At 43.1% G+C, this 60948-nt stretch overlaps 1 protein-coding gene across 1 annotated transcript; it reads right to left on the reverse strand.

Annotated features, from left to right (window-relative positions):
- Window positions 1-20825: 20825 nt before the first annotated feature.
- LOC129153261 (zinc finger protein 121) lies at window positions 20826-60700 on the reverse strand. Its single transcript, XM_054732595.2, has 2 exons — window positions 56969-60700; window positions 20826-24541 (listed from the first exon to the last, which is right to left on the reverse strand). Exons 1-2 carry the CDS (start codon window positions 57135-57137, stop codon window positions 23379-23381), a joined length of 1332 nt encoding a protein of 443 aa, XP_054588570.2. The 5' UTR covers window positions 57138-60700; the 3' UTR covers window positions 20826-23378.
- Window positions 60701-60948: the final 248 nt, after the last annotated feature.

Consider the following 60948-nt stretch of genomic DNA (forward strand, 5'->3'; position numbering starts at 1 on the left):
TCTCCTCCAGACCAGCGCCTCTCCTGCACTTCTCTCTACTCCTCAGCTCTGCTTCCTGCACCCTGGTGGTCAACATCCTGAGTCTCTCTGGGGACAACCGTAGACGCGGTGGGGTGTTTGTCCGGGCCAGCCTCCCTCCTCTTTACCCCACCCCGCAGCAGATCCCCCCACGGCGGCGCAGCCTGGGCCCAGATCTCCACAGCCAGAACTTGGTGCTGCAGGTGGGTTCTGTGGAGGAGCTGCAGACCTGCACGCTGAGACTGGCTGTCTACAGCAGAGACTTCTCTGGACTAAGAGAGGCTGCTCTGGGTGTGATGGAGCTGGCCTGTGAGCAGGTGGACTGGCAGCCTGACACCACCACTACCTACAGCAGGCAACTCAGCATGAGTAAAGCCAAGCTAAAGAAGGTACAGATCTGACCTAACTTTTATTTGTTTGGTGCACAAAATGTAGCCAGTTTAGAAAGAATAAACCTGACTACAAAGAAAAAAAGGCTCTGGTCTTCTAAATCTGAGACAACATGTCAATGTGGGGAATAGGTACGCACCAGATCAGAGGACCAAGCTGAACAGAAATGTTAAAGCTACTAAAAGTGGCTCATTAGGGTCACTGTGGACATCACCAGTGGCTTGTTGTCACCATGGCACCCATCAGGGAATAATAAACGAATGATACAATGTCCCCCACTTTTTCCAAAGTTAAGTTTTGACTCTTGGCACTTTTTACCATCCAAAAACAATAGTATGCTGTATTAAAGGGGCATTATGGAAGTTTGACAGCCAAAACATGTATAGAAATAATAAATGTCTTCTTCATACATTCTCCTGCAATGCCCTGGTCCTGTAGAATGAGCCCTGGCATTTTTACTGTGATTGCCGGTTTTTCTGTAAAATCACAGAAAAAGAGAGATGCTCGGGTCGAGCAGGCTGCTTCATGCGCGTTCACGCTCAGGCATCGCCCGTAGCATTTGCTATCCGTAGCTTTAGCAGCAGAGAGAGAGGTAGAGTCAACTCAGCGACTTTGTCGCTGTTCCTAACGCCTGGTGACAAACCTAGCTACATTTCTGAGGACCCTTATATGTGGCCCTGAAGTGCAAACCACAAAAACAAATCACTTAACGCACAACAAGTCTTCTTCAGCCAACACGTCGGACATGTTCAGAAGAATAGAACCGGAGATAAAACAAGTTCTGGTTCGGAGCAAGAGTTTATAAAGAAGTTAGCGAGATCCAGCTTTTATTTTGGTAACCAACTTCCGCTTATTGGCAAGCAAATTTGCATATTAGCTAAATGTTTAAGTACCAGCTAAATATTTATTTTCCACGATGTTATTTAGCTCCACACTATATTTTATATTTTTGGGTCAGACTTAAATATTTATTTCCCAAATACTGATTTTGCAAACTAAATGTTTAACTCCAAAATAAATATTTAGCTGGGATCTAAATATTTATTTCAGAAAATAAATATTTAATTCACAAATTAAATATTTAGTTCCAAAATAAATATTTAGTTAGTAAATTCAATATTTAGTTAGTGAATTAAATATTTATTTTACAAACTAAATATTTAGATCAGACCTAAATATTTAGTTTGCAAAATAAATATTTAACTGCAAATTAAATATTTAGCTTGCTAACTAAATATTTATTTGGAAACTTTAACATTTATAAATGTATGAATAACATGATGAAAATATGACTTCGAAAAAGTGAACTCCCAATTTTTTCTCTTATGATAGGCAAAATAACCAAAAATATTGCTGTTAGATTATGACTGTTTGACTTTACAAATGGCACCCCATACCCCCTCCCCCGCGCTGGCTGTTGCTGCCACTGTAAGACACGGGGAAACCCTGGATGTTAAAAAAATGTACACAACAGATCCTGGATCGGTCAAAATTGCAAAAACCGCAGCTTTGACGGTCACGTGATCGTTCTGTTTGAAATCACAATTTCGGTCCAAACACGGTAGATCGTTCAGCCCTGGGCAAGCTCCTCCTCCACCATCTTGAGCGGTTATGCTTGATTCCCTGTTTGAATGTTCGTTCAGTTCGTGTGTAGTTTATTTTTCTGTATGGTCGTATTCTAGGACCACAACTGTTATATCTGTCTTTTATTGCCACATATGTGTGTGTGACTAGTCAGTGACTTGATGCAATTTGCTGGGTTCCTTATACAGGAAACATTATTTCTGATTGGCTTAATGAACTGACCTGAATTGGAATGTTTGCTATGTGAAGTGCCTTGAGATGACTCTTGTCGTGATTTGGCGCTATATAAATAAACTTGAATTGAATTGAAGTTTTAAAATCCTGACATGTGAGCCAGACTTGCAGTTTTCAAAAGTTTTCTCTTGGAGGGAATCAGGGCTCTAATCAGCTTGGACACTTTCCCAGAGCGGTTAGTCACGCTGACTTTGTTGTTTGTGACTGCAGAGGAAACAACTGATTGGCTGAACGCCCACACCGTGCCCTCTGTGATGCTGCTGCCACGCTGCCAGGAAGCATCAAAATAGCCTTTTTGGGGGGTTTGGGTTCAGAAGACTTTATTCAGACACATCTACTGATAACAGACTTCTGCAGCTTCTGAAAATACAAATGAATTTGTTTAGTCCTGGAGTGAATTGTTTTTTTTATTCAGGTATTCTGAACTGGTTTATGTTACACCATGAAATCAACCGTTTGATGTTTACACTAAGAAAAAAGCAATGTTCATTTAGTCATTTCTTGTAATTTTTCTTAGATATTAGGAGGTGTGAGTGAAAATAATAGCCCTTAGACACAAGTATCAGCTCCCTTCCGCCTGGACTGGGTTGGGAGTTTTCTCATCAACCATATCATATCACATTCATTTGTATAGCACATGTGAAAAATGGCATGAGAGCCGACCAAAGTGCTGCACAAAACAACAATCATAAACTAACGTCCCAATACAGATGTACACAACACATTTAGGTAGCGTTACTTTTTCTCGAACACAACCAGACATCTTTTCAGCCCTCTTCTCGAGGAGGTCTGCCTGGAGCTGAACAGGGCCGACACGCCCACCGCTGACTGACTGGCTGGCTCAAAAGCACGTCTACCATTAGGTGAAGCCTCCGACTGGCAGATAGAAACAGCCTGTGGGGGCTTCCCACATGCGTAATTCATTGGATGCTGTGGAGTTAACAAGCCTCTGACTAAGGCCTAGTCCACACGTAGCTGGGTTTTTAAAAAAACGAATATCCGCCCCTCCAAAAACTTGCATCCACACCACCTCGTTTAAAAAAACAAACTCTGTCCACACGTACCTGGATAAATACGTTGTTAAGGACATGCCAGACCTGTAGGCGGCAGTACTTCCCCCGTTCTTAACCTCGTCCTTCGTCTGTGGTCTTCCGCAAGGAGCAGTAATTCCGCTTGCAAAAACAAACAAGCAAAAAGCGCTTGGACAATTGATAAAGCGAGCGCAGCTCTGAGGGCATCCATGCTGTTGGCTAGTGTAAACACAGGTCGCACACGTGGTGTCAGCATTTTTTTGTCGCGGAAAGTGACGTTGCAGACCTTAAAACTCCGGTTTTGTCTGTCCACACGCAGACACCCAAAACGGAGAAAACGCAGATCTTCACTTTGGCCGGAGTTTTTAAAAAGATCCGTTTTCGTGTAGAAAAATATCTACGTTTTGGCAGATCCCCGGCTACGTGTGGACAGGGCCTAAAGCCGTATTTCGATGCCCCTCACTGCTGTGAGGAGGTGCGTGCGCACACACACACGCACTGCCAGAGTCAGAGTCTCCAAAAGCAAGACTGCTCATGCTGCTTTTAAGGGCAACGGCGGCACAGGATTTCAGTGCTTGCCCTGTAATCGGAAGGTTGCAGGTTCGAGCCCCGCTCACTCTGTCGCCGCCATTGTGTCCTTGGGCAAAACACTTAATCCCCCTTGCCTACAGGAGTTCAGAGGGACCAGTGGCGACAGTGCTAGGCAGACTCGCCTCTGACAGTGCGACCCAGGCCAGCTGTGGTTACATTGTAGCTCATCCTCACCAACGTGTAAATGGGCGAATGACTGATTGTGTTGTAAAGTGCCTTGGGGGGGTTCCAGGACTCTAGAAGGTGCTATAACAAATATAGGCCATTTAACACACCATGGTCTTCTCAGCGCTCTTTGCCCCGTCCTTGTGCGCGGAAATGTGCTCATGAGATCACAGACCGCCCATGTGCTCAATCATGTCCGCATTCCTAAGGAAGTGTGGAACGAACACGGCCGGGCTGGAGCGGAGCCATGCTAGTGTGTAAGTGGCATAACTCAGGCCAGATGTGGTTTGATGTGAGTTTTTAAATCTATTCATGCTTTAATCCTTCATGAACATATGGACCGCTTCAAACATCAGAACTTCCGGGTCATTTTGCTCAACCTTCGTGGCATGTGCGTGTTTCTGTTTCACTGGGACACTTTCCGGGCCATTTCAGGGGCCAGTCGAGTACCTGAACTAGAGTATGTATTCACAAATGGTCCAGTAGAGTCGCCAAGGGGTAACTGCGATTACCGTAAATCCTCTAATACAGGCCCGGGCCTGTATTTGACTCAAGCTCATCAAGCTCCAGGCCTTTATTGGAAGGAGGGCCAGAATTAGAGGCAGGCCTCTATTTCTATTTGAGCAAAATGAACTAATGGTTTGCTGGAATTTTTGACAATTAAAATTGCACCCACATTTTCAAAGTTAAACACATCTCTTTTAACAACGGTAGTTTCTGCTTCAGCCCTCTCCCCCCTCCCCCTGCGCAGCGGCCGCAAACTCACTGATGCGTCTGCAGCCTCTCGGAGTTCCTGCTGCTCTAAACATTAAAATAATTATTTCATTTTCTGTTCCTCACTAATGATTACCTTCAATGGTGTCTGTTTGTTGCAACCACCAGGTACAAAAACTAACTTGTTTTTATTTGACTATTTTTCTGTCCTGCCTGTTTATTATCTTCCTGCATCTCCTCTCAGTCCTAAAGAGAAACTGCTACCTGGGTTCATATATATTCACCTTATGAGTTATCTTTGAACTGCAGTTCTAAAAGATCTACCGACCGCAAAAACAGCGGAGTGCTCGCTGCTTGCCGGCCGCATCAGTGATCTGTGCGTCACCAGATGACAAGGTGATGCTCCCCGCTCCACAGCGAAACGCATCAGGCGCAAATAAAAGACAGAAAACATTAAAGGAAATGAACCGACATGAACGATTGCGTGTTAAATTAGTTTTTGAGGTGGCGACACCTGATTTGATAATGTTACTGTGGCCATGCTCAGGACGCAGATCTACCGACCGCAAAAACAGCGGAGTGCTCCCTGCTTGGCGGCCGCATCAGTGATCGGTGCGTCACAACCGACATGAACGATCGCGTGTCAGTACCGACGCTCTGGCACAGCGCGTTCTCCCCCCGAGCGCAGGAGCTTGTCACCTGCTGATAGCAGGCTGCTGTCTTTTCCGAGGGCTGCATCTTGCCGGTCATTATCACGTGACAGCGACTAGTCGATGACTATTGCTCCCCAGTGTTCTACAGTGCACGTTCTCTTTGAACTTGATATCAAATTTTCGCCTCCTCTTCGTCTCCGCACGGTTAAAGTTACCCTTGCGGTCTATCACTGGCAAATCAAAAGTGAGACGATGACACAACCGCCCCCCGTACTTGCTTGTTACCACATTCCACCCGGCCACAATAAGAGACCGGCCATTATTCACCTCCGCCAACTCCGACACCGGCCAAAATACGAGACCCGGCCGTTAATTGAATACAGGCCTGTATTAGAGGATTTACGGTAACTTATGCTGATTGGACATAGCTCTGTAGAAAATGACATCAGCAGATGTCGCCAAACTACTGGCTTTCGCATAGTTGGAAGGGTTGCTCGTGAATCAGAATGGTAGAAAAAGGAAAGAACGTAGTGTTGATGTTGCTTTAAATACACCATTACTACACTTCCAACACAAAAAAAAAAAAAATAATACAACAGAAATTCTCCACAGTGCCGCTATTTTGTCCACTTTGAGGCTTCCTACAGAGCACCGTAAGAAACGGCACTTCCTCTGGTCAATGAATGCCTCCTTTAACTCATTCACTGTCATTGACGACTAAAGTCATCATTTTAAATCCAACCGTTCACTGCCAATGACCTGTTTTTATTGTGTGGGCATCGGAACGAGCCCCCGCACCGTGAGAACAAACATCTCAGCTCTGAAGCCGATGTTCACCCGCATTCATCACACATCATGTGATCAGGAAGCAGAACATCCATGTGTTAGGAGATCGTTTTGGGCCGCTGCTGTAAAAAAAGTGAGGCGCGAACCGGAAAAGCTTCTGCTGATCACAATTCAACAACGGATTATGAAAGAATGGATAAAGTTCGAAACGCGCGGATTCTTCCTGATGTAAGAGGTGATTTTCCGCTTTGTTTTGGAGTCGACATCATCCTAGCGTGCAACGTTCTGTGAGAAACGCTGGCAGCGAATGAGTTACTGTCATAGCTGCTCTCCACGTCCCCCAAAAAGATTAAATTGCAGCGTACTTTGAGAGAATAAAACTTTTCATTTGATTTGCCAGTGATAGACCGCAGTGAGTGATCTGTGACATCAATCACTGTCAAAGCAGTCGCAATATGCTGCCATCTCAGCAAAGTCCTGAAAGGGACGATTTTGTATGAAGACATAATGGCTGAGAGGACAAAGCTCTGTCACCCTGTCACCTTCCTTTCTCCCAGAAGTTTCCTGGAGCTCCTGTAGTCAACTACAAAGTTGAAAAAGTATGGAAAAAAGGTTTATTTTTTATATCTCCAGTGATCCAAAAGGATTCAAATGAAGGCAACTGGACATCTTTGGTTTTTGAAGATGTTTCGCTTCTCATCCACCACATGTGTGGAAGCCCTTTTGGATTACCATGGCCTGGAAGACTGAGAACCTTCACCAGAACATCTCCAGTGATATTCAAAGCTTGAAACCAGTGATATTTAAAGGGTTAAAGTTGTTAGAGCGAATCTACGGAACAAGCTAGGTTTTGAGCATCATCCGACTCTGCAGGAATCGGAGATCTGTGATGCCAGAGGACACAAGATAGTCCTAAACAGCAGTCGCCGTTTTTCTAGGTCCAAATACCTTTTGTTGTTTGTGACTTCAAATGGTGTTTTTCATTTTGGGACTGTGGTAGTTTGTCCTAAAGTTGAAGTGGAAGCAGCCGGTTGTTTTGTCTTTCTCTGATATTAGTGAGCAGAGAACCTCTTGCACCAGTGGGTTTGTATTGCTAATTACGCAAATGCGTAATGAATGGAGGACCCAGGGAAGTTAGGCTTAGGCGAGACCGACATCCAGATGGTCCAATAGTTGCTTTCCATCAGAGTATTGGCGGAGGCTTTTACTCAAATATGAAAGAACAACCTCATTTTTTAAATCTCCACAATATATTCATAGCTATATTACGTAGGTTAGAACGTCGTTAAAAGGCAAGAAAAAAGTTTGAAGCTAATTTGTTTTCCAAAGTTACCATTGTAGCTTTAAGTCCTGCTTTTGCCTCTTTATTATAAAACTCCTAGTTTTTTAACTATCCTTCACAGGACACATCCAGATGAAATGAGCGTCTTCTAGTTGAGACACCGCCGTCCTTTAACACAATATCACTCAAAGGAGTGACGTCCTCCAAGATGAAGCGTTAGTGACAGAGGCAGTGAACTGAAACTTGATACTGTCTGGTTTTAGCAAGCTGGCCGCCTGCCGCTGATCATTGAGCCGACAGCAGAAAGTGACTCACTAGGTCGCTCACAGCTTTGGTTAATGAAGGTTGACACAAACTCAGATGGAAATAACCACCTGATCCACACATCAGCAGATGCTGATATCTAAAGTGACTCGAGACAAGAGTGTTTACGATCTTTAGATACATTCAAAAGTTCCATGTAAAGATAATCAATTAATCTAATTAATTAATAAACCTGATTTGATCACATTAATGTTCATTTTTTTTACATTAATATTACCTTCCGTAATATTCCAAGTTATAGTCTTTAGGGATGCACCGATTAGGTTTTTTGCTGCCGATCACCGATACCGATATCAAAGAATGCTGATCACCGATACCGATCACTGATACCGATCACGTGGATTGGCCAGAAATTTTGTACAACATTATAATGAGTGCTACAAACTACATAATCTGGGAATAAAGGAAATGTAACCTAATCTAAAATGGTCTGGGTTGTCACGGTGTGAAAATTTAACCTCACGGTTATTGTGACCAAAATTACCACGGTTTTTGGTATTATCGCGGTATTTTTTTTAAAGGTGCTACATTTTCACACAATTAAATAAACCCTGTATGTCAGGAAATATTGTCCTCAGTTTGTGTCTAAATTTTGCCTAAAATGTGTTATTTTGTCATTATGTTGTTTATTTGTTTACATTTTTCCCTTTAGTCTTTAAAATACCAATATTTGCCCATAACTTCTTATTTTATGTCTGTTTGATGTCATCATTTTAAAAATATTAGATCAGATGATACTCAGTACTCAAGTAGCCTTCTAATCAGATACTTTTTTTTACCCTTACTTGAGTAATAATCCCTATTTCAGGAAAATATTGTCCTCGGTTTGTGTCCTTCCAGTGAGCTTTGCAGATGTGGGAAAATGTCATCAGGCAGTAATCATTGTTAAATTCATAATTATTCTCGGAGAGAGACCAACTCTTATCTGCCCCAGGGAGCCCCGTAATGCATAGCGTCATTTCAACATGGGGGCGTCCGCGACACGGTTTATATGCAGGTAGCGGCGCTGCGGCTGCTTTATATAGCGACTCGTTGCGTTCTCCCTCAACCCAAATCCTCGGATCACGCATTTTAGCTAAAACGCTAACGTTAGCTTGCCTTGCGTTGACTGTAGAGTTGTGGGTGACGGTCACGCAGATGTGTCATGAGATTTGAAGCGTTGCTGCCTTTCACAGACACTTTTTCTGCACGTGCTGCAAACAGGATAGCCTTCTTCTATCAACTGTCCCTCGGCATTCTTCAAATATCCAAAAGATGCCCGTACTTCCCACTTTGTCTTCTTTGAGGGATAAAAAAATGTCCTGAGCCCTGCCGTCTCCTCCTTTGGCCATTATTTCAGCTTTAGCTTCAAGAAAGTTTTGGTTGTAAACAACAAAGCGCGCATGTGCCGCCGGCAACTTCAGCAGATGGTACGGTGGCTGGTAAGGGTCAGCGCACCTACACCGCAGCCACGGTAACCCACTGAGATAATATAGTTTTTTTAAAACAAGACGGTTATTATTATTGTTAACTTTTTTTTACCGGGGTTTACCACTACATTGGTTACCGTGACAACCCTACCTGATCGGTCTGCTTTGATCAATTTTGAAAACTCCGATCAGAACCGATAAGGGCGCTATCGGCCGATTGGGATCGAATGCCAATCCATCGGTGCATCCCTAATAGTCTTACAAATATCTGGTCTTTCCTCTCCTCTTTACCCTCAGAGTGTGAGTTCTTTGGAGTCACAGAGTCGCAGGAAGAGCTCCGTTTGGGTGCCTCAGACTTTGGGGCAGCTCCTGGTCCTATTGCAGTACCAGGCGCAGGCCCGGCGACTCAAAGTTATGGTCCGAAAGGCTGAGAATCTGGTCAAAGTCACACAAATTCCTGGAACTGCGGGTGAGTCTCACACTTTTTGTATTTTTATGACTGAGAAGGAAGGTTTCAGGCTGAGGTTATTTGGTTTTAGTGACAAAAATACATAATTTCTGACCCACACACACCATAAACCTGCCTCTTTTAGAACAATGAGAGTTTAATAAATATGAGGATCTGCACATTCCTCCAACAGATCATTATATCGTCATCAACTTGTGTCAGGATGGTAAGATAGTTGATTCAAAAGAGACAAAAGGGGTCGGTGGTCCCAACCCAGTCTGGAACGCTCCGTTCCTGTTCGACCTGCCTCCTGGTGACATCACACAGCTGTCACTGACTCTGGAGTTCCTCGTCATGCAGGTTTGAAGCTTTAAGGTGTCACCACTGTACAGTTTTAAGACAGGGATCGCTCACTTCTGTCTATGTTACAGGGTCGCCTCTACACCAAGAGCAGCATTCTGGGTCGCGTCCTGATCGGTACCGATGCCTCAGAGGCAGGACGGGAACACTGGAGGGACACATGCTGTCCGGGTCAAACAGAAACCACTCGCTGGCACATCGTCCAGCCAGATACACGGTAGAACCAATCCAGACCATTATGGTGTCACGACACCGGACTGTAGAGGGCGCTAACAACAAAACGCTGCTAGCATGCTAACGTTAAACACTCACCAACAGCGTGAGGCAAAAACGGGGATTCCCAACGTCCCATCTGCTCACAACCACGGGTGTCTAAAGTCAAATAATAGTTAAATTACTATTTAGAACAATAATTTACACAACAGCTGTGGGGTTGTTTGTATTCTTACCGACTTCTAAGTTTCAAAAGCTAATTTTCATGGGCAGTTGGCCACTAACGAACACGAACAGGTGTTCTGACTATCCGTGCTCCTTGTCGAAATGTGCTACTTTGGGGAAATGCGCATGCGCAGGCTGATTATTGCATCACAGGCTGTTTACAAGTCGAGACGCGCTACTGTGGAAGTTTACGTTTAATCTCGTCACTTATCTAGTTACTTTCAACTCGTCGAAGATCACAGTAAATATTTCTTTAAGTTGTTTTATTAAATTACTGCTTGCTGTATGTTTACCTGACAGTTAGCTTGTAAATGGCTTCTAAAATATCGTTATACTGTAAACAAGAAATTTCTCCCATTGTTTACAGTCATTCTGAAAGAGTCCCAAATTAATATTCAAAGATACTTTATTAATCCCAGAGGGAAATTAGAGTAGTATCCAAAAGTTTTATATTATACATATAATACATTTATCATAGTTGTATAATCTCCCAAATTATACATTCAAACAAATAACTATAAGTATTGGGGGACGCTTATTTGTTCTATGTGGATTAATTTGTCTAATAAAGGATTAGGTAGAGAAATTGGATGGTAAGAGCTAAAGTCTTACAAATCTCCACTTTAATGAATCACTTTCTCGACATGGGTGAAAGTAGTTGGTAAATCGTCATTGTTCTGAGAATATATATATAGGAAGCACGGATAGTCAGAACACCGGTAATACAGATCTCTCTCTCTCTCTCTCTCATGCATAATGCATTTACAAGTTTCTCTTTGAACCCTAAGAAATCGTTTATATAGTCAGAAATTAAATAGACTAAACATCTCCGACCCTTACCATGCCCCTGGGATACTTTTTAAAAACGCCAGAAGCTGTCGGAGCGGACCTGGCCAGGGAACGCCTTGGGATTTCCCCGGAGGAGCTGGCCCAAGTGGTTGGGGAGAGGGAAGTCTGGGCCTCTTGACTTAGGCTACTGCCCCCGCAACCCGACTCCAGATAAGCGGATGAAAATAGATGGATGGATGGATGGATGGATGGATGGATGGACACAAGGCCAGATTATAATATGGGCAAACTGGGCACAGGCCCAGGGGCCCACAGCCCCTCTCCCCCCTCCCCCTGCGTAGCGGCCGCAAACTCACTGATGCGCCTGCAGCCTCTCAGAGTTCCTGCTGCTCTAAACATTGAAAGAATCATTTAATTTTCTGTTCCTCACTTCTGATTACCTTCAATGGTGTCTGTTTGTTGCAACCACCAGGTACAAAAACTAACTTGTTTTTATTTGACTATTTTTCTGTCCTGTCTGTTTATTATCTTCCTGCATCTCCTCTCAGTCCTAAAGAAAAACTGCTACCTGGGTTCATATATATATTCACCTCATGAGTTACCTTTGAACTGCAGTTCTAAAAGATCTACCGACCGCAAAAATAGCAGAGTGCGCACCGGTGAGGTGAAATCACCAGAGGACGAAACAGGTAATGTGCCGCTCCGCAGCAGTAAAACGCATCAGGCACAAATAAAAGACAGAAAACATAAAAGGATGTGAGCCGACATAAACGATCGCGTGTTAAATTTGTTTTTGAGGTGGCGACACTTTGAGAATGTTATTGTGGCCGTGCTCAGGACGCGCGTCAACGATCAGAGCTCTGCGCCTCTCAGCTATAAATAATCCCAGCAGAGTCCACATGAATAATGTAACATAAATAGAACCATGATCCTTTACGGTCTAAAAAATAGTCTACAGTTCATCTTCCCTAATGTGTTTGTGGCCCTGCGGATTTTTCTAACTCTAACTGCACTTCTTATATGTACCTCTCACTGTTCATAAGGGTACCGCACCATCAGCTATGTCAGCCCAGACCAGAGCAGAGAAAATAGAGACAGAATAGAGGATAATTCTGTCTGGATGTGGATGGAGATTACATTTTAAAACAGCCTGATCATCATTTAAATACATAAACCATCACCTGTCTTCTAGTCCACGCTATCAGCATTAATTTAATTGGTGTGTTTGTGTGTGTGTCTGTTTTCCACTTCAAACACTGGTCCAACCAACCAGACCAGCGTGCCCAGTAACATATTCATTTTACAATTAAACAATTTCACTTCATGTAGGCTAGGAACATTTCACCTGCCATGGCCTGACTGCTTCTGCTCCACATAAACTTTGTGCGTGATCAAATGTCTCTACAGGTGCTTTTCTGAGCTGAAGAGGCTATTCTGCCTCAGACTGGATGCGTCATGCGTCTCCATATTGGAGACGGGAACAAGCGCTATTCAGCCAAAGTTTCATAATCAGAGTTTTCCAAGTGACACATCCCTCAGAGAGACCGGGTTTCCAGACGGTTTCAATGGGAGGAAATCTTATCGCATGCGTCGTGGTTCTGCACTGCGCTGCAAACCCCTCTACAGATCTACAGCTCACTGTCCACCATGTGCGCTGCGAGCTGCGCTGAGCACAGTGTCCAGTATAAAGCTCTGGTGTTCTGATGGGAATCTTTTCTTGATTGATTTAGTTACCTCCGCGATGTGCGTAACGATTAAAATGTCAGCTCATCTGTGTGCGCATCAGTGTGCGTCAGGGTAATTCTTTCAAAACAACCAACATCCTTGAGTTTATCCGTCAACATAAACAGTCAAATGGAAATATCTGTAACCCTGCCATTTAACTGTTTTGTCTTCTTGTGAAGATTGTTGCAAAGAGAAACAATAAAACTTGATTAACCCCAGAGCCATGCACACTGCACTGTACTCTGTGACTGTAAATGAGGGGAAAAACAATTTAATCAGATCCTTTTCTTACCTTTTCAACATGGTTTAGAAGAAGAAGAAGAAAATATCATTTCTATAGCACCTCTCAAGATAAAATCATGAGGCGCTTCACAAAAACAAAAATGTAAAAATATAAAAAAGCATTTAGAAAATGTTTAAAAATATATTTAAAATGAGCAAAAATAGACAATTGTGATTAAAAAAATGTTAAGAAAGAGAGAGAGAATAGGAAAGAGGGAAATCAGTGGATCCTGAGGAAGGTGGAATATGTGGGGTCATACAAAAGCCAGCTTGAACAATTTAATGTAAAAATTTCATTGAGTACAAACTTTAGTCGCACCAATCTAACGAGACAGAGCCTGGGTTTGTATTCTGAACCGTTTAAACATGTTTAAAACGGAGACATGCGTGATGCGTCTAAAGTTCGCACCTGCTAAACTATTATGGAATTTAAACTGACAAGATTAATAACATAAAATTATTCTAGGCAAGACAACATCCCCCACACTTTTGAAAAGCTTGCAACGTGCCTGCTACCAGTTACAAATTGTGAAGGGGAACGATTTTCACAAATGGCAAGAATGAAAAATGAACTGCGAACAACACAAACTCAACAGCACCTCAGTGCACTCTCACTGATGGCAATTGAATCTCAGCTTGTCATGAATCCGGACTTTGATGACATTGTAAATGAATTTACTAATAGAAAGCCCAGAAAGCAGTTTTTCTGAAGGCAAGAGAGGAGACCAATAAGAGGAAACAAAAAGAGGAGGAAGGAGCCAGGAGTCAAGAGGAAGAAGGAGACAGGAGTCAAGAGGAGGAAGGAGACAGGAGACAAGACGAGGAAGGAAAAAGGAGAAAAGAGGAGGAAGGAAACAGGAGACTAGAAGAGGAAGGAGACAGGAGACAAGAGGAGGAATGAAACAGGAGACAAGAGGAGGAAGGAAACAGAAGACAAGAGGAGGAAGGAGACAATATGAGGTAGGAGACAGGAGACATGAGGAGGAAGGAGACAGAAGACAAGAAGAGGAAGGAAACAGGAGACAAGAGGAGGAAGGAGACAGAAGACATGAGGAGGAAGGAGACAGAAGACAAGAGGAGGAAGGAAACAGGAGATAAGAGGAGGAAGGAGACAGGAGGCAAGATGAGAAAGGAAACAGGAGACAAGAGGAGGAAGGAGACAGGAGACAAACAAAAACATGCAGATGTTTAACACTTGTGTCAACATAAGTAAGCGAGTTTTAATATTGACAATGTTATGAAATGTCTAAAAAGTGCTTCTGGGTGGCAGTAATGTTGGGGGAGGCCGGGTGGGGTGGGGTGGGTGCCCAGGGGCCCCTGCAATGATAATCCAGCCCTGGATGGACAAATAACATAGATTTACATGTAAGAAGTTTAAATAGAGTGCTGTGCTGTTTGAATGTATAAACTGAACACCAAGAGAAATCACTAGTCAGATTTTTTTTTCCGTGAATAAAATAAATATGTCAGGCAGGAGCGTCTCAGGATCTGTCTGAGATCTATCTCGGTGAGACAGATAATAGCAATCCAAAGTGCTTTTTATGTGTGATCTGACAATTGATCAACCATTGCTGGAAAATGAAATATAGCTTACCCGGGTAATTGCTGTGATCATAAAACACGTAAACGACATCACGCAGAAATCACGAGGCAACGTTTTACGTGATACGTGATGTATACTTGTTGCTATGAGTAATAAGACAGAAAAAGCCACGCCAAAATAAGTTTAGGAAGCCCACTAAGAATCGTAATAAAAGCATTTAAAATAAATACCATATACAGGAAACGTTGGTTTAAGTACCTGATATGAAGTGGTTGCTGCATAAGCGAAAACCTTTACTCTCAGGATCCCACAGCTTCATTTTAGCCTGGAGGCTAGCGCGTTTCATTGCGATGATCCAACGTTTGCGGCGTTCCGGATCTTGAGGAATCCTGTAGAAGGCTCTTCCCTTATCTCATCGACGTCTGTTCTGGCATCCTGGGGCACAACAGGAATCTACCATATTTCCCGTTTGATTGAGTTTTCTGACAACAACAAATAGCCTAGCTGCGGGCTACTGCCTGCCAAGATGGCGCAGATTCGATTTGAACTGTTGCATGCCGGGAGAAATGACGTCAACTCCCGGAGTATTTCAGAAACATCAAGTAAAAAAAACAGTAGCATGTTGTCAGGGGTAGTGTCGTGAACCAGGCCACCGGGCTAACTCTAGGTGATAAATCTCAAAGCACTTATTCACGGTACTAGATGGTGGGCGTGACCTCTGCCTCCTCCTGCAGGCACCCTTACTTTGTAGAGAAAACTGTTACTTATATGCAATCTAGGCCTTTAATTCTGGTAAAATCACCTTTATTTAGCTGTAGGAAGACTCTGCTGATAAGAACATACAGACACTGCAAGAGCTTATGACACTCATCAAAGACCCCCATCAGCTTCCCCTCTGATCAGGCCACAGCTGATCTAAACAACCTGGGATGGAAAGAAGCAACCAGCAAACTCACCTTGCCGAGCCAGAGAAATAAAGGAGGCCCCCACGAATTGCCTTTTAATTTCCTCCCGAAGGAAGAAATAGTTTATTCCACACACAAAATTGAAAAAAGGTACTCCAAACAGGGAACAATAGCGTAGGCGAAATAGGAAAAGCTCGTATCAAAAACCCGAGTCTAGCAGATCCGCGGGAAAACAAGCTCTGTGTAACACACACTTCAGCTGTCAATCACCAACTCTCTCCCTGACCAGAACCCTAGACACTTTTATTTCCCACCTCCCACATTATGCATTACAATATTTTTTCATTCTTCCTGATCTTTGTTTTACTGTATCGTCAACTTTTTTAACACCTGTTGAGGAAAATTCACATCTTTATTTTTGCTGCACAAAAACTGTCTCTCGCCTCTCTTGCAGGCCCATTCTTCTGAAGTGTGACTTTCTGTGGTTTCCTGTCCCCATCTTCTTTTCCTGGTCTTCTTTACACATGCAGTCCTTTTTAGACGTCACGCTCTGACTTTCCAAGAAGTCAGCGTTCACACCTCTGGCCTCTTGGTTCTGTTGGACCCAGTCAGCTTGTTCCACAGAACTGAGTGCAGAGCAGGGGGGCCAGCGGGGGCAGGGCAGAGGCCCACGCACACACTTCAGTCAGGAGCGGAAGTGCAGAGTTCACACACACATTTCAGGAGCTGGGGCCTGTGTGCAGGAGTGGAATGGCAGGAGGTCAGAGGTTTTCACAGAGATGAGCTTGGCCCAGACTCGAAAATGTGAACACCGAGTCTGCCCCAAGTCTCCTCTCAATAGGTAGCAAGAGCCTGTGGAGGAGCGAGACGTGAGCGTTCCCTCATTTGGCTCGCGGTTTGGGCGGCCAAGGTTTTAAGTTCCCTTTTTGTTTGGATCAGTTTAAGTCAACTAGAACTTATTCCTGCACGTGTGGGCGAAACAACCTATTGATCCTTAATTAGGCCTCCAGTTACCTTAAAGACAGGAGCTTGGAGTCCATACTCAAACACAGCAGAGCTGTCATACCTGTAAGGAGGTGGCAGGGAATACAGTGGAGCAGAAGGAATTGAGGGGCCCCCTGTGTGTGTGTCTAGCGGCTTCACAGGAACTTCTGCTTAGCTCTCAGCTTTGTGTGTAACGTCAACAGAAGCTGACTGCTGTTGATGTTTTTCCACCGCTAACACCTTCAGAGACAAGTTTTGTGACTGTTGTGATTAAGTGGGTTCGTGATCTTTCATCATCTAACTCCTGAGGCCTTTTCTTACCCTTTCTCCTTGCCACAAAACTCAGCTTGTCCCCTGCATCCACTCCAACCTGGTTGTGTCTGTCCCTCAGAGCCATTTCAACCTCAACCATAACCCGGCATATCCAGCAGCCAGCTGGATATGAAATATGTTTCAGTACAACCTTCCTTCCAAAATGACTGAACATTACAATCATTGGGGATTTTCTCACTGTAAAATTTTCACTATATTAAAGTCCCATTAGTTGTCACACACACAGGTGTGTGTGCGAAATTTATTCTCCGCATTTGACCCATCCCCTGGGGGAGCGGTGAGCTGCACACAGCCGCGCTCGGGAACTATTTCGTGGTTTAACCCCCCAATCCAACCCCTTAATGCTGAGTGTCAAGCAGGGAGGCATTGGGTCCCATTTTTTCAAAGTCTTTGGTATGACCCGACCAGGAATCGAACCCCTGATCTCCCAGTCTCAGGGCGGACACTCTACTAGAGCCCTGCACGGGCCTAAAATCTGAGCCCGTGTCCGGCCCGGCCCGAGGGGGTGGAGCCCCAGCCCGACCCGGCCCGAAAAGGTTTTCAGGACTCTCTGGCCCAGCCCGACGTTTTTTTTTAACCAACTAAATGAAAACAAAGTGCGTCAATCCTGACCAATGTGTTAAAAGACGTGCAGGATCCGAGCGTCGCAGAAGCGCATGCGGGAAGCTTCCTCCCACTGAAGCGAGTGTTTTCCAAACCCTGTCGCTCAGAGAGACTTGTCACTTATAAAATGTTCCCTGATTATGAAACTTTGGCTGAATAGTGCTTGTTCCTGTCTCCAATGTGCGACACATCCAGGAGCCTGTCTGAGGAGAAGCCCAGAATCTCACATCCTCTTCAGCTCATAAGCGCCTATATGATTATGCACAAGCGTGACCCAACACGGTCTCACAGTAAGACTGGGTTGGACCAGTTCAGGTTTACGCAGACAATCTTCACATAGAATTGACATACAGATATAAAATTAATTCAGTAAAATATAAAGCATTTTATTTAAATATCCATTCATTATTTTTACAAGCACAGAGAGCCGCATCAGATGGATGGAAGAGCCGCGGGTTGCCGATCCCTGCTCTAGTTCAAGATATCATTAAAATTCCAAAAGTGCTGAAAAGATTAAAAATGGGGCTTTCCGTGCATATACAATACATTACGGTAGCCACCGGGATTCCCTGTCTTGAGCGCAACGAATCACAATACAGATTCAGAGACGTGCCGAGTTTGTCATCCAAAATACTCCGTTTTATAACTTTTGAATGGCTGATCAGATTCAAATAATTCCAACGGTTCCTAAAAGTACATAAAAGCAGCTTTCCAACGATATATAGCATGAAGCAATCAGAGTTAGAGAAAATATCGCTACGAGGGGAAATCCTGCTGTACAGCCTGATTGAAACGGAGTGCAGCGCCGCGGTGAAAGCGGATACCTATAAAATGACATGTTGAGGACGCAAACTCAATACATCTCTTTTATTGTGAGGTAATAATTTCTCCAAGTTTTGCGGTTGCGGGCGGGAGTAGACATGTACGCTGCAGGTGCGGGCGGGAGTGTAACACACACGTTGCGGTTGCAGGCGGTAATGGTCAGAAATTCAGCAGGAGCGGGATGAAGAAAACAGTCCCGCGCAGGGCTCTACTGCTGCGTTTAAGTGTTTCAAATTTTTAAATGATTTTGATTAGAAATAAAGGAGCCCGGCCCGTGTCCGAGGTAATTGCACAGTCGTTGGCCCGAAGCCCCAGGCCCTCGGGCCGGGCCGACCCGAGGGCCTGGGGCTTCAGTGCAGGGCTCTACACTCTACCACTAGCCCACTGAGAAAGGTGCATATTCTTACATATTGCACCTTTAAACATATATTGTTCGGCTTCACTGACCATCCATCTGAGGAAAAACAGCATTTTTGTGTATTTAATGTTATTTTACATAACAATTGGCATATTCATAAAGATCAAAATACTAATAAAAAACCATTTTTCTCTTTATTTGAAAATGAGATCAAACTATATATGATCACTCCACTAATGTTAACGCTGTTGTTTACACACAATTCTTTTTACGTCTGGCACAGTGACTACCAACATGTAGCTGATGTGCCAACTCCCCTAACCAGTTCTCCTGAACTACCAGCACAATCTCTGCTTCAAACTTAAGATTACAGTTTAAAAACACACGTTTATCAAGGAAATCATGAAGGAAATCTCTTTTCACAACAAACACACTGTCATTAAAAACTGTAAAGTCAGCTGCCCTACTTTTCATACCAACTTGTTGAATTGGAAAACACTTTTCACACATTATTACAAATACAGTTCTTCACAGTTGTTTATTCACGTTTTTTTAAAGCATGCAACATATTTTTAGAACTCTACACGCGAATCCAAAAACACGCACATTCTTCTCAAAATGGTCTTTGGTTTCCAAATGACACGCAAACCATCACATGAGTAAACACTTATAAGAACCAGATTAACTCTGATGTGTAAAACATTATGACCACTTCTCCAGTCATCATAACAACTTATTGTGTTCAGTGTTACACTTACTGTACTACGACAGTGCATTAAATATTTCAGAATGTTTGTGTACAAAACTCACAAACACGTTACAAAATATACCTTAAGTGTGTTTTAACACAAAACAGAGTTCATCCAAACCAACACAGAGTTGCCTATGCAGTGGTCTACATATACAAACAGAAGACTATAATTAATAGTTAAGCTAAAACAAATAAAGAAAAAAATGAATTAATAAACGACTGTGCTGCATCTGCTCGTTTTTATCTGGCCACAGCGCCTCATCCACATCACAAGCAATGTGCTCCCTGACCAAGCAGAGTAGAATTGAAAACTTGGGAGGTTGTCAGGTCAGGTCCAGACCGCCTATTGAGGGACACTGGTATACAGGTGCTGGCCAGTAAATTAGAATATCATCAAAAGGTTGAAAATATTTCAGTAATTCCATTCAAAACGTGAAACTTGTACATTATATTCATGCAATGCACACAGACCAATGTATTTCCGATGTTTATTACGTTTAATTTTGATATTTATAGGTGACAACCAATGAAAACATCAAATCTGGTATCTCAGAAAATTAGAATATTCTAAAGGCCAATGAAAAAATGTTTGTTTCTCTAATGTTGGCCAACTGAAAAGAATGAACATGAAAAGAATGTGCATGTATAGCACTCAATACTTAGTCGGGGCTCCTTTTGCCTCAATAACTGCAGTAATGCGGCGTGGCATGGACTCGATCAGTCTGTGGCACTGCTCAGGTGTTATGAGAGCCCAGGTTGCTCTGATAGTCGTCTTCAGCTCCTCTGCATTGTTGGGTCTAGCGTATTGCATCCTCCGCTTCACAATACCCCATAGATTTTCTATGGGGTTAAGGTCAGGCGAGTTTGCTGGCCAATCAAGGACAGGGATACCATGGTCCTTGAACCAGGTGCTGGTGGTTTTGGCACTGTGTGCAGGTGCCAAGTCCTGTTGAAAGGTGAAGTCTGCATCCCCATAAAGTTGGTCAGCAGCAGGAAGCATGAAGTGCTCTAAAACTTCCTGGTAGACGGCTGCATTGACCCTGGACCTCAGGAAACAGAGTGGGCCAACACCGGCAGATGACATGGCACCCCACACCATCACTGACGGTGGAAACTTTACACTGGACCTCATGCAACGTGGATTCTGTTGTAACGGAATCAAAGTGATGTAACTAACCAAAGTTGTATTTTAATACAGTGTTAGTAGTGCACTTTGATTAAACAGAAGAATAGGCTGTTTTTATCATCAGGGAGTTTAATTAAACACTCTGTATTGACTTTGAGACAATAAAAGAGAGAGAGATGGGATCGTTTGAGAATCTTTAATTTCTGAATTATAAATTCTAAACAATCTACCAGGACTACTCTGTGATGGATGAGAATGGATTCGGATGTTGTGTTGGTGCGTGTGTGTGAGTGCGTGTGTCTGGTTCAGATTCTCTAGGATGACGTAATCGAATCTGGTCGTCTTTGTTATGACTAGGTATCACGAGGCTTATAAAGTGATGACATGAGCCGCTATTTTGCCGTGTACGTACCCAGTGGGGTCTCCCAAGTAGATCAGGAATTGCCAGGTCTGGAAACCTCGGATGTACGGTGGAGCTGTCGGTGCAGCGATCACAACGTTTCAAAGCCCGTCTGGAGGGTTGACCCCGGTACCGTTCAGCGGCGTCAGCAGGTGCTCTTATTTTGAAAGGACGTCGTCTGGTTGTTAAACGACGAAAATCTCCCGTTTCACAGTTCTTAGTTTAAAGAAAACGCATCCGGCCAGGCTGCGCTTGTCTTTAGGATGATGGTGAACAGAACTGAAGTCAAGATGGAACTGACTTAAAATGGCGTTGCCTTGTTTTATATCTCTGGATTGTTGATAAGTTTCAGTAAAGTAGATTGGACACTTGAAGTCAACACCAGATTCTCCTGCGGCAGCCGAAAGCTCTGATTGGTTGGAACAATGTGTCATGCGTTTCTATGGAGATGAGGATCAGTATGTCTGCACCGTAGTCCTGGTTTCATTAAACATAATTCATGACATATTTATTTCACAGATCATTCACTTGATTATTGTTGATCAACATCTGTTTTGCTTAATAATTTTAATCACAAATAAAGTACTTTGATTAAGTAAAGCTTCTTCTTCTCCTTCGGACTCTTCTCCTGGAATGTAAACAGTCTGAGGACAACCCGACCTTGGTTTTTCTACACGGTGTTATTGTGCCCAGGGGCCAGCTGTATGGAGTTGAAAACCATGAACTTCATAACCTTACACTGTGCTTCTCCGCTCTTCCTCCAGACTCTGGGTCCTTGATTTCCAAAGGAAATGCAGAACTTGCTTTCATCAGAAAACATAACTTTGGACCACTCAGCATCAGTCCAGTCCTTTTTGTCCTTGGCCCAGGCGAGACGCTTCTTGCGCTGTTTCTTGTTCAAGAGTGGCTTGACACACGGAATGCGACACCTGAATCCCATGTCTTTCATGAGTCTCCTCGTGGTGGTTCTTGAAGCGCTGACTCCAGCTGCAGTCCACTCTTTGTGGATCTCCCCCACATTTTTGAATGGGTTTGTCGTCACAATTCTCTGCAGGGTGCAGTTATCCCTAGAGCTTGTACACTTTTTTCTACCACATTTTTTCCGTCCCTTCGCCTGTCTGTTAATGTGCTTGGACACAGAGCTCTGCGAACAGCCAGCTTCTTTAGCAATCACCTTTTGTGTCTTGCCCTCCTTGTGCAAGGTGTCAATGATTGTCTTTTGGACAGCTGTTAAGTCAGAAGTCTTCCCCATGATTGTGGTGCCTTCAAAACAAGACTGAGGGACCTTTTAAAGGCCTTTGCAGGTGTTTTGAGTAAATCAGCTGATTAGAGTGGCAGCAGGTGTCTTCTATATTCAGCCTTTTCAGAATATTCTAATTTTTTGAGATACCAAATTTGGAGTTTTCATTAGTTGTCACTTATGAATATCAAATTTAAATGTAATGAACATTGGAAATACATTGGTCTGTGTGCATTGCATGAATATAATGTACAAGTTTCACGTTTTGAATGGAATTACTGAAATATTTTCAACCTTTTGATGATATTTTAATTTACTGGCCAGCACCTGTAAAGCAAGAAAACATTTTTAAGGCAGATGTGACCACAAGTTAAAGATCTGAGTAAAATAATGGCATGGGTTAGGAGTTTTCTCTCTCCAGATGTCTTTCCAGCCCTCTTCCCAAGTAGGTCCATCTGGAGCTGAACAGGGCCGACATGCCCACTGCTGACTGACTGGCTAACTCAAAAGCATGCCTACCATTACCAACTCCGATTGGCGGTGGGAATCAGCCTGCTGGAGGCTTCCCGCATGCGTGATTCATTATCGTTGATGCTGTGGAGTTAAGAAGCCTCTCACAAAAGCTGTTTTTTTTCTGTCCCTCACTGCTGTGAGGCGTATGCACGCGCACACACACACACATTTCTGCCAGACCCAGCAAAGCAGGATGCAATATGAAAGTCAGAAAGTGTCCAAAAGCAAGACTACTTAGGCTGCTTTTGTTTAATAATGGACACTGAGGACTTCTCTGCGCTTTTGACCCGCCCACATGTACTTGTGACATCACAGACCACCCGTGTCTTAAATCACGTGCGCATGTGCTCAATCACATCTACATTCCTAAGGCAAGCAACAAAATGTGATGTTGTCAGCTAATTACTTTTCAAAAGCGTTTTTCTAACAGGAAGTGTGGCTAAAATAAGTTTCCACCCATGCCTTGAGCACTTTAAGGCATCTATGATATGTTGCCAAACATATTTTAATGAATACAATCTCAAGTGTGAATTTTCAAATCAGAAGGTAAAGAAAATGAATCTCATAGAAGATGAAATCAATTCTCACCTGTGTGAGTTCTTATGTGTTTAGTCAAGCAAGCACTGTAAGTAAAACATTTACCACAAGTTTTACATGGATATGGCTTCTCACCTGTGTGAGTTCTCATGTGTGCAGTCAAGCTACCACGCTGTCTAAAACATTTACCACAAGTTTTACATGGATATGGCTTCTCACCTGTGTGAGTTCTCATGTGTGCAGTCAAGCTACCACTGTCTCTAAAACATTTACCACAAGTTTCACATGGATATGGCTTCTCACCTGTGTGAGTTCTCATGTGTGCAGTCAAGTTACCACTTTTAGTAAAACATTTACCACAAGTTTCACATGGATATGGCTTGTCACCTGTGTGAGTTCTCATGTGTTTAGTCAAGACACTACTGTCTCTAAAACATTTACCACAAGTTTCACATGGATATGGCTTCTCACCTGTGTGAGTTCTCATGTGTTTAGTCAAGCTACTACTGATAGTAAAACATTTACCACAAGTTTTACATGGATATGGCTTCTCACCTGTGTGAATTCTCATGTGTTTAGTCAAGTTACCACTGATAGTAAAACATTTACCACAAGTTTTACATGGAAATGGCTTCTCACCTGTGTGAGTTCTCATGTGTTCAGTCAAGCTACCACTGTCTCTAAAACATTTACCACAAGTTTCACATGGATATGGCTTCTCACCTGTGTGAGCTCTCATGTGAATATTTAAATGAGATTTTTGACTGAAAGATTTTCCACAGAGCTTACAATAAAATGGTCTCCCACCTCTGTGAGCCCTCTTGTTTTTTTTTAGTATCTCACCACCTACACTTTCTCTGTGTTCTTTGCTTCGCTGACGTCTTTTATTCAGTTTCAGTTCTTCACCACCGTTTGATTCTGAGTTTTCTTTTCTGCATCCACCCCGATCTTGGTTCTCAGATTCTGTAGAACTCTGACACAATGGCTGGTTCCTGTTTGGTTCTGGTTCATGACAGTCTGTTTCTTCAGACAGAGGAGTATCTGTGAAGGTAAGATTTTTCTGGTTCAGGAGCTGCCCTTCATGTTGGAAAAGTTTTAGCTGTTCTGGTTCTTCCTGGTCTGAACAGGAGATCAACTCCTGGTTAAAGAGCTGCTGGACAGTCAAATCCTTCTCCTTTTCACAGACATGATGCTGTGGAAGATCTAGACAGGATAAGAGAAAAAAGAAAATGTTGATTAATTTGACAATTAAAAACACTTTTTTTAATCATCTAATGCAGCAGTTCCCAAACTTATTAACCCCGGGTTTCCACAGGAGCCGTCAGCAGCACGTTACTGCAGCAGCACGTCTTGCTCGCGTAAGCTGCTGCTTGGCCCTTCCCACGAGACGCGAAGCAGCAGGGGAGCAGCTGTCACCGACCGAGCACGAAGTCACACGAGTGACTTCGTCAGTAAACACAACAACAAGCAGGAGAAAACTACAACGTGGTTTGTGTTTTATGTTCTGTCCGTTTTATAATTGCCAATACGGACCTGAAAAACAAAGGAGACCGCTAGCTATGCGAATGCGATAACTTCTCACGGGGCCGCAGTTAGAAACCTTTTTTAAAGTAAAGAACCGGAAGGCAGTACGTTCTTTATTCTGAAAATCTCGGGAGCTTCTCTCCATTTCCGCGTCTGATTTCCTGTCTTTCCTTCCCCAAAAATGTCGAACTTGACTCGTTTCAGAGGCGTCGCGCGTAGAAAATAGAACCGGCGCGTAAAGGCCGCGACATGCTGCTCCTGAGACGCGGCCGACTCGCGCTGCTGACGGCTCCAGTGGAAAAGGTTCTGTTGACCACAGTGGTTCCTATCAGCAGCTATGACATGCTGCTGCAGTAACGTGCTGCTGACGGCTCCTGTGGAAAGCCGGGGTTAGCTGCGCACCCCCTTCTATGTCCCGACCATTTCGACGCACCCCCAGCCCTACATCAGGGAATATATATATATATATATATATATACATATATACATATATATATATACATATATATATATATATATATATATATATATACATATATATACATATATATATATATGTTTATGTTTATTTATTTAGCAGACGCTTTTATCCAAAGCGACTTACAATTTATAACCTATAGGGCATGTTGCAATCTGTGGGGGAAACCGGAGTACCCGGAGGAAACCCACGCATGCATGGGGAGAACACGCAACTCCACGCAGAGAGGCCGCAGCCGAGTATTTGAACCTGCAACCTTCGTGCTGCGAGGCAACAGTGCTAACAACTGCGCCACCATACATATATATACATATATATATGTATACATACATACATACATATATATACATATATATATGTATACATACATACATACATACATATACATATATATATGTATACATACATACATACATACATACATACATATATATATATATATATATATATATATATATATATATATATATATATGTGTAGCCCCCTGGGTTACACAGTTTACTTAAAACCCTTCAATGTAGTAAACCAGGTTTGACATTACTTTGTATCCACATGAACAGTGAGGTGCATGTATAATGTTAACTGTAACGTTGCCACTTAAGTTATGCAGTTTACATTGAGTATTTTTCAGTTGAGAACAGGCCTCAGATGAGAAATGTTTGTTTCCATTTATGTGTGTATTATTGTTTTGTTGATTGTTTAGTCTAAGGATGTTGGACTGAATTTTAAACAAATGAAAGCTGTGTAGGAGCAATAGCAAGTTATGAACACTAGGGGGAGCTTTGGGGAAAGTTCGAGAAGAGGGAGACAGCGGGAAGGAGAGAGAGGGAGGTGAGAAAAAAAAAGGTTCGGGAGAGACAGAGAGAGAGAGAGAGAGAGACGGCTGGGTGTTGAGACGTTGGGACGGAGAAGCGGGTGAGAGGAGAGCGGAAGACAGCAGTGGAAGAAGCCCGGAGAGACCACCGAAACTTCAGAGCCGTAGCCGTGAACTACTTTTGAGTTCAGTAACAGAAACTACATCGGACCTAAAGACTGAAGAACGGTTAAAAACCTGGCCGGCTTGGAGGCAGGGGCGGATTTAGGACTGAAGAAGATCCGGGGCTTAACGCACGCGCGCACGCACGCGCACACACGCGCGCACGCGCACACACGCATGCGCGCACACACGTGACACGCACTAGTCAACATCATATATATATATATCTTGTACCACATAATGTTTAATCTGAAGCTACATATTCAGCATATTCAGGGCAGAGTATTGTTCCTGTTAGTGTTTAGTGTGAGATGATAGTAAATATTCCCTTCTTTCTCCAACAACTTTACCTGATAGTAAGCTAACTTTAGGCAAACCAGCAGCACAACAAATATTTTCAAATAAGACTCACAAACCTGAGTCAACACCAGTATCATCAGAGCTGGGGTTCTGTCGTTGTAAAAAAACGTCCTTATGTCCATCTTCACTCATGCGTTTCAGACAGAGACTGTAGAAGAAGCCAGCTGCTGAAGGGCTTTTCTTCAGTGGTGGAGGCTCAGGCAGGCTGTATACCGACTGAGTGGCCTAGTGGTAGAGTGTCCGCCCTGAGATCGGGAGATCAGGGGTTTGACTCCTGGTCGGGTCATACCAAAGATTTTGAGAAAAATGGGACCCAGCATTAAGGGGTTGGATTGGGGGGTTAAACCACCAAATAGTTCCCGAGCGCGGCGTGTCTGCAACTCACCGCTCCCCCAGGGGATGGGTCAAATGCGGAGACTAAATGGGACTTTACAAACTACTGCCAGCTGCGCTCTCTCTGTTGGACTTTGGTACTGCATGTTACTTCCGCGATTTAGATCCGGGGCTTATCATGAAAGATCCGGGGCTTCAGCCCAAGTAGCCGGGCCTAACGAAGCCCCTGCTTGGAGGAGTGGGGACGTTGCAGTTGAGGAGCCGTTAAATGATTTCAACGGTGCTGGCGGCTTTAACGAGCCATAAAGCTTCTACCTGGGATAATAAGGGACAGAGACGGGACTGATCGGGAGCTGGTTGGAGCAGGAGACGCAAGGAGAGTCGGAGGAGTGGTGTGGGGAAGTTCGCTGAGGACGTCTGGATTCAGGTTTTCGGACGGAGGATACAGACACCCGTCGGATCGCTGAGGACATCGGGTTTCGTGTCTGTGTTGAGGATGCCTGCTCTGCGAATCTGTCAGGGCATCTGAAGGAAAGGTTTCGCATGACACAAAATCACCGCACAGGCCTGCAACGAAACAAAAAAGCTACGGTACCGAACTTGGTGTGTGTGTGTGTGTGGGTGTGAGTGAGTGTGGGCCCACGGGTGGATTTAGATTGAACTTGGTATTGTTTTTTATTTATATTTTTTTGAGAAATGTATGGAGGTCGGTTAATGACCCATATTAGATATGTTCACTGAAAAAACAAACTGAATTGGTTATTTGATTCAAAGACATTTACAATTTTGGTAATTTGATTGCTTTCAGGTTAACTGAACAGTTCCTTCATTCTAAGTGAGTTCTTTATTAAAGATTTTTTTTTTTCATTTAGAAAGTTGTCTGGGCTTATTCTGGGTTAAGTGATAATGCTAATGTAATGGTTTGAGAGCAAAAGGAAAAGATTACTTTACCTTAGGTGAACGGCTAGGTTTCTACCAGAAATCAACGAACCCAAGAAGACACCCCACCTGTTTTAGATTGTAGTGCAGTTACTAGACTGGGTAAGGGGGTGCTACATAAAAAAATGGAGGCACTGCTCGGATAAAATTATTATTATATTTTTTTTGCATAAAAGAGCCTTATGCCCAGACGATCAGTACCTAGTGCCACTTTGGGTGACTGTTACAGAAGTTACTGAAGTTTAATTAGTTTTGTTCCTGAACATTACAGAAGACACTTTTGTGGTTTATTGTTTGTTATTCTTGTGAAATGACAATATGAGTCAGTTACTTAACTGGTGTAAAGGAGAGGGTATTAACCCCTCACATGCTGTTTTGCTTAAGGGTGTCCCTGAAGACACAGAAGTTAGTGTAATAGAGGGCACCGTGCAGACCATTAAAGCTCTTGGACGTGTTAGAGTCAGAGGAAGAACATATGATCCTATGTCTCAAAGTTTAACAGTTCTTTGTGAGTGCAGGGAAGCTGCAAAGACTGAAGCCATTCCTGCTGATGTTATGCCTGAAGGCAGTGATTACCCTTGGCGAATCATTAGTCCAGTTGAAGTTGAAAAAGAGAGCCTTCAGCACGGAGAAGCTCCTTCACAAACACCAGAGCCAGACACGAGCCAAAATTCGTTTTTCCAATCATCCAGTCCAGAGGCCATAATTAGAGCAGTAGGTGACATCTTACAGCTCACCTCTAAACCAACTAGTGACAGTAGCAGTTACAGACGACTCCGAACATTTTCGGGGGTGCTTCCCACACCGCTGGGAGAGGAACCTTTGGATAACTGGCTAGAGCAAGCGAGACTAATGATTGAAGAGTCAGACAAACCCGACAAAGAAAAGAAAATGAGAATAATGGAGAGTGTAAAAGGTCCTGCCATGGAGATTCTTCAGGCGGTGAGATTTAATAATCCAGACACAACTCCCACAGAATACCTAGATGTTATTGAAAACACGTTTGGCACAACAGAGATGGGAGAAGAGCTATACTTCGCTTTCAGAATGATGTGCCAGCATCCAACTTAGAAGCTATCAGAGTTTCTGAGAAGAATGGAAAGAATATTAAATAAAGTAGTTCAAAAAGGGGGTTTACCACTTGCCTCCAAAGACAAGGCACGCATTGACCAACTCATTAAAGGTGCCATCAGATCTGACATGATGATTTTAAGCTTGAGACTAAGAGAGAGAAAAATTGCCCCGCCAACATTCCTGCAGCTCTTGAATGAGATACGAGTGGAGGAGGAGCATGAGGCCTCCAGACGTAGGCTGAATCCCCCTAAATCTGTGCACGTCAAACGTACCGCTGCAGCTACAGAGATTGAGGCAACAGATCTTGGGGTGGAGGTTGAACGGCTGAGATCACAAGTGATTGAGCTCCAAGCTTTAGCCTAGTCCCAGCATGCTTCTCCTTCTGCACCTCCACCTGCAATTCAAGCAGAGACAGTTAACTCTGAAGAGGACGGGAGCCTACAAGCTTTTAAAAGTGAGGTTGTAAAACTTAGAAAACAAGTCTCAGCAATGTCAGTCAAGTCTACTGCAGCACCCCAAGAGCTTTTACCTCTCAAAGATACCTCTCCAACTCCTGGGGCGCCAAGGGCATCCATGCCCCGAGACCCCAAAGACATTTTTTGCTACCGTTGTGGGGAGGTTGGGCACATTTCCACTAAATGTACCTCACCCGAAAATTATCCGAAAGTTATTTAGAAGTTGATTCCGGCCCAGAGGAGGGGTAGAGCAGGCCCAGGATGCACAGATGGAAAAAATGTTAACGCCAATGTGAAAAGGAGTGCTGTGAAGCTACATGCCGATAATCTGCCTAAAGGTTTGGTAGGACCGCCCTCGACTGCTCATGTCAAAGTAGAGGGAAAAGCCTGCACGGCTCTTCTAGACAGTGGCTCTCAGGTGACGATTGTTTTTGACAGCTGGTACACAGAACATTTATCACATGTTCCTTTAAATCCAGTGTCAGGATTAGCTATCTGGGGTCTAAGTGAGTCTGAAAGCAGTTACCCATATTAAGGTTATATTGAAGTAGACTTAGAGTTCTCAGAGGAGACACAAAATAAGGTGAAATCTGTTCCGGTTCTTGCCTTAGTATGCCCTGATCCTCATTGCTCAGACACAATGCCAATCCTCATTGGTACTAATGTTAACAAAGTCTGGTCCCTCCCTTTGAACCGAAAGGCAGCCACCTCCGACAAGGTCTATGCTGCACGAGTGGGTGTGACAGATCAGGAACTTAATGTAGATCCCAAGCCTAAAAACTCAGTTCACAGCAGCAGTGCAGTGGCTGATGTTAAATGGACAGGGCCTGGGCCCCTGATTATTCCTGCTGGCGGTGAGCATATAGCGGTTTGCAAAGTCTTAGAACAAAAGAGACTAGGAGACAGCATTGTCATCTCCGAGCGTGCGGCCTCATATTCTCTTCCACCAAGTTTGTTTGTGCAGCCAACAGTGTTATTCTCCAATATGTTGGACAGAGAGAGATTTCTGGTTTTATTGCGAAATGAGTCACTAAAAGACACTGCCATTCCCATCGGCACAGTAGTAGCACATCTTCATGTAGCTGACACAGTGACTGAGATCCCAAATATAAAGACACACAGTCACAAAAAACTTGATCCATCCCTATTTGATTTTGGAGACTCTCCAATCCCTTTTGAGTGGAAGCAGAGACAGAAAGAAAAACTGTTGGAGCGATCCCATGTGTTTTCAACAGTGGAGTGGGACGTGGGGTTAGCCTATGGAGTGGAACACCACATTCGACTCACCAACGACACCCCGTTCAGAGAGCGGTCAAGGCGCATAGCACCAGCAGATGTTGAGGACCTTCATCGTCATCTTCAGGGACTCCTTGCTGCAGGGATAATCAAAGAATCCAGAAGTCCTTATGCGTCACCCATTGTCTTGGCACGAAAGAAAAGTGGACAGCTACGAATGTGCATTGACTACCGGACACTCAACCGCAGAACTATTCCAGATCAGTATACAGTTCCCCGCATTGATGATGCTCTGGACTGTTTGTCTGGAAGCAAGTGGTTCTCGGTTTTAGATTTAAGAAGTGGATATTACCAGATGCCAATGGCAGAGGAGGATAAAGAGAAAACCGCATTCATATGTCCATTGGGGTTTTTTCAGTTTGAGAGGATGCCTCAGGGGATCACTGGTGCTCCTTCAACATTCCAACGCCTCATGGAAAGGGCAGTTGGGGATATGAATATGCTAGAAGTGATTGTATATTTGGATGACCTGATTGTTTTTGGGAGCACCTTAGAGGAGCATGAAAAGCGACTTCTCAAAGTCATTGACCGATTAGGAGAAACAGGACTAAAACTGTCACTTGATAAATGCCAGTTTTGCAGACCCCAGGTGAAATATGTTGGACATGTGATTTCTGAACAAGGCATTGCTACCGATCCAAGCAAAGTGAAGGCAGTCGCTAACTGGAAACAACCCACTGATCTCCGATCACTGCAGTCCTTTTTAGGATTTTGTGGGTATTATCGACGCTTCATAAAAAACTATTCAATCATTGTTAGACCACTTACAGAGCTGTGTAAAGGATATCCGCCAACCCAAAAGAAATGTAAGGCAGGAAAGACTTCATCAAAACCCTACTACAAAGTAACTGAAACGTTTGGAGATAGGTGGGACCAGAGTTGCACTGAGGCTTTCCGTCAGATCCTTAAATGCCTCACCGATGCCCCTGTTTTGGCTTTTGCCGACCCTTCAAAACCCTACGTGTTACATGTTGATGCAAGTTTGCATGGCTTGGGGGCGGTGCTCAACCAGGAGCATCCTGAGGGATTGAGACCAGTCGCTTTTGGCAGTAGAAAGCTCAGTGCGTCTGAGAAGAACTATCCAGCACACCAGTTAGAGTTCCTGGCACTCAAGTGGGCCGTCGTGGATAAATTCCACGACTATCTTTATGGAGCCGAATTTGTTGTGAGAACAGACAACAACCCTTTAACATACATCCTTACTACCGCTAAACTGAATGCCACAGGTCACCGCTGGCTGGCAGCCCTTTCCACTTATAACTTTACCTTGCAGTATCGACCAGGCTCTAGCAACATTGATGCTGATGCATTGTCACGCCACCCTATTTCTGATGATGAAACTGAGTTTAGGAGTCTTCCCCCTGACAGTGTTAAGGCCCTCTGTAAGCAAGTAGCCAGAGATGAGTCTACTGAGTCCCTTAGCTATGCAGAAGCTCTGGGGGTTTCCCCCACTGGCATACCAGAATGCTATGCTTTTCCAACCCGTCTAGATCTGGGCTGCTTGATTCAACTGAGCAGATCAGATCTCCGCAAAGCTCAAGACCAAGATCCCATGATTGCACCTGTTAAGAAGGCATTGAGTGGTGAAACTGTATTTTCACCTGAGAAGTGTGCTGACAGGGGGTCACTTCTCCTGCATAGAGAGGCAAATAAGCTAGTCATGAGGGAGGGATTGCTCTATAGACAGGTTGAAAAACCAGCGGGGACAGAAGTGTTTCAGTTTGTTCTGCCAAGAGAACATGTTCCCATGGTGCTTAAATCTCTCCATGATGAATCAGGCCACCTTGGAGTGGAAAAGACTGTTGAGCTGATTCGCAATCGATTTTACTGGCCTAAGATGGGGTCAGAGGTCGAACAGTACATGAAAACTTGTGGCCGATGTATCACACGTAAAGCACTGCCCCAGCGAGCAGCTCCGTTACATCAGATTACCAGCAGCGGGCCATTAGATGTAGTGTGTATTGACTTTTTGTCTTTAGAACGTGATTCTCAAGGGTATGCAAATATCCTTGTAGTGACTGATCATTTTACAAGGTATGCCCAGGCATTTCCTGCCAAAGACCAACAGGCAACCACCGTTGCCAAGATTCTATGTGAGCGTTTCTTCATTCATTATGGTCTTCCCGCACGGATACATTCCGATCAAGGACGTGATTTTGAAAGCAAGCTCATCCATGATCTTCTGAGGATGTTGGGGATCCGAAAGTCGAGAACATCCCCTTATCATCCTCAGGGAGATCCTCAGCCTGAAAGATTTAACCGAACATTGTTGTCCATGCTGGGGACTCTTGACCCAAAACAGAAACAGCAATGGAGTCAAAACATCAGTCAGTTTGTGCATGCCTATAATTGCACCCAAAACGATGCGACTGGATACTCACCTTACCTCCTGATGTTCGGGAGGGAGGCCCGCCTGCCGGTGGACATTTGTTTTGGAGTATCAGAGGAAAGCGGGAAAGCAGTAAGTTACCCCCAGTATGTCTCAAAGCTAAGGGGGAATCTGGAACAAGCTTATCGTCTAGCTAAAGACGCAGCTGACAAGAATCATCAAAGAAACAAAAAGGCACATGACAAACATGTGACAGAGCAAGTCTTAGAAGCTGGAGATCGGGTGCTTCTAAGGAACTTTGGGGTCACTGGTAGGCACAAGTTGAGAGAGAGGTGGAGGACAGTGCCATACGTTGTAATGGACAAGATGCCTAACTTGCCTGTTTACCGGGTAAAACCTGAAAGGGGGCCTGGAGGAGAAAAAACAGTACATCGAAATCATTTGTTGCCCATTGGCCATCTTGTCAGGTTTACAGCTGGGGATGTTGAGCTCGAACAGGCGCAGAGACCTGTCACCAGGAGTAGACGACAGCAGTTAGAGCCTGTCAAACCTTCTTGTTATGCAGATATTGTTGTGTCATCTGATTCAGAGTTTGAGGTGGTACCCATGCCAGCTTCATGACAAGTGAATCTAAGAGACATTCTGGGGCCATCAGGATTGAGGACTAGAGAAAAGTCTTTAGTCCATGAGAGAACTCGGGTTTCCTCACTCCCCAAGGACTTGGACAATGCTGAAGTAAGTCCAGGTTTACCTCTAAGGGATCCCCTACCCTGTCCAGATCTAGATTTAGAAGGGGAAGAAGGAAGCAGTGGGGATGTAGTTTGCAGAGCCGATGAGGTCCCTGCAGAGCGTTCTAGGCGAGTGATAAAACCGGTCATTAGGCTGAGTTACGATGAACTGGGACAGCCATCAGACCAGCCTGTAAAAGCTTTTAGTTGTGGAGTTCTAGTTGGCAGTGTAACTTACCAGGACTCAAGAAAGTTGTCTTGTCCTACTCTATGGTGCCACCCTATGGCATTATGTCGTAACTGTGTTGGGTTAGACTTAGCTGGGTCTACTACTCTTATTTGGGTCATATAACCTCATTATTTGATGGGGACATCAAATGTTTTAGAAGGGGGAGGGTGTAGCCCCCTGGGTTACACAGTTTACTTAAAACCCTTCAATGTAGTAAACCAGGTTTGACATTACTTTGTATCCACATGAACAGTGAGGTGCATGTATAATGTTAACTGTAACGTTGCCACTTAAGTTATGCAGTTTACATTGAGTATTTTTCAGTTGAGAACAGTCCTCAGATGAGAAATGTTTGTTTCCATTTATGTGTGTATTATTGTTTTGTTGATTGTTTAGTCTAAGGATGTTGGACTGAATTTTAAACAAATGAAAGCTGTGTAGGAGCAATAGCAAGTTATGAACACTAGGGGGAGCTTTGGGGAAAGTTCGAGAAGAGGGAGACAGCGGGAAGGAGAGAGAGGGAGGAGAGAAAAAAAAAGGTTCGGGAGAGACAGAGAGAGAGAGATGGCGGGGGGTTGAGACGTTGGGACGGAGAAGCGGGTGAGAGGAGAGCGGAAGACAGCAGTGGAAGAAGCCCGGAGAGACCACCGAAACTTCAGAGCCGTAGCTGTGAAGTACTTTTGAGTTCAGTAACAGAAACTACATCGGACCTAAAGACTGAAGAACGGTTAAAAACCTGGCCGGCTTGGAGGAGTGGGGACGTTGCAGTTGAGGAGCCGTTAAATGATTTCAACGGTGCTGGCGGCTTTAACGAGCCATAAAGCTTCTACCTGGGATAATAAGGGACAGAGACGGGACTGATCGGGAGCTGGTTGGAGCAGGAGACGCAAGGAGAGTCGGAGGAGTGGTGTGGGGAAGTTCGCTGAGGACGTCTGGATTCAGGTTTTAGGACGGAGGATACAGACACCCGTCGGATCGCTGAGGACATCGGGTTTCGTGTCTGTGTTGAGGATGCCTGCTCTGCGAATCTGTCAGGGCATCTGAAGGAAAGGTTTCGCATGACACAAAATCACCGCACAGGCCTGCAACGAAACAAAAAAGCTACGGTACCGAACTTGGTGTGTGTGTGTGTGTGTGTGTGTGGGTGTGAGTGAGTGTGGGCCCACGGGTGGATTTAGATTGAACTTGGTATTGTTTTTTATTTACATTTTTTTGAGAAATGTATGGAGGTCGGTTAATGACCCATATTAGATATGTTCACTGAAAAAACAAACTGATTTGGTTATTTGATTCAAAGACATTTACAATTTTGGTAATTTGATTGCTTTCAGGTTAACTGAACAGTTCCTTCATTCTAAGTGAGTTCTTTATTAAAGATTTTTTTTTTTTCATTTAGAAAGTTGTCTGGGCTTATTCTGGGTTAAGTGATAATGCTAATGTAATGGTTTGAGAGCAAAAGGAAAAGATTACTTTACCTTAGGTGAACGGCTAGGTTTCTACCAGAAATCAACGAACCCAAGAAGACACCCCACCTGTTTTAGATTCTAGTGCAGTTACTAGACTGGGTAAGGGGGTGCTACATATATATATATATATATATATATATATATATATATACATATATATATATATACACACACACACACATATACTGGTTTTCAGTGTTTGGGAGGACAAACACATCCCACATACACGGTCGGGTCCTTGCTCCCTCAAACAAAGGGATCGGCCATTTTGTTTCAAAGCTTCCTCCATTTTGGAGATCCTATCTACTTGAACACATCATATCATTACACCTTGGATTAGATTGTTTTTACATTATCATTTCATTGTTTCATTACTCGTTGTTTGTTTGATAAAATCAGTTGGTTAATATTGATTGGCTAACGCTTTGGAAGGAGCTGAAGTGATCATATTAGTTAATAAATGTTATTGCTAATTCAGTTTTGTCTCAAGTGAATTTGTTTGTGTGATATGAATTATGACTGCTGCCCGTAAAGAATTTAGGAACTTTAGACAGATTGATAATAGGTGTGGATTAATTTTCCCCTGTTAAAAGGGTATGGTGCCCCGAGGATATCCTAATATCCTACTTACGTAATGAATCGGTGAATATTTCCATATTTACGAATTTATTGATGAATCCCAATAAGAATGAATCCCTTCAGCCTTCAGAGAGTACAGACGCTTTTTTCTCAGCTCCCTTATCGGCTTGCCCAAGGCTCTTGTCCTGTCTGCCTACAGAGCACTTCTCTGCATTTCTCCTGAAATCACTACTCTTTTTTGGAAATATGGACTTAATTAACTGGTCATTCAACGCGATTGACAACATTTTTTCTACAATGAGAACGGAGAAGGGGGCTCCCACCTGTCCCGAGGGGACATTCGCATCGGGATATGCACTCGATTCTTGGGAGGTCTGGCGAATCGTGTGCCTCTCTCAGCTGTCCATCGAGGACGTGGAAGATTTGTGGATATTCGGCCTGATGATCACTGGATTTCTTCTGATTGGAGTGGGAGGATATCTGGTTTTCTGGAAATTTGGGAAGACGGGAGCAATTGGAGTGCGACCCGTACCCACGGAATGTGCCGCTCGTGCGGTGACCTCACAGACTGGGGCGTTACTCGAGGTGAACCGTAAGCTGGACAATGTCCTCGCGGCGTTGCCTGTGTTAGTGCGAAAGATGGATTTGATCTCGGAGAGGGTCGCCGGACGATGCAGGGATGTGGAATGAAAAATTGGCTTCACTGGTGGACATGAATGACCACTTATAGACTCCAAGGCGGAGAGGAAGATTATCTCTGCCTGCCCTAAACAAAGTCATGTTTATCCTTATCTGACGCCATAGCAGCCTCTCAAGGCTGCCTCAACACACCCCCACAAAAGGAGGAATGCCGACAGATGCTGTGTCCCGACCTTCACCCTCTTCCTTCAGGCTGACATGTCTGCAGGAACTTCAATGTGCTCTCTGTTCCTTATCTCTCCCTCCCACCTGTTGGTCTGCAGCTGGTCGATGCTCCGCAGTGGCAGCTCCCAATGGAGGCTTCAGGATCCCGCCCATCCCCACCTCCCCATCGGACTCTGATGTTGTATCTGTGCTGTTTTGTGCTTCCATGTGAAAGGAGTTTTTTGTATAATACAGTTACTCCCCGCTGGGGCTAACTCTGCTATGCCTTTTTTTTACCTACCGCCACTTATCCTCATGTAACACCCTTTTCATCTATCTATTAAGGTAGCACGACTCATGTTGCGAATGACCGCAGTCACCAATTCTTGTTATGTGTCTTACCCACGTATGTCTGATCTTTGAATTGTGTGTGCTGAAACTGAATTTCATTTCTCTGTATGTCCTGCACATGTGGTAGAAAATGACAATAAATGACTTTGACTTGACTTTGACTTGACTTGATAAGTAAGTAAAGCTTACAAATTATTCGTTGACTTAGGCTTGTTTTATGCTTGACGCATTTACTTTCTGCTTGGTGATGCGGCTCGCGGATGGAACGCGCTTCACTATTTGCAGTGTTTATGGTTCATGCGGCTTGTCTCTGCGGTGAGCCAATATTCTCCCAAACTGTGTGGGGAAGCATGGAGCTCTACGGCATGCATCCAACACTACACCATAGTAGAAGTAAAAATTACTGTTGTTTACATTATGGCATTCCAGCATTTTTTAACAGCGTCCTCGTCTTTTCCGACAGTGCATGCTATTTCTCTCCAGGAATTATTAACAATGTTTATCACGGTGATCTTTGAGAGCTGAATCATACAAATGTCTGTCTGTATTCACGAACCTCTGCCATACTAGTTCTTGCCAGTCCGCCATGTTTTTCCGCGTCCGACCGTCCGCGTGGTTAGAAAATTTCCTAGGTGCGCGGTGCGGAAAGTTTGGGCCGTGCAGAGGCGCGGTGGAGGGGCGTGGTTGTTAAAATGACGCAATTTTGCCGCGCGGAGCCGTGCGAACCTCGCGGACAAGCATAAACCAAGCTTAATAATCACAACAGCCGCATTGTGGGGGCTTGGTTCGCCTCCCGGTAGCAGCATAAACTTTTTTCTTCCCTTCTAGCTTCACTTGCCAGTACTATGTTTACAACCATTTATTGGTATACCGTTTAAAATATTATGACTAATGTGTTTTTTAATTTGTTTATTTAGCCAGTGTGAGTCCATTTGTGAGCAGAGTTTCAACTAAAATGCTGTTTAGGAACGACCAAATTCAAAGAACTTTTAGAGATAAAAATATTTTGCAGAAAATTAACATTGCAACTAAAATATAAACAAATAAAATGAACCGAGGACGATATTTTCCTGATATAGGGTTTATTACTCAAGTAAGGGTAAAAAAAGTATCTGATTAGAAGGCTACTTGAGTACTGAGTATCATCTGATCTAATATTTTTAAAATGTTGTCGTCTTCCTCCGCTTATCCGGGTCGCGGGGCAGCATCCCAACTAGGGAGCTCCAGACTGTCCTCTCCCCGGCCACCTCCACCAGCTCCTCCGGCAGGACCCCAAGGCGTTCCCGGACCAGATTGGAGATGTATTCTCTCCAACGTGTCTGGGTTGACCCGGGGGCCTCCTGCCGGCAGGATATGCCCGAAACGCCTCCCCAGGGAGGCGTCCAGGAGGCATCCTGACCAGATGCCCAAACCACCTCAACGGACTCCTTGTGATCCGGAGGAGCAGCGGTTCTGCTCCGAGGTCCTCCCGAATGTCCGAGCTCCTCACCCTATCTGTAAGGCTAAGCCCGGCCACCCTACGAAGGAAACTCATTTCGGCCGCTTGTATCCGCAATCTTGTTCTTTCGGTCACTACCCAAAGCTCATGACCATAGGTGAGGATTGGGACGTAGATCGACCGGTAAATCGAGAGCCTGGCATTTTTAAAACGATGACATCAAACAGACAAAAAATAAGAAGTTATGGGCAAATATTGGTATTTTAAAGACTAAAGGGGAAAAATGTAAACAAATTAACAACATGATTACAAAATAACAAATTTTAGGCAAAATTTAGACAATCTGGCCACAATATTTTCCTAATATACAGGGTTTATTTTGTCTGAAAATGTAACACGTTTAAAAAAATACCGCAATAATACTGAAAACCGTGAACAATAACCGTGAGGTTAAATTTTCACACAGTGACAACCCTAATGGATACTTTGCATCCCAATGTGGGGTAGGGTTGTCACGGTATGAAAATTTAACCTCACGGTTATTGTGACCAAAATTATCACGGTTTTCGGTATTATCGCGGTATTTTTTAAACGGTGTTGCATATGTTCAGAAAGCATTGATAGTCCTGTTCTACACAAACTGAAATAGTTCTGAAAAGGTTTAACAGTGTTTATTAAACCTAAAATAACACAAAGCCTTAGCAAAAGTGCAACTTTTCACAAGTAAAGGAACAAATAGCTTATTTTTCTGGAACTTGTTACAGTAGTCAGTGCAGGTTTAAATTATACAAATCCAAACATTCAAAACATAAACAATATGTAAACAAATCAAAGAAACACCACTTGTTTTCTCATATACTTGTTTTCTTCATTATCAAAATGAAAATCTAAAACTCCAGTCCACACTTGACTTGAGCACTGTACAAGTCAACCTTAAAAAATATGTATTTAAAATAAATATCCACTTTAAACAAATTACTAAAATAACTACTACACTATGTAATCAAATCCAAATGTTCAAGTATAAATGGCATTGAATAAGTAAACAAATCCATGACAAGGAACTAATTGTATATTTCTCTTCATCATCAACAAATAAGATGCTTCATCCAGCAACAGGGTGTCCGTGACACGGTTTAAATGCTGGCAGAGGACGCTGCGGCTGCAGTATATAGTGACTCGTTGCATTCTCACTCAACCAAAAGTCCTCACGTCATGCATTTCAGCTAAAATGCTAATGTTATCTTACCTTGCACTGGCTGTGGAGACGTGGGTGATCGTCACGCAGATGTGCCATGAGATTTGAAGTGTTGCTGCCTTCTGCAGACACTTGTTTCCTGCACGTTCTGCAAACGGGATAGCCGTCTTCTATTAACTGTCCCTCAGCATTTTTCAGAAATCCCAAATATGCCCATACTTCCGATTTAGTCTTCTTTGAGGGCTGATGGATGTCCTGGGCGCTGCCGTCGCCTCCTTCGGCCATTATTTCAGCTTCAAAGTTTTGGTGCCGTTGCAAATTAAAAAGTGCGTGTGCGCGCAGCGGGAACTTCAGCTGAAGCGACGGTGGCTGGTAAGGGTCATCGCGCCGAAACCGCGGCCACGGTAAACCCACCGAGATAATATAGTTTTTTAAAAACTGGACGGTTATTTTTATTGTCAACTTTTTTACCGGGGTTTACCGCTATACCGGTTACCGTGACAACCCTAATGTGGGGAATCTGAATGTTCATCTTGTTGAACATAAGTGAGTCCTCTTCTGATGATCTCGAGTTCTTTCTCCTCTGATAGGGTCATTTCTTTCCCACCAGGCTAGCAATTTCCACTACGGCAGCCTCCACATTTTGGCTCACAGGCTGCTCCAACGCTCTCCCACCTCCACTATTCAAAAAACCCACGGTTGGTCATGGTCGTATGTTTGTTGTTTGCAGTTTGGTTGCATTGGAAAAGCTGGGATTTTCCGAGATCTGATTTATTGGGTGTGTCCGAATCCAGAGGAAGGATGCTTGTGAGTATGGGTCCTCGCCGGTCTAGCAAGGCCGGGTCCTTGCAAGACCGCTAAAACCGGAAGTCAGCGGCTCTGAATTCGGACAGTACTAGCCACGTTTTTATTCCCGCCCCCAGGTCCAGTTGCTTAGCTACCATGACGGCGGCAAACAAGCTAACAAGCTGTTAAAATGGATCCAGAAATCTGTTGTTTTTTCCTTTTATACTTTTTAGTTAATGACCTGCTTAATCTCCGTCGCCGGCGTTATTATTTAAGGCTGAGAAGCAACCATATCCAGGTAAAATATAGATCTATTTTTTTTGTTTAGTGAACCAGCTTTCAGGAATCATATGCTAACTTAGCTAGTTTCATTTATCTTTTAAGCAACTCAAAGACCTGTGGCTAAAAGTACAAATTTCTATAGAACATACTAACAAGTAGATGAATAATATTGCCTAAATATTAAGATGGAGGCAATCAGAACCGGAGGACTAGTGGAAGGCTTCTGTCCCAACACCTCGTCCATGAGACCAAACCAGGGCCAAGTTTCAGCAGTGGGCTTTCCGCTGACTCCCTCTGTTATTTTGCAGTTTTAATTTTTATCACTTGTGCTCTGCTTTCTTTAGACAATACTATATCACTGGTAAATAAGTTTATATCCTCAATTTTTTGGGTGGGGGACAACTTTATGCATAAGTGCATGTGCCATTGAACTCCATTGTTGTTCATGTGAACTGTGAAGTCCCTTCTTGGGCTCATAATTGAGTTCTTTTTTCCCCCTCTTGTCCTGTCTGGCTGTGAAGGAAACATAATTGATGTGTGAATGCTGGAGACAAGCCTTACACATTTACTCTCAGGTGGAGTGTTAAAGATTCTGCTTTAATGTCACGCCTGATAGAAAAACTTTATTGTCAGTGTTTTTAGATGCTTTTTAATTCCGACCGGACATGGAGGCAGAGGTGCAAAAGAAAGGAAGAGAGAAAAGGAGAGGGATGGGTTACCAAAAACATTCAATGATGGACAAAAATCTGCTTCTAGACCTGCAGAAAGAGAAAGACATACAAAAAAAAAGGGACATACAACAAGAGCAAAATATCATTGCATCAACCTCATGAGGAAATATAAAATCAACATTGTTTTGCAGAACAATCTCACAATAATAAATCTCAGTGAATTTACATTTACAATTTAAATTTAAAGACGCCTGTTAAGAATACCTGAGTCCATACTTAACGAGAGCACCATGTACACGCGCTTGTATGTGTAAGTTTTCTGTATACAAGTGTCCAATAGTGAGTGTGAGGGGCCACAGATCTGCCCCCAAAGATGTGCGGAAGATGGAGGGAGCTTCAAGCCCCAGAGATCCAGGAGCTGCCCCAGAGTGCAGGGACCCCAGGGAGACTGTCACCAGAGAACCCCCAACCCCGCTCAAGGGATGCAGAGGACTGCCCCGGGGGTCACAACACCAGCCGACAGAGTCCTGGGAGATAACAACTGCAAGCCCCCAGGCCTGCCCAGAGCTCCCCACATCTAAAGCCGGGCATACACTGTGCGACTTTTTCACTTTTTTGAGCCGATTTTCCAGTCGTGCGAGAATCCACGACATCGGGGCGAGTTTTGCGCCGAGCGGTCGTGTAGTGTACAGGGGGTTACGAGAGGCGATTAACACCACGTGACCAGCTGCCGATCAGCAGTCGTGAGGTCGCACGGACTTCTGGTGTGTTTAATATTTCGCTCGTCCCTCGTGAGGGTATCGCACTGTTGAAGCGGCGCTGCGAGCAGCTACGATCCAAAATGTATCAGAACCGCTCACGGCGCATGCGCGCGCAATCCTGCATCAACGCTGCTCGCTCGCTATTTCCCTAATAACACACGCTGTTCGTTTTTGTTTCTACACGTTTTTTTACTCACAAAGATTGTCAAGAAAGCGCGTTTGTCGTGTTCATGTCAAATTAAACTGATCACAAAACACAGATTTACTTTCTTTATTTCGTTTTCCTCATCCAACCCCCATAAATCCCTGTGTGTCCTCCTGCAGCACTCCCGAAGAACAACAGGCAAGACAAGACAAAAAAGTCTGACGTGTTGAGTAAAAACTGCTATTTTTAGCATATTTTTAGGGCTGACGTGTTGCTACCAGACGTACAGTGTGAGCAGTCAGGTCGCATCCGAGAACTGGGTCGTGCAGTGTGAGCGCATGACTCGTGAGATCTGCCCTGCGAGGAAGTCGTACAGTTTGAGCTGAAGCTGAACGCTGCGAGTGAAAAAGTCGCACAGTGTCCACCCGGCTTAAGACGGCTGAGCCTGGGACCCAGGGGCGACCAACCCCGCCGGTGACCCAACTGAGCCCAGGCAGCCACCGGGAGCAAAGACAGATGCCAAAAATCTTAAGGCCTCCCACACGGGGAGCCGCGAACACGCAGGCAGACCAAGGCTTCACACTTGGCAGCAAATGTGGCAGGGGGAGCGTAGGCGAAGTTGTGTAGCAGCACAAGAAGACCCAAGAGAAGGGAGAAGTCCAAACCCCCACCTGACATACATAGTCATTGTTTAGTTAAATTTGCTTACTAACGTCGACCAAAGAACTCCGACTAGAAATTCGGTTGACCATTTCAGATTACACTTTCTGCAGAAAGAGGAGCAAGACAGAACACGCAGTGGCATGTGTGAGTTTCCAAGCTGACTCAATCTTTCAGCTTCAGAGCATATTTTGATTCACACAAGGGCGTAGTTACAAAGTTGCACAAACATTTGTCTCACCCCCGACTCATGGCCCGAGCGAGCACCTTTAGAATCGAGACATTTTTGGAGCATCCTTTTCTGAGATAACAAAGAAGCGTTTAGAGTGCTGTTTACAGAAATAAGAAAAACATACTATCTACTCACCCATGGCAACCAGACAACTTAACCTCTCTTTTTCTCTAACAGTCATACACAAACACAGTCGCACACTCCGTCCCTCATGCTCACACATACACATACAACCGGAGACTTACAAAAATGAACGCTAGACACCCACTCACGCTGGGCAGAAGTAATTTTACAACATTGGTTTAAATGGCACCAATAACGAGACGTGGTGACTGGAGCGGCTCATGGAGCTGTGCCGCTCACACACACACACACACACACACACACACACACACACACACACACACACACACACATACTGATTCAACAAGCGCACGCTGCGCCATCAGACTGAAGGCAGAAATGAGCGCTGCCTCCTCTGTGATAAAAACTTTTGAAGTTTTATAACAACATTTTTCATTCAAGGTCAAATTAAGATGTTGGCTTCTATTTTGGGATGACGTATTAAAGTCGAGTCCGCTCCAGCAGTGACTCCTCATGAACCTGACCACAACTCACGTTACTGCAGCATTTGTTATTCCAGTCCGTGTGGCAGTGGGTCGCAGATTCAGCCACACCATAAAACAGCAATAAGTCGGTCTGAGGCAAAAGTGAACCTCATGACTATAGCTTTTCCATCTTTTCCTTACAGACATTTGATTACGCACAAGTAGGTGATCAGCTCAGGTTTACATAGAGCAGAAGGAAGGAGAGAGCTCTGGCCGCACAGGTTAAATGTTCCTGCTTTAAGAAAACAGTTAAATTGCATTTTTTATGTGCTACCTGGGCACTCGTATTGATTTAAAATTAAATCAAAGGAAATTGTAATGGTATTGAATGTTTATTAATTACTATTTCAAAAATGCATAATACATAAACATAAAAATGAAAGTGATGGGGAAAAAGGTCGATCATTTTTTTTAACCCTGTCTGTCGAGTGACTTTAGCGTGACGTCTGATATATATATTTATATTTATATGTATGGCTATAGGGCTGTGTGTGTGTGTGTGTGTGTGTGTGTGTGTGTGTGTGTGTGTGTGTGTGTGTGTGTGTGTGTGTGTGTGTGTGTGTGTGTGTGTGTGTGTTTGTGTGTGGGTGGGTGGGTGGGGTGGGGTGTAGGGTCCAGTCTGTCATCCTATACTCCTGTCACACTGGTGATTCTACTGGCTGGGATCTGTGAGGGAAGTGAGTTCAGCAGTCTCACAGCCTGGTAGACGAAGCTGTTGGTGAGCCTGGTAGTGCGGGAGCGGAGACTTCTGTATCTCTTTCTAGAGGGCAGGAGGCTGAACAGACAGTGCGCAGGGTGGGTGGGGTCGTTGACAATTGTGATGGCTTTGCGGGTGAGGCGAGTGGTGTAAATGTCTTGCAGGGAGGGGAGTGGTGCACCAACTATCCTCTCAGGAGCACTTGGCCGCTTGAGTTTGCGCAGGAAGTAGAGGCGCTGTTGAGCTTTCTTGGCCAGTGATGCTGTGTTGGTGGTCCAGGAGAGGTCCTCCCTGATGTGCACCCCCAGGAACTTCGTGCTGCTCACTCTCTCCACCGCAGCGCCGTCGATGGTCAATGGGGGGTAGTTGTTGTGGCCTCTCTGGAAGTTGACAATGATCTCCTTGGTCTTACTAACATTTAGCTGGAGGTTGTTGTCTCTGCACCAAGTGGTCAGGAGCTCAACCTCTTTCCTGTAGTGGATCTCATCGTCCTTGGTGATGAGCCCTACCAGCGTTGTGTCGTCCGCAAACTTCACAAGGTGGTTGGAGCTGAAAGTTGGTGCGCAGTCATGTGTCAACAGGGTGAAGAGCAGAGGACTGAGCACACAGCCTTGTGGAGCCCCCGTGCTCAGGGTGATGCTGTTTGAGACCTTGTTGCCCACACGCACCACTTGCGGCCTCTGGCTGAGGAAATCCAGCAGCCAGTTGCAAAGGGAGGTGCTGAGGCCCAGTCTGTCCAGTTTACAGATGAGTTGTTGTGGTATTATGGTGTTGAATGCTGAGCTAAAGTCTATGAACAGCATTCTCACATATGAGTCTTTCTTGTCCAGATGAGTTAGGGCTGGGTGGAGGGCAGAGCAGATTGCATCCTCTGTGGATCGTTTCGCTCTGTATGTGAACTGGTATGGGTCCAGAGTGGGGGGTAGGGTGGATTTGATGTGTGACATGACTAGTTGTTCAAAGCACTTCATAATAATGGGTGTCAGTGCCACGGGGCGGTAGTCATTGAAACAAGCTGGGGATGGTTTCTTTGGAACAGGTATGATGGTGGCAGTCTTGATGGGACAGTGGCTTGCCTCAGGGAGGTGTTAAAGATGTCTGTGAAGACATTCTTCAGCTCCTCTGCGCAGTCTTTCAGCACACTACCAGGGATGTTGTCCGGACCTGCTGCTTTCCGGGCATTGATGGTGATGAGTGTCCTCTTCATGCTGGCAACAGAAAGGCACAGAGGCTGGTTGTGTGGAGGTGGTGGTGTTTTCTGTGGGCGTGTGTTGTTCTGTGTCTCAAATCGTGCAAAGAAGCTGTTCAGGTTGTTGAGCAGAGTGGTGTCGTTCTCACAGCTACGCGCTGCAGGCTTGTAGTCTGTAATAGCCTGGATGCCTTGCCATAGGCTCCGTGCGTCCTTGCTGTCATTGAAGTGGGAGGTTATCTTGTGTGTGTAGTCCTGTTTTGCTTTCCTGATGCCACGGGACAGGTTTGCTCTTGCTGTTCTCAGGCCTATTTCATCCCCAGCTCTGAAAGCCTTATCTCTGGCCTTTAGCAGCCTGAGGACCTCTCCTGTTAGCCATGGCTTCCGGTTTGCTCGAGTTGTGACGCTTTTCACCTGTGTAACGTCATCAATGCATTTGGTGATGTATGAGCTCACCGTATATGTGTACTCCTCGATATCTATGATGTTGTTGTAGGTAGCTGCTAATGCTGCACTTTAGAAAATGGGTTGAAATATAACATGTTGGTGGAGCTGGGTTCCGACTATCGGCTTGTGGAGCTCTCGGGAGACCTCTGTGTTCCACTCGGCTCTCCCCTCCCTGCAGCTCGGCGCATCTCTGTCTGATTGCGGCTTCTGTCTGCTGTGCGGGCTGCCAGCTTGTGGAGCTCTGGGGAGACCTCAGTGTTCCACTCGGTTTTACCCAGCAGTCAGCCCGGCATATCTCCGACTCAGAAGCTCTGGTGTTGTGCACAGTTAACTCCGGTTGTAGCTACGTTGCTACCCCTGTTAGCTTAGCTCCCACCTCCGCGTTAGCTTTGGATTAGCTTGTAGCTAGTTTGACCGGGTGTCGTCAGTTGATCCCAGCCTTACAGCCCCACCCTCAGCTCCACCTCTCTTAGGGCTGCTCAATTAATCGAATTTTAATCACAATTACGATCTGAGTTTTGAACGATTATACAAACAAAACAAGCCCATTATTTGCTCCTCCCACTTGCGCTGCCCTGAGTTGCAAAAGAAGCGCTCCTCCCACAGTGTTGCCAACTTGGCGACTTTGACGCCATTTCTAACAGCTTTTCAGACCCCCTTCTTGACTTTTTAAATCTTAAAAGCATCTAGCCAACACCTCAGAAACATCTCTAGTAACCCTTAGCTACTTTCTGGATAACTGTCGTTGACATTTCCTGCAGGTTAGCTAAACACTCCGCCTGCGCTCCGGACCGTTCTTTGGGACATTAGGAAAGGGAATGGTGTAGTGATGTGTCAGTCGCTAAAGAAACAGCTCTCGGAGCCGGCTCCTTGTTGGAGTAATCAGAGTGAGTGACACACACACCGCACCTGCGGACTCCTGAGCCACTAAAAACAGCTAAATGTGCGTGTGCGGCGCGCTAAACACACGTGCAGCTTGCCACTGATTGCTGTGAGACCAGGTTGGGGGTGGGGGGTGCAGCTGTGGTTGGGACAATTATTACATTAACTGATGGACTTGTAAATAAATAGTTTATAAATAAGGTAGAAATAAGTTCCTCACGCTGATAAATAATAACTAATCTGTCTGAGGACACGGTGCTAGTGCACTCTCCTACAGCACCTTGACATGCCTACATAAATGTTATACAACATTTTGTAAACATCAATTTATTTGCATTTATTTGTTTTAAATGCATTGTATAATTTTTGCTGTCAGTATTTGCAAGATATTGGTATTTGGGTCTGTACTGGATAGACTTAAATGAGTTAAACCAAGGTCTATAGCCCTTGGGTCATGGACTATGAGCTGTAAGTATATTGGTCTTATTATACTGGGAATCAGGAGTTATTTTAGTGATCATCTTGTTTCTTATTTATTTTTGTGCTGATTGTGCCCTGACCAATTTTATGACTGAAAAAAAATAAATAAATAAAATCAACAGAAATTGAAAAATCATCCTAAATAATCGAGATCTCAATTTCAGTCATAATTAGAGCTGAAACAACTAATCGATTTAATCAATTATTAAAATAGTTAACAACTTTTTTAGTCATCGATTAGTTGTTTAATAATCACATTTTACCGCATAAAGTCTATTTTTACCATAATCTGACATCGGTTACAATCTGTTAAATTTGCTGCCAGTGTGTGGCAGTAATGAGCCACTGATCTACCAGTGGAGCCGTAGAAGAAGAAATGAGCCAATAAGTGCCCTCAGTTTTCATGACGTAACACATTACTGACGCGCATCTTGCTGTGAGAGATGGCGGCCGGCGGAACAAGAAATACGGAAGAAACTGAAGAGAAACCCTGGACAAAAACCTCACGAGTTTGGGAGCACTTCACTCTAGATGCCATGAAAAGACGGGAGACCTGCAAAATATGCTAAAACCATCTAGCATGGCACGGAAGCACGGCGTCCCTAAGTGAACATTTGAGACGAAAACATGTGGGGCTGATGCAGCAACGGAGGAGCCAGCCCGGTAAGTAACAGAAAATAAACAAGCTAAATATAAGGGTCCATCACTACATGCAGAACAAATTTGGGACTTAGTGTTTTAGCTGAGTTCGTTATAGTGGATGTTAAACATGTTTTTTTGCCGCGTCGGTCTACCGTGTTCTACTTCTAACTGACTAGATGCAATCGTGAATCTCCTCCGTGTTGTGTATCATGCGCTTGCCAAATTTAGCACGTCTGTTTATAAGAATGTTCTCGTTAAGAGAAAAACGGCACAAACCCATAACTATGTTCCTCATTCAAAAAAGGACAACTCCACGGAGAAAAATATACAGACGAGCTGTGTCCAGGTGAATATAACGCGGCATAGTTATACGCTTTCAATTTTTAAATACAGGAGAAATTCAGAAAAAGTCATTTTTTTACTATTAAAAGGCTGTTTTACTATCCAACGCTGTAAAACGCCTCACAACACATTTTTATCAAAATAAATGATCACTAGGGCTGCAACAAACAATTATTTGGATAATCGATTAATCGGATGGGGTCTCGACACGATTAATCGATTAATCGGATTACATGGGGAAATTTTTTAAAACTGCTAGGGAAACGTTATTTCTCTCCTTCCTTCACTTTATTTAACACAACATTATTAGAAAACAGTTCAATAGCAGAAAAACAACATGCCATCACCTAAATTGTCTTATAAGGTGTATAGACAGAGACCCTAAGCTACATCTATCTGTGACCTAAAATGCTTGGTCCAAGTTAAACAGCTTAAGGGCAATTCTCATCTGTTTTGTTTGATCTCATCTGTAGACATTTATTATAACTGGGGATGTCAAACAACTAATTTTTAAATGTAATTAAACATAGGCTGTGAATTAATCAAAATTGATCACTATTTCCAAAAATGACTGAAAAAATAAGTTGTCACACACTCCATGGAAACTTTCAGAGAATCCACAAATAGTGGCTTTCAAATGGTTTTGTTACTTTTTGCAAGTTTAGAAAAGCAGCAGATGAGACAGCATGTCTGATAATTTAGTTTTTCATCTGATAATATTAGAACATGTCAGTAATGTCTGAGGGGCTTTTATAAACACTGTATAACTAACACTACTGGGTAGGAATTACACAGAGGCTTCTGGGGAGCCCAGTTATGGGGGGGGCGGCATTTTGCCTTGGCCCCCAAAATGTCTTGAAACGGCCCTGGGTGTGTGACTGAGTTTTGAAGGTGATCTGAATTGTATCAGATGTATAAATACTACACGTGTATAACTTATTGTTTTTTACTGGTAAAAACGTGTAGTAGAGATAAATCTACCTACATTTTACTTTTCAACACTTTGTTTTGTTTTCTTGTTTTTATTTAGCTATTTTCCTGTCCTGTCTCTCATCTTCCTGCATCTCCTCTTAATTCTCCAGAAAAACTGCAGCCTGGATTCTTACTTCGTCACCTCATCAGTTACTTCTGAGCAGATCAAAGGGATCTCCTGACCGCAAAGCACGGAGCGCGTTTTCAATGCTGCGTGAGGTGAAATCACCGCAGCACAGGTGATGAGCTCCGCAGTAGCGCGCTTCAGGCACAAATAAGACAGAAAATAGAGAACATGTGCAGACATGAACGATCGTGTGCTAATTATAGTTTTTTGGTTGCGCCACATTGAGAATGGACCGTGCGCTGGAAGCAGCTGCCTGGATCGCTGCGCAACAACAGCGCTGTGCTGCTCTCTGCTCAAAAGAGTCCAAAAATGATATAATATAGAAAACTTTTTTACGGCTCCCCCGGATGTGTAGGATATACAGCTCCCCCATAATTCGATCCCTGCTCCTGGATGAAAAGCCGGACATTTTCATCAATACAAGAACCCGCAGTCCGAACGCCCGGAAAGAGAGTGAAAGGTGGACATGTCCGGGGAAAACGGAACGTACGGTCACCATAGTCCTCATAAAGCGGGAAATTATAGATACAGTATTTTGCTCGTGCCCTGGGCCCTTTAGAGTTTGTGGGCCCTGGGCAATTGCCCAGTTAATCCGGCCTTGGGCGGAACCGGTTCGCACGCTCACGACTTTAGACTCTTTTTTACGAGTTTAGGGCATGTCTAGCCTGTGTAATAATCCGGGACTTGGACGAATCACTTTTGAAAAGTTTTTAATTTACCCGGACACAGAGTTCTCTCCTTCCTCGCTGATGATCGCGACATGCTTGCGTTTAAGACGCTGCATCATCCCGTGCCATGCTAAGTCTGACCTACACGTTGCAGGTAACGAATGTCTTCGCCTGATTTAACTGAAAATGCTCCCAAACTTAAAAAGTTTTTACTTTTTTGACTCTCGCTGCTTCTGCCATGTTCCTCTTCCAAACACCTGCCGGCTCTCCCTCGCGCTGATCTGCCAGCTCTCCCTCCCGCTGATCTGTCTGCGGGCGGGAAGGGGGGCGCGCTTTTGGAAGAGTTGTGTGACACAACGAATCAATGACGCAATTCGTTGCCAACGCTTTTAGTAATCGATTTTCATCGAATTTATCGATTCGTTGTTGCAGCCCTAATGATCACTGTATATTGTTAATTTAAATAATATAATATTGATTTACTGTTGTAGTGTGTGTGCTGCTTTATTTTATATGTGTAACTATTTCAGTCTATTTGTGTTTCTTATGCAGACAAAAACAAGCAACGATGGACAACTACATGGGGAACAAGACACTCACCCCCCAGCAATGCATACCACTTACAAACTCTATTCTAGATTCTACATTATTTTTTATGGAATTTACCTCTTATATTTTGATGCCAAAAAATTATTCTGGACTGATATTTTGCACTGTTTAGCTCATTTTACACCGCTGACTGTGTTCATGTGCAATAAAATAGATTGCAGTCAACTGCACAATTCTCTTATGTTTTTCTTAACTGAAATGTATTCATCACTTGTATAGGTTAAATAGCTAAACAATAATAAACCGATTAATCGATTAATCGAAAAAATAATCGACAGAGTAATCGATTATGAAAATAATCGTTAGTTGCAGCCCTAGTCATAATAATCGTGATTATTGTTTTTGCCATAATCGAGCAGCCCTAACCTCTCTTCCCTTTTGTGGAATTGTCTGGGCTTGATGGTCAAAATGGCGGTGGTGGCCACCTCCCATTTTTCTTCAAAAACGTGTTATTTGGGCCTATGGAAACACATTGTCCAATATTTATATGTCGATGAGGCGAACCTGAGCAAACCTACATGCTAATTTGACCCCATAACCACTTCACCACTACGTCTGATAAGAAGCAAGTGACGTCACATGTAATTGTGCCATCCAGTGTGTCTTGTTAGATGGGATATATGGTTTGTCCAGTGGTGTCTCAGTAGAAGTCATTTCAGAAGTAATTTGTCAAAAAAATTCACAGAATATCCACATTTGAGAACCAAGACCAGACCCGCTTCAGGGGGAGGAGACCAAATTGAAGCTGAGATGGGAGGAAAATGCGTGAATGAGGCCAAAAACAGCTTTGGGGTATTTCTTATGAGGAAATGACAATATAACATGGTAAAAAGTTCCAAAAGTTAATATGGAACCTTTACAAAAACTGTTCAATTAACATCTCAACTCCGTCCTCAATCTTACATTTTAGATGATATTAGCTATAACACCCTCTTTGGTTCCAGAACGCTATCAAGTCTGACAACTGGAAGGAATTGGACTGACTCTGATGGATTGGGTAGGGCTGACTCTGGTGCAGCTCCGCCTTTGTGGTTCTGCAACGGGCGATCTCGTCCCACTAAGGAAAAATGCACAATAAAGAAACAAAAGTTGCCCACTAGGTGGGGCTGTGGCAGCATAATTGATTCACAGCTGTTTAATAATTATTTTCCCCATTTAAATTATTTTAATAGATACTTTAAAAATTGCATACCGTGTACTAAATACTTTTATTTATCAATAATGGAAAAGCAAAACTGCACAACTATAAAGGAACAAAAAATTACTAAACAAAGCATTTCAGATACAATCGTTTATTTTAAAGTTGATTACAAAGAGCTGCATCATGTGAATTTTGATTATCTTCAACAGATGTTAAATGTGAGTCATGAACGTCTCTATGCAGAATTCTAATTTAAACTTTATAGAATATTTCCTGTTTTTGATAATAACTGTCGTAGAAAAAGTTAAATGCCAAATTGATGTTTTCTTTGTATATTTCTGTGTTTCAGGCATACAGGTCCATAGCACGAAGACGCTGGACAGCTTCTAAGGGATCCAACACAAAATGGCTTCTCACTGCACACTAACCTGTTTTATTAGAAGCATTTAGGTCATTGAAAAATGTAGAATATTGATACTGGATACTGAATACTACGTAGATTAGACATTTTTTTCTTGTGGATGTGTTTAACTTTTGTGTTTAGAACGAAGAATCCAAGAGTTGTTGTATTATTTAAACTTTTACATTTGAATAAAGAAATGAAACACCCTGCAAAATGAAAAAGTAATAAATAGAAATTACTACAAATATACACAGTGATCACATATGGACAAAGGTAATTTAGCAATGGTAAATAAAATTAATGAGTATCCGCAATAGTCTTTGTCTAATGTAGTTAGCTTGTGTTAGAGATAAAAGCTTTATATTGTCCATGTGGGTCTGAGTATCTGTCCCGAGTTCATCAGACACAATAACTTGGTGTTGCAACCCTGTGACCATGTCCCTCTGCATGGATGCTCCTTCCACTGTCGTCTGGGAAGCCAGAGGACCCCCTCTTCAAAACATACTCTTCCATTTGAGGATGCTGCTGTTCTCTATAGGTTGTGCAAATACACCAGGTTCATCTGATGCAGGAGGAGCCACTAGGTGATGTTTCATCCATGATGTCAAACAAGAGACTTGGGTCAGGTATTCGGCAACTCTCCAGCAGTCTGGGATGTTTCCAAGTTCAGGAATCTGATGAAAGATTAGAAAAAGAAGATGATGGCTAATAATTGCTACATGCTAATGAAGAGTGGTAAAAACTACCTGAACATAATATTTACTTTCCCAATGTGGAATGTCTGAAAAACTGCAGAGCTCTCAGCAAATACATTTGAGCTATTTTACTAATTATCTTTAAATAATGACTAAAAATGTAAAGAGTAATGATAATCCACCCAATACAATTATACGTTGGTCTATGGATGCTTTGAATGATTATTATTGTGGTGAAATCACTACTGGTGAAGTAGAATTTGTATCCAATCTACGTAATCCATTGTTTTCCACAAATAGTGAAATGGGTTCTGCACACCTGTACACAGGAAGAAAAGAATCTAAAATAATATCAACTCTATTCTAAACTAAACTGATGTGGAAAAATAAAGAACCCATTTCACTACGAAACAAGAGGCCACAACAACATTTGACTTACAAAATCATAGGAGTTGTTCTGTCAGCTATTAACAGTAGTAGCTTACTTTTGCTAATACTAGCAAGCTGCCATGCTATTTATTACTCTTGAAGCTGAAAATAATCCCGAAATAAACTTTTTAAAACATACTTCCTTGCCATATGAATAAGTTAAAATAAATTATTCATGTTAGACATTTATATTGTTTGTTTTTCACTTACCGGTCATTCGGCCATTGATTCACATGAACTGTGACAGGTGTTCTTCTCTCTTTATTCACTGTGGCAGAGTGCGTTCACATATCCAGAAGGGCGTGGCTTAAGGATTATACCTGATAGGAGGGGTGAGAGTTCTGGGACCGTGTTTGCGTAAACCAAGCCCCCACAATTCGGTTCTGAAAGTGAGGCCAACGCGGAAATGACATAATTTGCAGTTCCACCCTCATCCACTAGGGGCTGGTGTCAGAAGCGAGCAAATCCTCATGGACTCCCATGTTAAAAATACCAATTTCACAGCAGAAATAAACATGTTTACAGCCTGGTACCAAAACATGTTTTTTGTTTAAATGATCTAGTTTACACTCATGACAACTCTGAGGGGGGTGAATTATTTTTTGTCACTCTTCTTTTGAAGTGTATTAAAAGCCTAAAATTCTGTATAATTAATGAGCATCAGACCCAATTGAGCTCACCCCCCCCCCCCAAACAATGGTACTCATAATTAAAAAACTAGCAGCAACAGGTTCAACTTTTTGTGTTGGCCTTCTGATATTGTGGTGTTATGGGTTAATTTCGACTTTAAAGAGAAGTCTCCTTATGTTTCAATGTTTATTTGAGGACCTGATGTCTGTATGAGATTATGTTTTTATATTAGAAAATATAGCACGAGGATAATAATGTTTAGTAGTTGCATAAAGTGTTGTGGAGGTTTAGCAATAAAACATCAGACAAATGTCTAAAATAATTTCACACAGGTTGTACATGTGTGAATTTCATCTTTGTTTCTCCTCCACATCTCTTCAAAGTGTACTGTGTGAGTGATTGATTTCTATATCATGGGAGGAAACAGAAAAACAAAAGCACAAGTAATTGTCCACGGAAATGCGTTGTAGACTTTTCAAAAGTTATGATTTTAACAAAACTGTGTGGTCAAGGTTCTTAACTTGATGTTCAACAGACACTTAATCTCTCCATACTGTTAGCCTTTTTGTGTCACCAAAATTTAAAAACATGTTATTTGTTTTTATTGTACTTGTCTTTCAGGGCATTCATGCGAGAAAAAAAAAGGATGCAACGTCTCAAGGTGGACTTGTGACACAGTCAAACACCCAAAACAATTGGACGCTACCTCATGTGGAGTCTGCATTGAAAGTACGAGTCTTAACCGTAATGCATACACATATACAAGAATATTGGAAATGTGTTGTAATAAATGTTAATGACAGGAAAAGGAATATAAGATAATTACACAAGAGAATAAAGAAATTGATTCAAAAAAACACATTTCTATAAAATAACATTTACGATATTAGCCTATTTAGTCATCTTAGAATCTCTTTTTCAGTTTGCCGAAAAGATCTTGCAAAAAGAGTCAATAGACTTTCCATCTACAAAAAAGGCCGTGAATACACAGGCTGCAAATTGCCACCACTCTCCTCCTAGAGACAGGTAACTAATTTTCCACCATTCAGTGTTCTGACATCATGAATATTTTCATCATGATGGCTGTAGAAACAAACGATATAGTTGTTTGAATGAAGTAATAAGAGCAGTAGGTAGTATAGTCCATGTGCTACTTTTTCACTTTTTAAAACAGATGACCTGACAAACATCTGTCATTTCTGCGGGGAAGAAGAGCATGAAACTGACAATAAATGGGTAATGTCATCATGAAAGACTGCTAAATGTTATGATCAAATCCCATAAATGAAATTTAAACATTGGGATTTGTATTTTTTTTTTACAGATTCAGTGTGAGATGTGTTTGCGGTGGTTCCACCAGCTCTGCTTGAAAAGCCCACCACCAGAAGACGTGTTTATTTGTTTCGCTTGTACATAATTGACACTAAAGGTGCACAGCTAGTGTTCTTATGGCACACATAGTTGAGAACACACATATCTACATGTATAGATGTAGATGTTAAATTAAGAAGTCTAAAAAAAAGAAAATGTTCTCCAAAGTTTCTGTAGTTATTAGTTATACTGTGACTTATTTTGCAAATAAAGTATTTCGTGATAACAACGCCAATGTGCATTATTGAGGGGGGGGGGGGGGGGGCGGCACATTTTGGCAGCCGAGGCCACACAGCCTGATAAAATCTGTATCCCTCCTTAACTTTTGCTGTGAAGAAACCCTCTGCAACGTTACTGTAGTTATTGGTTATACTGTGATTGATTTTGCAAATAAACTATTTCGTGATAACAACTCCAACAAAAACAAAGTGTAAACCGAGTGTAAATTCACCGAACTTTCCATGATCACGTCTGGTTTTACAGTATTATAGTATCAAAGTATTTTTCTATACAGTGTTCCCAGCAGGTTATTCCACATGGCACATTACAATGTCACGAAACTAATATTAAATTAATCGAGCCTGCTGTTTCCCAGCTTTTACTCTTTATTGCGTCGACTGCAGATCAGTGACAAGTAGCGTACAGAACGGAGCTGGGCAAGTGGCTCCTCCTACTTTGCGCGCTCCCGTGAATGGGGAAACAATTTTTAACGGGGGTAACTACTTTGGCACAACACCGGTTGTAGCTAGGTTGCTACCTCCGTTAGCTTAGCTCCCACCTCCGCGTTAGCTTTGGGTTAGATTGTAGCAACATTAGCTTCAGTTCGACATTTGATCCCAGCCTTACAGCCCCACCCTCAGCTCCACCTCTCTTCCCTTTTGTGTAGCCTACATCACATCATTCTGGGCCATTTTCTGAATCTAAATTAACTCCAAAATATCTAAACTGGACTACTTCACTTGCTAAGAGTGATTATAGCATCCACTTTGGGAGATTGAATCAGTCTTTGTTTATAGAAATTGTTCTACATTTCACATCACACAGGGGCCTTTACGTCACCTTTATTTACCATAAATGGCTAAAACTGGTCCTGTTCTGCCACAATAATCACGTAATTTATGCTAATCCTAAAGCTCTTCCCCTCGGTACCCGCTGGTTTTCTTACCTGCCCTGTGTGAGCTGCTCTGTGGTTTCCAGCTCATATCCGACAGTCTGCGCTGGCCACCGAACCCTTCCTCGAACGGGGCCATGGCTTCTTGAACCTTCGCGATGATTTCTCTAGCAGTAGCTACTTGCCTGGTGACAAACTCCATCAGAGACTCTCCTGAATACATGTTTAATATTCACCTCACAAGGCTAAACAATAAACTAAAGTTGCTAACGGTCTTCTTCTTTTTCTGTTCCTTCCTCTTGTCCACGAGGCTGAAGTTAGGTTCCGTTCCCAACGATTCGGGAAATGGCTAAAAGGCACACACGCTAAAAGGGGCAATTTTGTTTGAAAACGGGAACGCCGCCTGTTAGCAGAGTGTCGTTGTACGCAGCGATCGGTCCAAACATCCCAAGCGGAGTCCCAGGGTCAAAGGTAGGAAATAAACGATAGATACAGAGCTTCTTGTTTCAATGGGCTTTCACTCGCGCTAGCAACTTTGCAGACACCAATGCTCCCCTCTAGTGGTGCATCTTCTTCTTCGTGTTTAATGGCGGGTGGCACCCAACTTCTAGGCGCATTTCCGCCACCTACTGTGCTGGAGGGTGAGTCGGAGAAAGAGCGTAAAAAAAACTAAATTCTGTTCAACAAACCACAGTGTCTTAGATACTCAATAACCAACTTATATTTCCTTTCTTCACCATTTAACAAATTCTTTACATTTATCACTCCACCTCCTATGTTTTTTAATTTCTCCCTGAGTTGTCCTCTACTTTCCTCATATTTTATGCAGTCACATAAAACATGTTCCACTGTTTCTCTCCCCACCCCACATCCACACAAACCTGTGGGATGTTTCCCTTTCAGATGCATCGTATTATTAAGCCCAGTATGTCCCATTCTCAATCTTGATATTATTCTTTGATCTCTACTATTCATTCTTATATTTTTCCATTTTCCTACTTTCCCTTGTATCTGAAATAAATGTCTTCCTTTCTCTTCCCTTTCCCACATTCTTTGCCACTCTGCCATTACATGTGCTTTAATGATAGATTTAATTTCAGTGGCTCCATTGAAGACTAAATAAGATAGCTAACATCTCCACTGTGTACACAGATAAATGATCTGGAGTTCTTTCCCTAACTACTACTCCTATATGTGGTATTACAAATGCAAACCCGGTTTTCCCCCTACCAGTTCCTTTGATCCATCTGTAAAGATTTGCACAAAAGACTCATCGCTTTTTAATCTATATTCTGTAATTTTATCTCAATTTCCTTTCCCCCCACTGCTTCTCATCATAAATACTATAATCAACACACACTTCCGGAAATATCCATTTTGGATTAACCGTATATAAAAACTTTTTAATTTGTACTTTATCTTGGATCTTACTCTCTTTTGCCAAATCTTGCACTTTCCAGCTACCATATTCCTTCTTCAGTTTCTCCTTTTCCCAACACGGACTCAGTGCCCTTTTTGCCATGTGTTCGTTGTCCTCACACCCTCGTATACTTGCCCAATAATTTAAAGCTACCTGTTTTATCCTAAGCTGTATTGGTATCTCTCCCATTTCTACCTGTATTGCCACAATAGGTGTAGTTTTTATTGCTCCACAACACACTCTTAATGCTTGACTTTGTATGATTTCAATCCGTTTCATTCATGTTTTAGATGCTGAACTATAAACTATACTCCCATAATCTATCACTGATCGTATCATTGCACTGTACATGTATGTATGTCTGATCTCAGAATTGTGTGTACTGAAACTCTAATTTCCCTCTGGGATTAATAAAGTATCTTTGATTTTGAATTGAATTGAATGTTCATGCTCTTAAGTTCAGATGTGAAATATGGCTAATTAATTCTAATAATACAAAATGTTATCACCAGGAAGGCAAGTTATGCTTATTTAATTATGCGAATATACAAATATATTTTTATTTTTAACATTCATATCTTTATTCTTTGCAGTCTGGATGAACAAAAGGGAATAACTGTGGGATCAACATACAGGAATGAAGGGCAGGCCAAAGTGTTTGTGCACTATAAAGCTGAGGTAGAAACAAACAACATTAGAGAGAGTTTTAAAAACACAACATTTCTCTTTATAACCACTGATGGCTCCACAGACAGTTCTGTGAAAGAGGAGGAGTTGGTATATGTTAGATTTAATCACAAAGGCAAAATCAAGTCAACATTTGTTGGCATCAAGTCAGTGGAGAAGGCAGACGCATCACACATTAGCAAAGCCATTAGTGACATCAAGGATGAAGTGAGTGATGACTAGGGAAGCAAAATGGTCGCTATGGGAACAGAAGGAGCGGCAGTAATGACTGGAGCAAAAAATGGAGTCGTCAGCAAGTTGAAGGGTGACCGGACCTACATCACTGGCATTTACTGCATGGCACACCGCCTCGAATTGAGCTTTTCTGATGCTATGCGCTCAAATGTGATGTTTCAGAAAGTGGAAGACCTGCTATCTGGGCTATACACCTTCTATCACATCAGTCCACTCAACAGGGCAAACCTAGTTAACAGCTTTCAGGTTCTTGGCCAAAAGCTATAGGTGCCCACCAGAATAGGTGGGACCCGTTGGGTAGGACACCTGCTGTGTGCCCTGGACCACTTCCTGCCAGGATACCGGGGCCTTGTACAACACCTTGAGCAGGTATTGGCTAAGTAATAATAATGTGTAATGACCTATAAAATTAGTTAGAATTGTTAACATGTACCATAATCAATAGAGAGCAGTTATTTATTTATGTGTTATTCTTCCTCAAATTATTTTTAGATTCAGTCTCCCAATGCTCAAAATATCCGGGGTGTCCATCAGGCCAAGGCCAGAAAATACTACTCTACCATTAGGGAAGCTGTTATTGTCCAGTTTTGTGGCTTCCTGCATGAAAATGAATCAGGTTCCAGGAAGCCAGTGTAGGGATTCTGCACGCCACCAAGCTAGCCAGCTTCACCAACTGGCCACAGTCAGGAGATGAAGAAGCAGGTTGGTTTATCAGAGCTGTCCAGTCAGGTTGTGAATAAAAACAGCATGCTTAATTACTTTAATGCCTTCTTTTTACACCACTGTTCTAGATTTTGGTGGGTTAGGGTTAGGGTTAGGCTGGCTTTTGCATAGTTGGAAGGGTTGCTGGTGAATCAGATAATAAATAATAGTTAAATTACTATTTAGAACAATAATTTACACAATAGCTGTGGGGTTGTTTGTATCCTTACCGAATTCTAAGTTTCAAAAGCAAATTTTCATGGCCAGTTGGCCACTAACGAACACGAACAGGTGTTCCGACTATCCGTGTTCCCCGTCGAAATGTGCTACTTTGGGGAAATGCGCAGGCTGATTATTGCGTCACAGGCTGTTTACAAGTCGAGACGCGCTACTGTGGAAGTTTACGTTTAATCTCGTCACTTATCTAGTTACTTTCAACTCGTCGAAGGTCACAGTAAATATTTCTTTAAGTTGTTTTATTAAATTACTGCCTGCTGTATGTTTACCTGACAGTTAGCTTGTAAATGGCTTCTAAAATATCGTTATACTGTAAACAAGAAATTTCTCCCATTGTTTACAGTCATTCTGAAAGAGTCCCAAATTAATATTCAAAGATACTTTATTAATCCCAGAGGGAAATTAGAGTAGTATCCAAAAGTTTTATATTATACATATAATACATTTATCATAGTTGTATAATCTCCCAAATTATACATTCAAACAAATAACTATAAGTATTGGGGGACGCTTATTTGTTCTATGTGGATTAATTTGTCTAATAAAGGATTAGGTAGAGAAATTGGATGGTAAGAGCTAACGTCTTACAAATCTCCACTTTAATGAATGACTTTCTCGACATGGGTGAAAGTAGTTGGTAAATCGTCATTGTTCTGAGAATATATATATAGGAAGCACGGATAGTCAGAACACCGGTAATACAGATCTCTCTCTCTCTCTCTCTCTCTCTCTCTCTCTCTCTCTCTCTCTCTCT

This window comes from Nothobranchius furzeri, chromosome 9 (genome assembly GCF_043380555.1).
Source record: "Nothobranchius furzeri strain GRZ-AD chromosome 9, NfurGRZ-RIMD1, whole genome shotgun sequence".
NCBI lineage: Eukaryota > Metazoa > Chordata > Actinopteri > Cyprinodontiformes > Nothobranchiidae > Nothobranchius > Nothobranchius furzeri.

Bases quoted from the DNA above. Each gene is read 5' to 3' on its own strand.
- LOC129153261 (XM_054732595.2), bottom strand. From the start codon at position 57,137: ATGTATTCAGGAGAGTCTCTGATGGAGTTTGTCACCAGGCAAGTAGCT. The intron at 24,542-56,968 runs GTAAGAAAACCA...TATCCTGTCTAG, and splicing joins GAGCAGCTCACACAGGGCAG to ATCTTCCACAGCATCATGTC.